This window comes from Dermacentor silvarum, chromosome 8 (assembly GCF_013339745.2).
Source record: "Dermacentor silvarum isolate Dsil-2018 chromosome 8, BIME_Dsil_1.4, whole genome shotgun sequence".
Taxonomy (NCBI): domain Eukaryota; kingdom Metazoa; phylum Arthropoda; class Arachnida; order Ixodida; family Ixodidae; genus Dermacentor; species Dermacentor silvarum.
Genome location: NC_051161.1, coordinates 129,151,111 through 129,223,199, shown reverse-complemented (window position 1 = coordinate 129,223,199; position 72,089 = coordinate 129,151,111). Strand labels below are relative to the sequence as shown.

The 72,089-nt window shown below is 48.1% G+C and overlaps 1 protein-coding gene and 1 pseudogene across 1 annotated transcript; one reads left to right on the top strand and one right to left on the bottom strand.

Moving 5' to 3' along the window:
• The first annotated feature begins 28,045 nt into the window (after positions 1–28,045).
• On the top strand, positions 28,046–33,479 carry LOC125947717 (uncharacterized; annotated as a pseudogene).
• A 6,895-nt stretch (positions 33,480–40,374) lies between these two features.
• Positions 40,375–55,104, bottom strand: LOC125947367 (uncharacterized). Its single transcript, XM_049671936.1, has 4 exons — positions 54,963–55,104; positions 52,397–52,464; positions 42,206–42,292; positions 40,375–40,671 (listed from the first exon to the last, which is right to left on the bottom strand). Exons 1-4 carry the CDS (start codon positions 55,079–55,081, stop codon positions 40,565–40,567), a joined length of 381 nt encoding a protein of 126 aa, XP_049527893.1. The 5' UTR covers positions 55,082–55,104; the 3' UTR covers positions 40,375–40,564.
• Positions 55,105–72,089: the final 16,985 nt, after the last annotated feature.

Sequence of the window (72,089 nt, the reverse complement as noted above, 5' to 3'; positions counted from 1 at the left end):
GTCATTTTCTTTTTCGCACTACGACCATTGTGGTTCAGTAAAAGTTTGCGATGTTTCCATATTCACTCTTTGGCTCTACTATATTACAGCGTAGTCCATCTTTCTTGACAAAAGCTTAATAAAGCTGCAGCAGGCGGCATTAAAATCCTGAAAGTCATGTCGGCTGCTGCGGGAATTTCAAGGTGGCGTCACCATTCGTTCTTTGTTTTTTCGTCTTTTCTTGCGTACCGAGCGTTTTCGCGGTATCAGTGGCGCTTTAGGTATGGTGGAAGGGTACTTTACCAACACAGCTCAAATCATTTTTCTCTTTGGTGTCCCTTTAAACAGACCCTAGCCTAGATTTTACACGAGGGACTGAAACTCTCCACATACCTCTGGACGTGCCTAATCTGGCCAAAATCTTTGGATTCAATCGCGAGCCACAAGACTATGGCAGAGAAAGAGTTGAAATTTGAGAACAATCAAAAGGCACTGGAACAAGCCCTACGAATAAGTGAAAACACATCAAATGACTATTCGCGTGTTTGTTTACGTTTTAACATCAGAGCTGTTTAAGCTCTTGGTTGGGCCGCCTGGTGCGAACAAAAACTGCTCCTGGTGATGACGTCACCAAGGGTTGCTTAGCAACCACCTCGCGGAGTGGCGTGTGCTTCGCCTCCTCTCCATGCCGTGAACATGTTTCCTTGACATGGGACAGTAAGGTAAGAGGAGGACAGCAGGCGCGCGGCGCACGCTATGCTTGGTAGAGAGAAGGAGAAATTGAGAGCGAGATAAAGATAAACAAATTGTAGAGGAGGAGGAGGAGGAGGAGGAAAAAACTTTATTCTGACATGGCATTTGGGACCTCCCAGGTCCCCGCGCGACCCCACCGCACTCAAACGTTCATGTTTAACATGTCCATGACGCTAGCAGCCCGGATGGCGGCGATCTTCTGCCTTGCCGGGTCCGTTGAGCGCAGTGAGGTCTCCCAGTCCTCCCAGGTTTGGAGTGGTGTCGGGCCGCCAGGGGGAGGAGAAGCCGGACAGGCCTAGGGTGCCTCGATGCCAGCGCCGCCGTTCAGGGTGGTGTCATCCTTTGACCGCACCCGCGCCGCCGCTTTCTCGCTGAGACGCCATCTTGAGTCACAGCGAGCGGTTGCGAGTGCTTGGTGCCGGTGCTTAGTTCGAGGCACAGTGCGCGCGGATGCTTCGCTGACGCTTCTACTTGCTGGACAGTGTTCAGCCGCATGAATGACAAGCTTGTCAAGTGCGTCGAGTTGACATGACGGGCTGTTGTGTTCCCAAGTGCACCAGATCGACGCGTAACGGGCTTCGTTGTTTACGCTTCCCCCGGGACCCAGAGCGAAGGAAGAGATGGGAAGCCCAAGTAAAGCGGTATCACTGGAAGGCAACGGATAGCTCCTACATTCTCGAGGTAAGTGTCAAGAAAGTTTAGACTATCGCATCGTGTTTTTCTTAAATAAGAAAGTATTCTCTGATCCTCGTTCACGTACCTACGTTCGCTCACGAACTAAGCACTGCACCGATGCTGAGTAGCCTATGGTTTGCGAGCGCGCGTCGCATAGGCTTTTGCCGTTTTGATCAGCGCAGTCTATGCGAGTAGTACCCTTAATTTAAGAACTGACGAAAATGCTTCGCCGCGAAATAGCCTTACATTAGCTACAAATCGTCATGTAAACCACCTATTTTACTTTTTCACGGGAAGCACACATTGTGTGTCTCTTGTTTCTTTTTGTTCCCTCAGTTTCTTTTTTCGCTACTGGTTATTTGGGACTAAAGAACGCAGTGCTTCTTCTGGGGAGAGCGGCTGTTGTGTACGTGGAAAGCGAAGTATTGTGATTTTCTCTATTCTCAGCAGATATCTTGCGGATCTCAGGTTGTTACGTTATATAGCTGATTTTTTAGACGAATATATTTGTAGCGTGGTGCTCGTAAGCCGATGGTCATTCGTGCTCATTCCCGTGCTCATTATCCTAGTGGGTACTGTGACGGTCTTTAAATGCCTCTGCACGGTATGCCCAGGTGTAGTAGAGTTAAGGGGCATCATGGGACCAAAATGTTTCGGCGCTTTCTGGCATGGTGTCTGTTGTAGCCTGTGCATGTCTTCGAAACGTGTGAAGCATTACTTCTGCGAAATCTTATTTTTAAGCACTCTAATGGGTTCTCTGTATTTACAAGGCAACTTTTCATATCAATAATCACTTTTGTTGTTTTACTTCTACTTAGAAACACTTTGAAGAGGACCAGTACGAGGGAAATCGACAGGATGGGCGCCGTCTGTTAAAGTCAACAGCCCTACATCATCATGGACTATATTTTCGAAGTAAAAAAAAAAACATTGCTAATCTGTATTTGACTGTCTTAGTTTCATTTACGGTTTTTGTACGCGATATGTATGCAGTGTTGTTTATTTTTGCAATGTAGTTATCAGTGTTCTAATGGTCATTTATGAAATGTTCTGTACTCGCCATCGATGTGTTTGGGTGATGCGACGTATTCGATGGTAGCTGATGTATTCTGGCTGGATATCTTGATTAATATTACCCGCGGTTGCGTTTTCTTGTTTCCATTCTTGTTTTCGATTTATATTGTGTGTAATAAGGTTGATGTACTGACTTGAACCCCCCCCCCCATGTAATGAATAAATTAAAAAAACTCTCACTATCCCGAATTGTGTGTCGAGCCTACCTTGCGAATTTTTTTATATCTCGTCTTTCAACATAACCTTCAGGCGCCACACAGTACATATAATTTTTCATGTACATATCTCTTTCATGATTGATTGTACTAGACATTATAAGTAAATGTATTTTGTGCATCGTTTGGTTTCTTGTGTGTACTACGCAAGATTGACACAGACAAGTTACGGTATATGTTTCTCTACAGCACTAACTAAACCTTAATTTCACATCGCAGTTATTTTTACACCAGCTTAATCCTGTCAGCACACAGTTTTGTGGGGAAAAAAACAAAATTGCGCGTAGATATCGTCAAATAATTGCAACGAACGCGAAGAGCACGCGCAACGCAAGGGAAACTAACCGCCGTGCGCTAGTGGCTGGCTACGGTAAAGGAGGCGTGACGTGTAAACCAAAATACAACCGCGAAAAAGAAAAACTTCCACACACAGGGGGTCGCAAACCTTATATACCAAGCATCGAAGCGCCAAAAAAAAATTAACAAGAATAGTGCGGATTTCAAACATACACACGGCATGTTAAATGTAAATTGAATTAGGCAACTTGGGGCATGTTCCCGGCGCCATACATTTACGTCTTGAACCTTCGACGAGTTAACGGGTATTGGTTATAAAGATGTGCAGATGCGATACCGATAAAAAATCCTCATCAAGGCAAAGCACTTGGAAGTGCGCCGCGAGTAACACTATTTATGAACGCAAGCGTAGCCGAGTTTCAGCTCGTGTGACTCAATATGGCGGCGCCAGCGGGGTTGTCTCCACCCTGGACGGCGGCGCTGGGCATCGAGGCACCCTAGACAGGCCAGGAGTATGTGGGTGAGGTTTGCTTTCGGCGCATTGCACAGAGGGCAGGAAGGTGGGATGGGTCTGTAGTGGGAGAGGAGGGATGGGGTAGGTAGGGTGCGCGTTTGCAGACGGCGCCACAGGTGTTGCTCCCTGGTAGTGAGGGAAGAGTGGGGCGGTGGGTATATTTGCCTCTCGGCGCGAGCATTTGCGATGAGCTCAGCGAAGGTACACGCACGCTCCCTCGAGAAACCCACCATGAGTTCCGCCTGTGCCCGGTTTCTCGACCCTCGGGCTAAAGAATCGGTGGCTTCATTGCCGGGGTTTCCCGAGTGCGCGGGCACCCAGATGAGCTCAGCGCTGCGGGAGAAGGGGGGGGGGGGGGGTTCTGGGTCAGTATGTGGAAGGTGGCAGGGTGAACTCTGCCCCTAGCATAATTTAGCAGTGCAGTTTTAGAGTCACTCAGGATGTAGGTAGCACTGGAGCTGCCGAGCGCTAGCGCTATAGCGATCTCTTCCGCTTCCTCTGGGTCCGTTCCCTGGGGTAGTTCCTTTATGAATGGAGGTGTCTTCAGTGTGTAAGCAACCGCTGTGGCTCCGTGCTGATCGCATGCAGCATCTACCCATATTGCGTTCTGTTCATCGCCATACCGTTTATGAAGGGCTGCTGCTCTGGCTTTCCGCCGCTCGCGGTTTTGGTCGGGGTGCATGTTACGAGGGAGCGGTCGAATGCGTAGCGTTTGACGAATTTCCGTAGGAAGGGCGTTTAGGGAGTCATGATTAGCAGGGATGCGAATTTCGAGTTTTGAAAGTATATGCCTCCCGGTAGAGGTACTGGCTAGTCGGAGATAATGTGCCTGTAGGTGTGCTTCGGTTAGTTCTTGTATGGTGTTATGCATGCCTAACTCCGCCAGTCGTTCGTTACTGGTGCTTTAGGCAGGCGGAGCGCAGCCTTGGTAGCTTGTCTGATTATATAATTTATTGTTTGGGTTTCGGTTATATTGAGGTTGAGGTAGGGGGTAGAGTACAGTACTCTACTCATGGTATACGCTTGTACTACTCGCAGAGTATCTTCTTCCCGCAGGCCGTGAGCTTTATTTGTTACTCTGCGTATTAGCTGCGTGGTAGCTGCTAGCGTGCTCTTTAGGCGTTTGATGGTTTCGGTATTTATCCCATCTTGTTGCAGGTAGAGGCCAAGGATTCGAATGGTGTGGACCTGTGGGACCACCCTATCCTGTAGGTAGATTCTAATAGGAGTATGATACGTTCTACCCTTTGGCGGGATCAACAAAAGTTCAGATTTTTCCGGTGAGCAAGTGAGGCCTACCTTGGTGCCCTCTTCCTGTATTACCAGCGGCTGTTTGCAGTGTTTCTTCGATTTGCGCGTCCGATCCATATGTAGTCCACAGGGTGATATCATCCGCGTACAGGGTATGGTCAAGATGGGGAATTTGCTCTAGCTTCCGCGCGAGCGGAATAAGTACTGCGTTAAAAAGGAATGGGGACAGCACTGAGCCTTGCGGTGTGCCTACGTTCGCTAGTGTGTAGCGGCGTGTACGAAGGTTGTCTACGCACATGCTGGCCGTTCGGTTTTGCAGGAAAGCCTTTATGTAGTTGTATGTTCGTTGGCCAACTCCTAGGTCTATCATGGCCTTTCGGATGGCCTCGTGCGTGACGTTGTCGAAAGCCTTCTTGAGGTCAATCGCCAGTACCGCTTTAGTGTGCGCAGGTATGAGGGGGTCCATAATAGCTGTTGTGAGTTGCAGCATGGCATCTTGCGTGGATAAGCCCGATCGGAAACCAATCATTGAGTGTGGGTATTGAGTAGTGTCTTCCATGTGACCGTGCAATCTAGCTAGGATGACTTGCTCAAAGAGTTTGCCTAGGCTGGAGGTAAGGGAGATGGCGCGCATATTTTCTGGGGTAACTGGTTTGTTAGGTTTCGGTATTAGTATGACCCTTCCATGTGTCCACTCCTCTGGCAGTGTGCCGTTCTGCCAATGCTTGTTGAAGATACCGGTAAGTTCTTGCAGGGAATTGTCGTCTAGGTTTCGAAGAGCGGCGTTTGTTATGCGATCTTCGCCTGGCGTGGTGTTGCTGAGTCTTTGAAGGGCTGCTCGGACTTCTTGTATAGTTATGTCCCTGTCTAGTTCATTATTTGGTGGGCCGGCGAAATCCGGCAGTGGAGTGGAAGTGCCCGGCGAGGTGTGTAGGCTCTTAAGTTTCTGTAGTAGCGCCTGCGTGTCGTATTTATGGTTGTGTGTTAGTCGAGCGACAAGATTTCTAGTGTGTTGTTTACTTTTCATGGGATCAATTAGATGTTAAAAGATGCACGCTCGAGCGGTACTGAGATTGCCTCTGAGACCCTCACATATCTGCTGCCAATTCTGTCTACAAAGTTGTTGGCTGTAATCCTGAATTTGCTGTGCCAGCTCAGATATCCTGCTTTGGAGCTTCTTGTTGCGTTTTTGCTTAGCATATCTTTTCATGAGACTTTCATGCGCTTCTATCATATGCGCCAATTTTGAGTCCATAACTGGAACTTGCTGTTCTGGGCTATATTCCTTGGTGCACGCCGCTTGGTCCTCGATGACTTGTGCTGTCCAGGTTAGCGCATCCACCGGCCCTCTTTGTTGGTTTGTTTCCCGCCGTTTTCTAAATTTATCCCAGTTGATTAATTTATGCTCTATTCTTTTTCGAGACGCTTGGGGACCTGAGACTTGAACTTCGATAATGTAATGGTCACTGCCTAAAGTATGTGTTGTTCTATTCCATTGAAGGTTGTGGATGCGTCTGCCCATCGTGACATCCGGACTTGTGTCCATCATTCCTGGTGTACCTTGTCTGGTGGGGCAGTCGAAATCATTGTACACAGTGAGCTGGGACTGTTGAGCTTGTGTCATGAGAACCTCCCCTCTGCCAGAAGTTCTCTGGTATCCCCAATCGATGTGCGCGGCAGTCTCCGGCCACTATTATTGGTGTTTTATTTGCCGCTGCGGTAATTTGCGCTATTAGGTGAGCGCAGCGCGTTGCTGCCATACTCGGCGCATTATATACATTGGCGATGAGTAAGGAATCCTGTTGAATGTCGAGTGGGATAACTTCAAGGACTACGTTTTGTACTATGTGGGAGAATGAAAGTTGCGTATGCCTTATGAACCGCTTGATATAGGTGGACACAACCGGAGTAGTATCGTTTGGTGAGTGATAAGCAGTATATCCTGGGAGCGATATGCTTGTTTTAGGGTCCTGTAGCAGAATTAGGTCTGGTGGGTGTTCCTCATTTAGTATGAGTTGAATTAGCGCTTCTCGCTTACGGCGTATACTGCGACAGTTTCAGTGCCAGAGTTTTAAAAGGGGAGGAGTCTTAGAATTAGATGAATCACCTGCCATTTTGCTGCCCAGAAGTTTGGGAAGTGGAGGGGGGATGAGTGGTATGGGGTAGGGGCACCGCCTGCATTTGGTTGGTTGCCTCCGCCACCATTAGGCCCATCTGTGTCCTGAGCTGGGTACAGAAGGTATCTAGCTTGTTCTCTAAAATTTTGAAGCGTTCGTCAATGAGGCTGTCGATCCGAGCTTCGAGAGTTGGGAATCGAGCCTCGAGTGTTTGCAGGCGCTTGTCTAGGAATTGCTGAAATTGATCGCGCATCTGCTGTTGGAAGTGTGCTAGTTTCGCTGTTAATTTTGCCTCAAGTTTGGCTTCAAACTGAGCCTCCATCTCAGCTGTTTTGTCTGATTGCTCCAGCTCTGTTGTTTTGGCTGATGGCGGAGGAACGTCTTTTCTTTTCTTTTTTGTAGGTGGGGTGAAGGTTGAGGTTTCTGCGGGAGATGAACTCTGGGTACCTAGGGGTAAAGGGTGACCAGTGGGTGGGTGTGAGGGTTGGGTGATGGTTTGGGTGATGGGTGGGGTTGGGTGATGGCCTGTCGCAAGCTTCTTACCTCCTCTCGAAGACGGATCATCTCCTCGTCCCGGGGGTCTGGTTTGCGGACGATTCGTTCTGCCCATGTGAGCTCCTCGGGGGCCTTCGGGGGAGGCTGATGGATTCCATCTTGGAAAATCTTCTGGGTGTAGCTGGCGTCTTCCGGTTGTTTCCCTGTTTACCGGTGGCTTCGTTGTTTGTTGTCGCTTCGTTGCTTTACACCATCCTGTTCCTGTAAGGTGCTCTCCGCCGCACAGAGTGCATCGGGGCACGCACTGACGTGTTCTGTCTTCGCCGTGATCTTCGCCGCATCTTGGACATCTCGGTATTTTCGGTTCTGGACACACATCATATCTGTGCCCTGGGGCGCGACAGTTTGTGCAGGCCTCTGGTCGCGCCCTATATGGCGTGCACAGGTGTACTCCCCCATAGTAGATGATTCTAGAGGGATGGGTCCCTGGGCAAAGGTTATAAGGATGGATTTAGACTTGCCCATGCGTCTTGCTAGTAGAATGCCTGCTTCCGGATTTCTCGCTTGTAGATCTTGCAGAAGCTCTTCTCCCGTTTCATCCCAAAAAGCATTCGATAGCACGCCTCTTACTGTGTCCGCTGCAGGGACTATGTACGCTGCCACCCCATACGCTTTTGCGTTTAGGGTAATGCTTCTGATTTTAACCAGGTTAAGGGCTGCTTCCTGGTTAGTGGTGGCTACTGTGCACGTGTTGTTCATTGGGTGCACGCGTAGTTGCACTTCTTCTCCCATCGGTATCTTCGCCGTTTCGCAGAGGCAGCGGAGCAGCAGCTGCGGTTGTATGTTGGGTAAGAATAGGCCTCCCTGTGAGCGGAAAACTACCTTAATCGCATGTTGTGGCAGTGGAAGCCATTTGGCGACTTTTGCGCTTCACTTGCTGCGTTGCACGCAAGTGCGCCGGGTTCGGGCGGTACGTCGGACGCCACGTCGACGCGGGGAGCGTTTCGGTGCGTTCCTCGGATGCCTTCTGTTTTCCGCGTACCCCGTTTGTATCTTCCATTCGGGCTTTTGACTGGGACTTGCCTTGATAGGTTCCGATGATCTTAGTCCAGTCTGCTGGGTCGTAGTCCTCTTCTCGGAGGGTAGTTCCTTCGACTTGTACTTCCATCATCGTGGGCTGCCGGTAATTCGCCGAGCTAGGACTCGCGCCTGGCATGGCGCGGCCTGTACGGCGTGTCGATCTTCTCTGTCCAATAAGTCACGTTTGCTGGACGATATGGTCACCAAACTTGGTGAGTGGCCTCCACTCACCTTCAGGTAGCTACACGGCAAGTTTCTTGAAACGAGATGACAATTTACCAGAAGGGCAGCATCGGTCTCACGGAGCCGATGTTGCAGGCGTCCGTACTCGCCCGTTACCTGGGGTGCGTGGACGTGGTGGACGCGTCGCAGTAGCAGCGTTCGTAGTAGGGTTAGTGCCCGGCTAGCATCTGAGCCATTCTCAATTGTAGAGGCACCAACGAGGCAACGCGCAAATCAGCGCCCGACGCGGTCGGCGTTTCCCCGCGTTCGCGCTGAACGCGTGCGGTGTCCGTGACTGCAGCAGGCGCCTCTGGCGGCGGCTCTGGGAAAGATGCGCCACGCGCTTCAAATTAGTGTAAAAAACAAAGGTCTCAGAACGTAACCGCGCCACCGCTGTTCGCGCTATCGGCATCTCAACGCCCTGGCCTATGCAATGCATCCTCCAGGCCAATGCAACCCAATGTTGTCGAATACCATTTTGTGCCAACACTGTATGGGACAACAGTTCCTGCAGTGTACAGGGTGAAACATTGACGCACATAGACACTCGTCTGAATGATTCTGGTTTAGTGGGACCGCAGTTGTAGCGCAAATGATTCACTTGCTGAAAAAACACACGCAGGAGGTCAATTATGCACAATAGTTACCTGTCGCTGAGTGACCATGTCTCTTGACTAAGGCAGCGTATGAATTTGCTGTTTCAGTTTACACAAGTCAATTTACAATTTATTCAATATGCTAATGTTTGGAATTCTACAAAAAGATTCCTGGCGCATATTATTGCCCTTCGCTCTTTCGATGAGCCCTATATGCTCTATTATATAAATTTGGGACGTCCTGTTAATTTTTTTTCATTGCTTTCATTGTCGTCTTCCACGCGATGTGATAACACTGCATTACGGTGCAGAGTAATGCCGTATTGCAAACAAGCCCTTTGTTGCCACAAAACTCCACACACTATTCATTTCACTTCTTTAAGAAACTGTGGTCTTCGAACATACTTATATATTTCTATTGTTTTGACCGTATTCAGTATGGATGACAATAAAATGATGCGCTGGAACGATGAAGCACTCGAAATGAATGCGTCTAGGGGCCGCACTGCATGCCGCGCACTCATGCGATGGCAGTGTCCAAGATAACCGACCTTATGTGTATGGTTCTTTTACATGAACAAGGATAAACTTCATTGCTATTCATGTACAAGAAACATTGCTTCCTATCCCCCATCTGTCAGAGATACCATTTCATTCACCTTCCAAACAAAAACTGCTCCTGTGCCATTCGGAAAATTCGAAAGCCATGTCCAGTATGTCCACGTAGATAAAATTGACTGTGCGGAACTGGTTCGCGAACTTGCTCAGGGTTGCAAACCGGTTCGGGAACCGTTATAAATTTTAATTTAGCAGGGCCAGAACTGAACCGGAAAGAAATAGGAGCTCGCTTAACCTGAACCCGAACAGACCTGGTATTCGTTTCGGTTCGATACCCTGCTTGTAAGGACGAACCAACAATGGTGTGTAGTAACCGACAATAGTCACAAGCAATCCTGTGAGCTCATTTTATTGCTCTAACGATTTCTATGCACATAAAACATCACCTTTCTGTTTGTTCTTTACGCCTGCACTATAAGATATTGATACCTTAATCCTTACATCGTAGAATGTCAGCAAAAGGGAAGAGCACCAGAAAACACCGTGAATGAGAAGTTGACAACGTCACAAAAAGGGTACTGGTTCATGGAACTGACGTCCCCTAAGAACAAAAGGACCATGTGTAGCCGCACTGCAAATCATTTCAAGTTGATCCCACTTACTATACACGATAATCTTTATGAAGAAAGGACAGCTCTTTGATTGGCAGGAATACAGATAGCTCGCTCACACACTAGTCCTGATCAAGTTTGAAGATATGTAGCGTTTCTATAATCTACCTTCTCTGATGTTTTTTTAGCTTTCCCAAGAATGAAAACATTAGAGAGTTTTAGAATAGGGACCTCAAACGTTGTGGGGCCCAAAAGAAATATCGTCGAAGCCACTGCGTATGCGCAAGACGCTAACAGCGTTTGGATTTTGCGACGAGCACGCTGTTTCACAGATTTATGGGGAGCCCCAAAAGCTGCCGCAAAAGCATTGCCTCAACAAACATGGCGGTACCCGTTGAAACGACGGCTCTAACCTAGCACCAAACTGGGCTCGATTCGTGGTAACGCGTAAAGTTCGTAAGCTAGGAGACGTGACTGCGGTTATTGCTTTCTCTCGACTAACATGTGCAATAAAGATTGATTCATTAAACACCGCTGATTCCAAATTCAATTGTCGATTTTATGGCTCGTAGGTCTAACGCAGATCAACTTGGCTGATCCGCGTTAGCCCGATTGTCTCGTATAGTAGGTGTGATCAGCTTGAAAGGATTTGCAGTGCGGTTACGCATGGTCCGTTCGTTCTTAGGGGGCGTCATTTCCATGAACCAGTACCCTTCTTGGCACTTAAAGTTGGTTACTCAAAACTAAGCGCATCAAATTGCTTGTGACTTACAGGAAAACTTCTAAATTCTAATTAAGCATGATAACATGAAAATCAAAATACCCTTATTATAAAACGGTATATTTTATTTTATTCACTTATAATAGGTTTTCTTTACCGCCGTAGTGGCTCTGCAAGCGTCAGACGCTATCCGCAAACGCAAAGCCCTATTCTAAAACTCTTCATTTCTGCATGCCCCAACGCTAACACCCGCAAAGCTATTAGGGGCCCCAAGCCATTGGGGTCACTATTCTAAAGCTCTCTATTACCAAAGAGGGTAGTGCAACCACACTGTTTAAAATGTATAAGCAGGTTTCCGTCCTTTCCTATCGGAACTAAATTGGCATGCTCGTGCATGCTCTCATTTACTTCTTAAGCACGAGTAATTGGAATCCGCTAAACAACACATGTGTCGTAATTACTAAATTTGTTAAGATGTATGGTATCGCAATCAGCCTTTCAGTTGCCGTGCAGCAAAACTCTCTTACACAAGCTTGCCAACTCGCAAGGCGCAGAAAAGCAATGTTGGACGGCATTCCTGGTCGCCACTTTATTTAACTTGTGTGAGATGCCGTGTACGTACAGCGTTACAACAAGATTATTTCTCTCCTGTTTACGCTGTTCGTGATCATCATCGCTTGTGCAGTTAATTTTTTTAGCTTGTGTAATGAATCTGTCACTGCTGTTATCGTAGACTAAGGATAACCTGCTGTCAGCAGCGCCTCACCTTGTTGCTTAAATGGATACGGACATGAAATCTGAAAATTTTACGAAAATGCTGAAAATGAACCCTCAGTGTGTGATTACACGGAAAAGAAGTAGTCAGTTAGGTCATTTTTGAGCCGATGACTTTATTTTTGGCGTTTTCGTGAGCGCACGCCTTGCCGCCCGACCCGCGGCAGTTGGAAAGAGTGACTGATGTCTCGACACCCTTGTCGGATAGCCAGCCGGCCGGCCGCGGTCATTCGAAACGTGCCGACGCCACCATCGCGAGCATGGATTCGAGTTCTTGTGGCTTTACCAGCGATGAGTACATGCCTGAAGACGAGCAACATTCCAACTTGGCAAGAAATATTACGGCTTACGGTTACAAGCCTTTCGCGTCAAGCGATGAAGAAGAGCAGGCGTCCGTGGAAGTGCCGGTCAGGTTTTCGCGAACCGTAGCGCGAACATTTCGCTCTGCACCAGACACTTGTGCAAGAGTTATTTGTCATTTCCTCACTAAACTTGCTTTTTCAAGAGCGCACGCAGGCGAGGCCGCTGCTGGGTACTTCAGCACTGCGTGGAGGAGGAGGAAAGAGAAAGACAGAAGGCAGGGAGGTTAGCCAGAATAACGTCCGGTTGGCTACCCTACACCGGGGGAATGGAAGAGGGAACACAAAGATGACAGGGAGAGAGAGAGGAGGGAAGGAAAGAAGGGGAATTAGCGGTTAGTTCGCTGACGCGTGTGTTATTGCACTAATAGTCACATACGTTGGCACAAGCCCGTCGTCCTCAAGAAGCACAAAAGTGCCTTCACCGCTTTATGGGCCGACGAGCGATGGGGGCGGTGTTCCAGCAGCACCTGCACGGAAAGCGTTCGATTGTCCAGATTTTAGCGCGTTAGCAAGCTCTTGCCTTTCTGGGGCATATCGTGGACAGTCAGGTGCGGATCCAGGTTTTTTCTGAGGGGGGGGGGGGGGGTCAGCTTCTGTCAATGATGATGATGATGATAGTAGCCTTCCTTATTTACCGAAATTTACAGTTTTTCCTCACGATAAACCCGCGTTTTATACGGCTCAAGCAACACCTGTAGCCCTCCGTGGTGGCTCAGTCAGCTCAGGCGTTGAGCACGAGATCGCGGGATCAAATCCCGGCCGCGGCGGCCGCATTTCGATGGAGGCGAAATGCAAAAACGCCCGTGTTCTTGCGTTGTAGTGCAGGTTAAAGAACCCCAGGTGGTAAAAATTAATCCGGAGCCTTCCACTACGGTGTGCCTCATAATCAGAACTGGTTTTGGCACGTAAAACCCCAGAAAGCGGAAGAAGACCTGTAGCGAAGCCAGGTATCGGTTTCTCCGAGCTTATAGGAAAAGGACGTCACCCAATACAGCCATGTGGTTGGCGGCTGCGCCTGATAATACAGGGTGTTCAAAACTAAGCTTTATGGTTTTCTTAAAGTTAGGCACTGGGAGGCATGCGAAAACCACCTGTGCAAATAAGTTATGTGGCTAGGGGGGCACAAAGTGAGATGATAATTATCGCTGTTAGCAGCCCAATTGACTAAAATTGAACAATTATTTTTTGTTGACTGCAGCAAGTGGGTATGTGTGTATTGAAAACTTAGACAGTCGAGTTTCTACACAGTATCAGTCGGAATTAAGAATTATTCTAGCGTGTCCGTGCTCCGAGATATCAGACTCCAAATTTCAATTGTCGTACTGCGCAGAATAATCGAGAATAAAGACGCGACAATTCTCATGAATTCCCGTGAATGATCATGAAGCTCAGTGACCACTTCTGTGGAGGGATGGCGGTGCCATCTTCTCTCTTGAGTCGTGGTGGTGTGTTGACTAGAGGAACGTTCTTGAATACGGGCGTAACGCTCCGCTCCAACGCAGCAACCACTACGCTGGTTGTTTACGATATGCGAATCACCGCGTATGAAGACTCACGACGCCACCTACAAGAATAACGATGTGGCGTAGTAGGCGAGAGCGCGAGCCAGCATTTTCATGTTTTGTTTCCCACTCGACGTCATCCCTTTACACAAGGCGCGCATCTGCTCCCATTTCTCTAACCACGCGACGCCATCCTAGGCCCGCGCGCTGACGTTGGCCGCTGACGTCACGCTCCCCCACTTCGCAGCCGCGGCTAGAGGTTTCGCCCCGCTCCGCGAGAACGCCCACTCAGATAAACGGATCCGGCGGGCTTGAGCCTCCTATGCTTAATGTACGACAATAAAACTGCCAAGTTACAATTAAAAACTTGTAGCGTACGAACGGCACTGTGCTCGTACTGGATATTGTCAACGTGTAACTGTGATCACAATGAGTGCTACAGTTAAAAAAGTTGCCTATGCGTAGTTCTTAGTTTAGCTGTTGGTTGTTATTATTTATATATGAACACTTCAGCAAGAGATCTGTTTCATTAAGCAGGTTGGTCGCGGAACCGATGACAGCCAATGAGGCAACCGTTGACACCCCAAGGGGAAACTAAGTTAATCAGGCGCGAAGGCGCTCGAGCGGACCTCGGCGTGTTTGGCAAAAGGGACGTCCCCTCGTTCATTCGACGCCACCGACGGGACGAGTAAGGCACGGCAGGCGCCAGGAGGTCCAAGGTGTTCATGAGAAAAAATAACTACGGCAACTTCGCGACACCACACTCCTACGGAATACAACTAAACTTGTGAGCGAGCTAGCTTTACTTCTACATGGCTGATACCACTGGTACTCGCGAAAAATACTTTTGAAGAATGCTAGTGGCCATATTTTTTTTTTCGACAGGGCCATCCCCCTGTCAGCGAGGGGGCGATGCAGAAATCTGAGGGGGGGTCAGGACATCCGGACATCCCCCCTGGATCCGCGCCTGGACAGTGGCACAGCAGCTGGTCGATAGTTTCGTCGGTGCCGCAGACCTCGCATGCTGCACTGTCGGTCACTCCAAATAATGTAGAGTATGCCTTTGTGAAGGCAACACCTAACCAAAGGCGACAGAGAAGCGCAGCTTCCCGTCGAGGAAGTCCGAATGGAGGTCGGAGTTGCAGTGAGGGGTTTAATTGATGTAGTCGCGTAAGTCGTAAGTTTGGCGAGTTCCACTCTGTCAGTGAGAGACTGCGTGCCAGGTGTCCAAGCTGCCTTTCGGCGTCTGTCCTAGAAAGTGGAATTGGAACGATGAGCTCTTCTTGGTGTGATGCGTGAGCAGCGTTATCTGCGGAATCATTGCCACTGATTCCACAATGACCAGGTACCCATTGAAAGACAACCTCGTGGCCTTTTTGTTACACGTGGTGGTGAAGTTTCACGGTTTCGTATGTCAACTGTTCATGACAGCCGCGTCGGAGAACTGACTGCATGCACTGTTATACCGGTTTTGAGTCTGAAAACACAGCCCATTTTCTAGATCTTTCAGAATCAATGAATTGCAGTGCACGACGCAGAGCCGATAGTTCTTCCGCCGTTGAGGTCGTGACATGCGATGTCTTGAACCGCAGTGTTATTCCTCGCGTTGGTATAACCACCGCACCACCAGAACTGGACGACGTAGTCGATCCATCGGTGTAGATGTGCACGTGGTTGCTGTACTTTTCGCGTGAAATGTGCTCTGTCTTGACAGCGATGGCGCCGCTATCTAGGAGCGGTGAAGCAAAGCATTGCATCCTGACACTAACGAGCGCCGACAGTGAATGCTTCAGTAGTCTCAGCGCTACTCACCAGCACTGCATGGATGACTGAATAGTAGTTTGTGCCGTCGGCGTGAGCAACTACTGTGAGGTATCAGTATCTCCGAGACTCTCACGCCCACTACGCTAGCCACCCGACAGATGGCAGCACCTGTCTGGAGTTCTCCCCCGTTTTTCCTGCTTTTATCCTGTAGAGAAGCAGAGCTGTGTGTGTGTGTCTGCCCCGCTCCCATGCAGGACTGATCTCCTGAGTCGTGCTCGCTAGCCTTGTACAGTTTTACTATGCTTTGCCAACATTTTTAAAGACATTACTTCCTTTGTGTTCAGCCTCGGGCATCTCGCCCCAGCCTCGCCCTCTCACTGCTCAAGAAGGCTGCAAGTGAACGAAAACAGTACCACCATCTTTTCGCCTACTCTTTTCAAACGTGCCGCTGATCATTTCTGCCTTGCATTTTCATGAGAAGACCGATGGCACAACGTCAGGCTTTAGGCGTTGCCTTTTGAGCGGCATGGCGAGGCTTTTCAGCACAGCCAGCTGGTCACAAAATCATCGTCGACGAAGTGGTCCGCGCAAATGAAGTCACTTTTTTGAGGTCTCCAGGCTGGGTGTGATGGCTTACAGACAGGTATCGAAAGTTTACGCACCTTCTCGTCTCTGGGAAACATGTGCGATAGCGTGTCACGACCGACGATGCTGTTATAACAGCAATGTCTGTGCATTTTCTTCCGCCGCGACGAACGCGTCAGTATCAAGCGACGACCGCGGGAAGGCGTATCTAGGACGCACCACCTGCGTGGAGCGTCAACGGGGATAATGCTTCAGACAGACCACGTGCGAACATCACCGAAAGGGGTTAAACAAACGATGCAGGGGTCCGACACCCCCCCCCCCCCCCCCGAAACACTGCGACAACTGTGGTCGACCTAGTCCGCGTGCGCGCGCGCGCGGGTGGGTGTTATGACGTAAAATTTCAGGTTCTGCCGGCGGCTGATTGGAGGCAAGGTACAACAGAAAATCTAAAAAAAAACAGATGTTTCTCGTTCTTTTTTCAAAGCAGCTTGTTGTATTCGTCATTTCCAACAGTTCCACTTTTGATCCGTCGCAAAAAACCACCCGCCAACTTTTGTGTCCATATCCCTTCAAGACTGGTCGGCATCTTATGCGCACAAATCTTTTCTAGCACATTGTGCAAGCACATTTTTGCGACACCACGATAAAAATGCTTCGATTGGCAGGACCTGTTTGGAAACAGCGTCGTTTTTGCCCTGGCACAGCAAAACTAACAAATATGACCATGGAGATGGAAAGGTAATGACGAATCCTAAAACCTAGTGGTGTTTTTCTCTGGTGCTTCGTGAGTAAAAGAAGGATGACTAGAGCAAGACTCAAACACTGACAGTGACAGGATAGTAAGAGTGACATTGGTAAGGCGGTCACCTGATCAGAAATTCAAAAAAACAAGAAAGCCATCCACGTGTCTAAAGAAACGCACAAGGTCATCATTCAAGGCATAATGGACATACAGCCTTCTCAAATTTAGCTAAAGATACAACGCAGCACTTGACGCTATATAAATTCCATTCTTCTGCAGGAACAGCTTGCCGTAGAATTTAATAAACGTTCACGAAAAGAAAACAGATAAGAGTTCAATAAAGTTCTCTGTTGACAGGTCGCTACTTCCTTGAAAAGAAGTATCCTCTTGGCATTCAAGAAGTTCCTACACAGGAAAATTCCCTTATTCATGGGAACCGAATATAGTACAAGTGGTATTCAGAGAACGTTAAAAGAACCTTTCCGCGTGCTTCTATCACGAACCTTCATCTGTCACAACGGTTCTCAATAAGTACTCAGGTCTGTCTTTTCATAGTGAAAAACACCTGAGGCCCAATGCAGAAAGCTGTTTGTTCGCAAGAACTTTTTCCTATTGGTCGGGAGCCACCGCTTATACTCGTATTATGTTCGCTCTTGCTATTGGACGGTTTTAGTTTTCAGCAGCTTCAGTAAGATAAGAACGTTTTGTGAACATGGGCCCTGTTTCTTACTCTTAGTTTTTTTTCTGGTTTCCTTCCTGTTTGCTGGCATTACACCACGCAATAATATACCAACTTGCCCAACATGCCCCACCTATGAACGTTAATCCTTGTTCCGCTTTTTTAAGATAGAAATGTGGCAGGCACATTTTTCTGACATGGATTCTTCAATAGTTCAAGAAACTCTCAAGAAGTCATGATGAAGAAGTCATGATGAAGTTCTTAAGCATGAATCTACAAGAACGTCTCCTTTCACCGCATAGCAAACTAGTGGTTGGGTAAAGATGGCGGATGATGGATTCACTGATTGTTATGAGCATTTTAAAGTCGAACCAGTCACAATCTAGAAGTTTTTTTTCTTTCGCTGCATTGGAGGGGGCATTTGGCAATGATCTCAAATATCCTAAATGTAATTCGTGTGTAATGACGAAGTTAGCACAAGCGTCGCTGTGGTCGCATGGCTCCTGAAGTGAGGAAGAGAAAGACGAAAGGATCGGTGTCGCTGGTTTTGCCTCGCGCTGGCGTTTGGCTGGAACTGCTCGGGTGCTCTTTGCGCTGGACATAAAGGGATTAAACGCCAATAAAGCCCATATCATTTGGTGGAAGTGCTGGGTATCCTAACTATCCTAACAACTCGCCCTGGAACTCCGCAGCCGCACTCTGCCCTCCGCTACCCCCCCCCCCCCCCCCGACCATGCCAGACGACGCCTGTGAGCGACCCACTTCGTCAACTGTGCAAGTCACCTGCGGTGCCGTTCGTGAACGAGACCCGGCTGTGTTCAGTGGCACCGCTGATACCGACGTCGACGACTGGCTTTCGTCGTACGAACGGGTAAGCAACCACTACAAATGGGACGATCGGACAAAGCTCACCAAGGTTATTTTTTATCTTGCGGGTGTCGCCCACCTCTGGTTTCGCAACCATTAAGCAACCATTGCGACATGGAATGACTTTAAGACTGCATTCGCGGAGGTATTTGGCCGTCCTGCGGTGCGAAGGCTTCGCACTGAACAGCGGGCGAAACTTTTTTATTTATTTATTTATTTATTTATTTATTTATTTATTTATTTATTTATTTATTTATTTGGATACCCTAAAGGCCCAGAAGGGCATAACATAGGGGGGGGGGGGAGGGGAGGTGTTGAAACGGGAATAACAAAGTAGTCGCACTGCAGGTGAAAATGGCAATTCAGTAGACACAAGAATGCAAGTCAAAATATAGCATGGTGAACAGAAACTAAAAGCAACAAGGTGTAATACTAACACAGACAAAGGACAAGTCCACATTGTATCCTAAAGAAATACGATGTAAATATATGAAATATAAAAACAATGTATAATATACAGTCAGTTCAGTGTAAAAAAGAAATGATTTTCAGGTACGATGATGGCAGCACTTAAAAAACAATGCGAGCATCAGGTGGATTTGTGTCAGTTCCTAATGAAAACGCCAACTCTTACTATATACAAAAAGAAAACTATTGTGAAATGCCTTGACGTTCAAGAAAGGATTGCAGCGCCGACAGAAAAGATTGAGGATCATTGATAGTGGCAATGCTAGGTGGCAATAAATTCCATTGATCTATTGATAGTGCTAGAGGTGAGTTCCGGTATTTTTCAGTATGAGCGAAAATTGGTTTGACTTTGTATGCGTGGTCTAATCTAGACGATAAGTGATGCGCTGGAGAAATATGTGAGCGGGAATATGACGTGTTGCTATGGAACAGTGTGAAAAAATGCTAATCGGGCAGATGTTCTGCGCATGGCGAGTGATGGCATTTTGAGGGAGTCTTTCAGTTTGGTGACGCTTTGGAATCGCGAGTAAGATGACAGGATGAACCGTGCGGCTTTGTTTTGGACCGCTTCGAGATGGTTAGTCCAGATGACATGATGGGGATGCCAAATGATGGAAGCGTATTCTAACGAAGGCGGAATGAGCGTTTCACTAGTTTCACTAGCCGGGCGAGACTTTCACTAGTTACATCGAGGATGTCATAGATTTCTGATTAAAGAAATCCTCAAGGGCATTGATGACCACGCTTTTCAGATGTTCATGGCCAAGAATCCTACCACCGTTGCAGCCGTAGTCACATATTGCCAAAGCTTCGATGAATTACGCCGGCAACGAGCGCTCGTCCGCCAAACTGTTCCTCAAGTGGCCTCCCTTTCCAGTTTGGTGACTGCTCACGGACAGGCTGATGACGGGTCTCTGCTGCCTCAGATCAAAGCCTTCATTCGTGAAGAGGTGGCCCGCCAGCTCTCGCTGCTCCCTCTCACCCAGGAGCCTGTCCAACCTTTGTCCTCGGCCGTGCAGCAGGCCATCCGCGAGCAGGTTGCAGAGGCCCTTCCACCAGTCCAACAGATTGCTGCACCAGCTCAGATTGCTGCACCTTTGACGTACGCTGAAGTCGTGTCGCGTCCTAGACCAACGAAACTCTCCTACTCGGCGCCGCCACCGCGCCCAGCGCTTCTCCCTGTCCCTCAAATGCCCCCTCAGTACTTCCGGCCGCAAGATCCATGGCGCACGCGGAACAATCGGCCGATATGCTTCTCGTGCGGTATCGCGGGCCATGTGGCGCGCTTTTATCGCCGTCGCCTGCCGCGTCAGGACGTCGTCGTTGAGCCACAGGTACCTGCATCCCACCAGCATGCTGATTCGAACCCATCGCCGAACTTCTGGACCGGTCGTCAGAACTTCAGCCCCCGTCGTTCACCATCACCGCGTCGCCATTCGATATCGCCGATGCGTCGTCGCCCGCCTTCCAACGAGGGAAACTAAATGCTGCAGCTTCGGAGGCAAGAGCTGCACGCTTGTCGAAATGCCCAAGACCTCCTCTATCGCCGCAAAACATTATAGAAATACAGGTTGAAGGAGCCGCTACATTCGCACTCATCGACACGGACGCTGGAGTTTCCGTCATACGTGAGACTCTTTGCCGTAAGATTAGGAAGGTCACCACATCACTTTCTGGCCTTGTACTTCGTACTGCCACCACGGCGCCCATCGAACCTACAGCCGCATGCACCGCTAGGATCGTTATTCAGGACGTAGTTTACACAATTGAGTTCCTTGTTCTGCCTTCCTGCTCCCATGATGTCATCCTGGGATGGGACTTTCTGTCGCGCCACCGTGTCGTCATTGACTGTGACCGTGCCGAAGTTGCTGTCTGTCGTTAACACCACTCTGCCTGCCGCCTCTCCCGCCCCCTTAAAGATTATTGTCGCCACCGATACTGATCTGCCACCAAGCACTTCAACACCAGTCGCTTTGTTGTGTCCATCGGCGCCCGACGCCTCGGTACTCTTCACGCCTTCATCTGTTTTTCTTCACCGCAAATCTCTACCACTTCCATTCGCCGTTCTTGACGTGGCCGCTGGTACAACAATTATGCTAGTGGACAACCCGTTCCAATACCCGCTGACTCTGCTTCGCGACGAGTGCCTCGGCTGTGTCGAACCTATTGACATGTTTGAGTGTTTGGACGTGCCTGGCTCCTCTTCTGGCCTTTCGCTCGACGCCATGACACCATTTCCGAAAAGCTCCCGATTGGCTACCGAAGTCTTTGATTCATGCGTTGACGCCAACCTTTCCCTCGAGCACCGCGAGCAACTCCTGTCTCTCCTAGATACTTTCCGTTCTTCGTTCGACTGTACGAAACACGCCTTGGGTCGTACGAACAGTGTTTCCCACCACATCGACACCGGGTCCCACTCTCCCCTCAGACAACGCCCCTATCGCGTTTCAGTCGCGGAGCGTCGTATAATCAACGACCAAGTGAATGACATGCTCGAGCGTGGCATCGTTCAACCATCCCAGAGTCTGTGGTCTTCTCCAGTTGTGCTAGTGCCAAAAAAAAAGATGGTTCTATTCGTTTCCGTGTCGATTACCGCCGCCTAAACAAAGTCACACGGAAGGACGTCTACCCTTTACCCCGAATTGACGATGCACTCGATTGTTTACAAGGCGCTGAATACTTCTCGTCATTGGACCTACGATCTGGCTACTGGCAGGTTCCCATGGCCGAATGCGATCGACCGAAGACAGCGTTTGTCACCCCTGATGGGCCATATGAATTTACCGTCATGCCATTCGGGCTCTGTAATGTGCCCGCAGCTTTCGAGCGCATGATGGATAACATACTTCGCGGTCTCAAATGGGACATTTGCCTATGCTACCTTCATGACATCGTCGTATTTTCTTCAGACTTCTCGACGCACCTCTCACGTCTCCACCAAGTTTTGACATGTCTTAAGAACGTTGTGTGACATGTCGGCCCACGTTGTGTCCAAAGACGGCGTCCTCCCTGATCCTGCGAAACTTCGAGCTGTCGCCGACTTCCATAAGCCGACGTCACCGAAGACCCTCCGGAGCTTCATCGGCCTTTGTTCTTATTTTCGTCGCTGTGGGCGCGATTTCGCGACCGTTATCGCACCTTTGACGCGACTTCTCACCGTTGGCACCGACGTGTCTCCCTGGTTTCGTGAATGTGATGACGCATTCCAGACGCTACGCCAGCTGCTCACAGCTCCTCCGATTCTCTGGCACTACGATCCCCGGGCGCCTACGGAGGTGCACACTGATGCAAGCGGCGTGGGCCTTGGTGCGGTGCTCGCGCAACGGAAGCCTGGCTATCACGAGTATGTTGTCACCTACGCGAGCCGAACCCTCACAAAGGCCGAGACCAACTATTCAACCACTGAGAAAGAGTGCCTGGCTATAGTCTGGGCTCTTGCCAAGTTCCGACCCTACCTTTATGGCCGCCCGTTTTATGTCGTCACGGACCACCACGCTCTTTGCTGGTTGTCGACTTTGAAAGATCCCTCGGGCCGTCTCGGTCGGTGGGCCCTCCGGCTTCAAGAGTATGATATCCAAGTGGTGTACAGGTCTGGCCGCAAGCATTCTGACGCGGACGCCCTTTCTCGCTCTCCTCTACCCCCAGATACAGCGTCTCTCTAAGCAAAGTACACCGCTATCTCAGCGCTCAACGTCGAGTCCGTGCATTCGGAGCAACGGAAGGATCCGTAGATTGTTGCCCTTCTCGACCTTCTGTCGGATTCTACCGCCAATCCGCCCTCCCGCGCGCTCCGCCGTCAAGCCACTCATTTTACCGTGCGAGACAGCCTGCTCTACCGCCGCAACTATATACCGGGTGGTCGCAATGGCTTCTCGTAATACCTCGTCACATGCGCTCCGACATCTGCGCTGCTTTTCATGCTGACCCACAGAGTGCTCACGCAGGCGTGCTGAAAGCTTACGCAAGGTTGCACCAACGCTTCTATTGGCGCGGTATGTACAGCTCTGTCCTAAAGTATATCCGTGCTTGCGAAGCATGCCAACAACGCCAGATTCCTCCGCAACGCTCGACCGGCGCTCTTCAGCCTTTACCTTGCCCTGCGCGGCCTTTCGATCGGGTCGGCATCAACCTTTACGGCCCACTCCCATGCACTACGTCTGGAAGCCGGTGGATAATCGTTGGTGTTAACCATCTCACCCGATATGCTGAGACTGCCGCCCTTCCTGCCACTACAGCACGTGAGGTTGCTTTCTTCATCCTGCGCAATTTCGTGCTTCGACATGGCGCTCCTCGAGAACTCCTCAGTGACAGAGGACGTGTCTTTCTTTCCCAAGTGGTCGAAGCTCTGCTTGCCGAGTGCCACGTCGTCCACCGTACATCAACCGCGTAACATCCGCAAACCAATGGATTAACTGAGCGCTTCAGTCGCACTCTTGGCGACATGCTCACTGCATACGTCGCGTCGGACCACTCCAACTGGGACATGGTTCTCCCCTTTGTCACCTACGCTTAAAATACCGCGACTAAAGCGACCACAGGTTTTTCACCATTCTTTTTATTGTATGGACGAGAACCCTCGTGCACGCTCGATACAGTATTGCCTTACCAACCTGACGCCTCTGAATATCGACCCATATCAGAAGTAGCCAGGTACGCTGAAGAATGCCGCCAACTTGCCCGTACCTTCACGACGGAAGGTCAAGCCCACCAGCGGAATCGACATGACACCGACCTGAGCCCTACCACTTTCCGTGTCGGCTCGCTCGTCTGGTTGTGGAATACACCTCACGTTCCCGGTCTTTCGTATAAGCTGCTGGCTCAATACCACGGACCCTACCGGATCGTCGCCTGTACATCTGCTGTAAACTATGTGGTCGAACCTCTCACGCTGTCTGACGATCTGCGGCGTGGTGGTCGCGAGACTGTGCACGTCAGCCGGCTTAAACCGTATTACGATCCCTCTATCGTGTCGTACCGTGAGTCGCCAGGATGGCTAGTCTTCTCTCGTGGGGTCATTGTAATGACGAAGTTAGCACAAGCGTCGCTGTGGTCGCATGGCTCCTGAAGTGAGGAAGAGAAAGACGAAAGGATCGGTGTCGCTGGTTTTGCCTCGTGCTGGCGTTTGGCTGGAACTGCTCGGGTGCTCTTTGCGCTTGACATAACGGGATTAAACGCAAATAAACCCCATATCACGTGTTACGACACCAGCTTAACACATGCCTTCATTTCAACCGTACCTTGTATTTGTGCCAGCTAGGACGTGGCAGGAGTATCAATTTTGTTTTATTAGCTACCATTGAGCAAATGAACACGGAGCATGAAGGTGACATTGTTATGTTATGGACAGTAAACGCTCCGAGCAGAATTTTCCAGGAATGTTTATGTGCTTAGCTTCATTGAAAATACGGGGCATGTTCTTATGTCGCACAAACATATGATAGCACAATAGAAAAACGCAAGAATGAGCAGCCTAACTCGAAAAAGGCCATTCTTCTACGTAAACCGTTGAAACTTAGGGCTGCGCTGCAGATTTTTCCTGATAGAGAAGACAATGAAAAGTGTCAGATTTCATTACCGTGTAAAGACTTGTTTTAACTGAACCTAACATAAGGGTGCGCTGGTATATCCCCATGTTCAGACCAGCGAAGAGCACGTATGTCAGATATGTCACAAGTGCTCACAAAAACCCCAACTGATGACGATGTCTGAGTGATTTCATGTTCACACAAGGCGACCTTCTTTCTGTCAACAAAACTGGACGACTTCGTCCATGATCGCCTTGGCACAGAGCTGCACAGCAGCCAACGGTGGCTTCACCTGTATCAGATTACTTCACCACGATGCTTTGCAGCAATTTGTCTACACATATGCGAATCTATGTAACAAACGCAAATAAATGAAATTCAAACGAACAGCGCCGTCAGTTTTTCGCGAATAAAAAACATTATAGAAACCATGCTACGTGGTCGGCCAGAGCTATGGCGTGACGCGCATACTCACTTGTTGAGGTGGCAGGAGGAAGTGCAGTATCAAGGGGCAATGTCGGTTCGCGACCGTAGAATAGATAAAATGAGGAAAATACGGCGGTGTCGTGCCGAGAAGAACTATAGGCGAATGTTACCTAAGGAACAGCAATGTCCAAGTCGTGCTGGTCCTTCGAAACGTACATGGTCAGCGTATACGTATGTGAGCGTACGGTTCAACCGCTCCGTCATTGCATTGTTTGAGGATGATAGGACGTGGTCTGTTTATCTTATGTGTAGCAGGAACGCACAATATCGCCGATAGCCTTCGACAAAAAGTTGCGACCACGATACGTAAGCAGCTGTAGCAGCGAGCCATGAAGCAAGATAATGTCATGCAAGCGAAAGTCTGCGACGTCAGTGGCACAACTGGTCAGGAGAGCCCATGTGATGACGAAGCGGGTGACGTAATCAGTTGCAACTGCTACCCATTTGTTCCCAGAGAACGGCTTGGGAAAGGCACCGAGGAGATCGAATCCCACACAAAAGAACAGTTGCACAGGGACGGTGATCGGCTGAAGATGACCGGCAGGTTGCACCTGAGGCGTTTTCGGACGTTGGCAGGAATCAGAGGCAAACGTAACGCAAACGTAAGCACCGGCTTGCGCGACAGATGCGGTCGGATGGAGCGAGCGAGAACTGGCCACTAGAAGCGGCGGCAGACGCGGTCGTACGTCGGAGATACCCCAAGTTGTCCGGGGGCATCATGGAGCTCAAAGGGCACAGTCCTTCGGAGATGTTTAGGCACGACAAGAAAGTCAGACGCGCCAGGGAGGAAGTTCCTTCGGTATTGAATGCCGCCATAGAGGACATATCGGCCAACACAGGCGTCGGTAGCTGAAGAGTGCAGACGCTCGCTGATTGCTCGCAGCGATACGTCCCGGTACTGCTAATCGGCAATGTTATCGAAGGCAGACACACAGAAAATGCTTTTGGCGGTGCCACGGTCAGCGTCGTCAGGCTCGTCGACCGGGTAGCGAGACCCACAATCAGCGTCATTGTGGAGACGGCCAGATTTGTATATGTCAGAATACGAATATTTTTGTAGGCGGATTGCCCTTCGACCAAGTCATCCTGTGGGATCTTTCAATGAGCACAACCAGCAAAGCGCGTGATGGTCAGTGACGACTGAAAGGGTCGGCTGTATAGGTATGGTAGGACCTTCTCAATCGCCAGAACTAGGACAATCGCACAAACTAGGCTATTATTTTCTTCAGGCGGTTAGGAAGGTCCGCGCTCATGACAGATAAATGCGCCCCAGTGTTGGAACACAGGAACGCGTTGACTTGCACTTAAACAAGGTTCAGCAAGTGGGCAGCGTCAGTAGAATATTTGGCGGCGTAGGGAGCAATGCAGCGTCACCTCGAGGCGCTGCATCGTCTAGTTTTCTGACTGGGAGCGGCGATAGGGAGTCGGGGAATATGAGGGACGGGACTGGGGCGAGCGAGATTGTCGGCGTCGGGGCGAGGCAACCGTCAATAGGGAACAGTTTGGTGCAGGAGATTCAGTGGTGACATTATCGGGCCGTGCGGCATAGGGACGATAAGGGCCAGTTGGACGAAAGTTAACACTATAGTTGTTCTGGGCCGGGGAGCGCCAGCGACGGCGAAGTGGCGAGAAATGTGCCTGATTCTACGAGAGTAAAAACAAATGGACGTGTCGTCAGCAGTGCGCTATTCCGACGGGTTAAGGAAACTTGGTGGGTAATAAAACGTAGGACGGGGGGAAGAATCCAGGCGGGCGGGTGGGCGAGCGGCCTAGCAGACCGTGTGAACCTGTTGGCGAACCCTCGGCAGACAACTGCCTGAATCAGGTAAACCGTGACTACAGGTGTGTAGGAGGAGCTGCATTCGAAGGCAGTCTGATTGGCAGCCTGTCCGTCGCCGGACAATTTGAGTAACATCGCGAATGTTGTTCGGACGGGGAGCGTCGGCACAGGTTAGATGTCGCCGCGGTGTTTGGTAGACAGGCAAACTCTTGGACGATTTGACGGCTTTTTGCAATTTCTAGGCGGTGGAACTCCTTCGATTACTGCGTCCACCGTCGCCACGTTGTTGAAGACGAGCAAGTGCAAGGCGTCATCGGCGATATCTTTGAGAATATGAGAAACCTTGTCTTGGTCAGTCATGTTTGCGCCAACTTTGCCGAACAGAACTAGGACGTCTTCAGTGTACGTGACGTAAGCCTCTGTTGACGTCTGCACGCGGCAAGATAACGCGTTCTTCGCGGCAAGGTGGTGACCATAAGGATCGCCGAACAAGTCTCGCAGCTTTTGCTTAACCGTATCCGAACTAGTGAGCTCATCTTCGTGTGTCCTGAACCATACTACAGGTGTGCCACCGAAGTAAAACACTACGTTAGCGAGCATGATAGTAGGGTCCCACCTTTTATTGGTGCTGACGCGTTCGTACAGGTTGATCCAGTCCTCGATGTCTTTCAAACATTTCCCCGAGAATACCCCAGGATCACGGGGAGCGGAGAGGGCGAGGTAGGTCGTCCGAGTGGCAGCAGGTGTCGGAGACATTTAACCGAGCTATCGTCTCCGGGAGCCATGATGGAAAGCTCGACGTGTCGTCCACTGCGGAGCTCCATGACGAGGACAGGGAACGCCCACCACCACCAAATATGCCACGTGGGAAGACGTAGACGAAAAGCTATATCCACGTATATTTACAATAAATACGCTGCATTTGGCCAAAAAGTAACAGCCCGCGCTAGCGACCAATCGTCGTCGTCGTCTTCACACCACTGGCCTCTTCGTCATCGTTACTACTGGTCCGTCCCAATATATATGTATATTTATTTATATATCATGTACACAGGCTTTAGGTGTGGAAGACCAGCCGGGCCGAAAACAATCTGCCGTGGTTGAGCGCGATTGAACCAAGTTTGTCGAGCCATAGCACGGTTTTGCTTACTTCGAGAAAGGACACAGACACTGCTCGATGCCGTCAGCAACTGCCGCAACTACAATTTCACCGCAAGGCAACACACAGACAGTCCCCCTCGTCTCCTCCTAAGGCACTTAAAGATCCACTTCAGACATGTAATGTCTGAATGTAATGTCTGAAGACATGTAATGCCGTGAGGGTGTGGACAGAAATGGGTCGCGTACCTTATGGTCAACCTCTGGAAGAGGGCGCTAGGCAGCGCCATGGAAGTTGAGGACGGAGTGCCGCAGTTCGTCGTAAGGGCGCGGGCCAGGCGTTGGAACGCCGTGGTGGAGCTGGAGAGCAAGCGCCAGGATGTCGAGGAATACCGCGTGCTTGAACTCCTGGATCCATATGTGGTTCAGCTCCAGAGCCGCCTCGAACTAAGCGAACTATGCGCCGATGTAGCTGGATGAGAACGGTGGCAGTGGTGGGTCAAACTGCGGCTCCGGCCAGGTGGCCATGGCAGCGTGTCGCTCGGTGCAAGGCGCGTTCTGCCAGGTCACCAACGTAGGATGGACGTGACGGCGGCTGACGAGCCGTGCCGTCGTCCCTACTTTTACAGAAGCGCGAAGGCGGCGATCCGAGCGACGTGGCTTCGATGACCAGCGTGGCCGGCTTCTAGAACGACACTGCGCGTGCCAAGCTTGCGCTTCGAGCACGCGCTGCGCTTCTCTATTTTCTCTTTTGTTTTCTGCCGGCACCAAGGCGCCGGCAGAGAGCGCCGACCAGAGCGCTTCGCAGTGCTGCGTACATGGACGCTACAAGCTCATCAAGCACTTTTATTTAGGACGTAGAGAATTCTCCCTTCCAAACAAGGGACTTAACAGGGCGCAGTCAGTAACTCTCTGATGAGCCAATCTACATCAATGGATCGCTAAATTGTACACAATGTGGTGGGCATGCGAACTTGGGACACAAGTTGTGAGGATGCGCGACGCAGGCGTCCTCTCCGGAGGACAAGAACAAGTGGAACAATCCTTTTAAGAGCAGCGAGCTACAAGACCAACTCTAGGCTGTGCAGAAGGCCTGCGAAGCGGCGGAGAGCCTAGGGCTCCCCGTTCCGACGTGGGAGGTGGCCTCTACACCTTTACGAACAGACAGGTGTCCTTAAAAACCCTTTTAGGAAATTTCCGGAAAGTTTCACCACCACCACCACCACAACAGACAGACGCTGGATCGGCCAGGCAGCAACAGTGAGCGAATTGACCTTCATGCTGCGTTGCTGTTCAACGTGAAGTAAGCGGCAAAAGCACAACGTATGCGAAACTAACACCACTCGGCGCACTTTGCACACATCGCAGATCGCTTTGACGATGAGGCCTGCGCAACCGCGCACTTTGTCCACATCGCAGATTTCAAGATATGGGCACCCACGCGGCGTATGCAGCAGCCGTCAGTAGTGGCAGGCTACGTGCCAGTTTGACCTTGGCTGAGCTAGAAGGTCAGATATACGGGACCAGGCGTTTTCTGAATTTGTACTGGAGTGGTAGAGCTATCGTTCTAAAGAAAGAAGCTAGTGTGGTGTCCTAAAAAAATAGAAGCTAGAACGTTGTTCTGATCGAAGGATTATGTAAAAGCTAATTAGGCATATGGAATATCGCAACAACGAAACAGCTAGATGGATGGATGGATGGATGGATGAAAAACTTTATTAGGGCACGTTCACACTGGGGAATCTGGCGTGTACAGCGAACGGAATTCTCCTGCGGCCGAAATTCACGTCGTTCAAACTTCTTGCCCACCGCGCCGCCGGAACGCGATACAGCGCCATCTGCGATGTAGAGCCCTAACCTCTAAGCAAGCGTGGAATATCCCGGACCTTCCTGCCGCTCGAAACTGCGCAATTATCTGCGCTCACGTAGAATTCGAGTGTTTTACAGCGTAAGCTGTTAGGGCTCATTCCAATAGCCGTTTCGGGTCGCGATGATGTCGCCGCGGGCGGCGGCGTAACCGCTATCCCCGGAAACGCGAAAAAATACCCGAATCCCGCCGGGATCAAACGTGCGCCCGCTGCGTGGGAGCAGGATACTCTACCACTGAGCCACGCAAGCGCTTGCTATCGGGGCACGCAAAATACCCATCTATAAAGCAAGCACACAGGGGGAGACAACTCGAGCTTCCGCCAATAAGGTGGCGCCATCTAGGTAAGATGCCTGCAAACCCAGCGTCCGCAGGCGCAGACGACGATATGCGACTCAGACGAGGCGCGCAATCAACGCGCTCCCGAGCTGCCGAGCCTCGGCCAGTATGGTGGCGCCATCTAGTTAAGGTGCCTGCAAAGGCCTCTCACCCGACATGTAAGTTGTAGTTGTAAGGCTTGATCGGGCTCAGCAGACTGCTGTGCAGAGAGCATTACAAGCAGCAGCTCGCCGTCGACGCCGGGCGAACAGTTCAGATCGTTCTAGTCAAAACGAGGCGAACAGACTGCCGCGAAGACCCTGTTGTGCGTGGTGCCCTAATTACTCTTGAGCCGCTCCGCCAGCTTACGCTTTGACTCTGCTGCGTGTGCCGCGCAGGCCTGTAACTTTTTATTTTGCGCCTCATCGCTGCATGCGACGGTGAACCCTGAGCAAGAAGAGGCAGTACTGCTACGCCTGTTGGCAAGCACCTTCCTGGCGACGCATGACACGCAGAAGCATTCGCTCAAGAGACGACGTTCGTCCTGCTCTCCAAGAGTGCGAAAAGCTTGGTCACGCTACCAAACTACTACCCTTTTTGCGAGATCGCGACGTGGAGTACTACCGAGAGTAAGTTGAGATGTATTGTTATTCGTGACAACAATTAATTACGGGAAATCGGAACTTCGATGTGGTGCTGTGCTATACGTGATGTATTTTGTATTCGTAAGTACCTAAGGATACCTCCACGTACTTCCGACAGGCTCGTGCAGCTTGTCGGACCCCACATTCGGACGAAAGACACTAATTTCCGGAAAGCAATCTGCCCAGAGAACCGGCTTGCGCAAACTGTCAGGTAAGATGTCAAAAACACACGTGCATGTAACTGTCGAGGACGTTTCGTGTTGTCTGTGAAATGAAACATAAAAAGCATTCATGTCACATTTTCGCGCGGTATCAGTGAACCTGCCGCACTGTCAGCTTGGAAATGCGTTAACGAAAATTTGGCTGGTGCAGTGAATGGCTTTTAAGGGTGATAGGTAATTTCATACCGGTCAGTTAAGTTGAGCAGGTAATGTTAAAAGCACGCTTGTCATAAGCAGTGTTTCGTTAGCATAGGAGCCTCTATAGCTACTTTATGGCATCAGAGGACGGAAGTTTATGTCGCTATGCTACTATTATCTGTAACCTTGAGAAATTGCCCCTAATTATCGTTATCCATTACACACCCATATATGCTGCTTTGCTTTCATTGGTTTTGAGCAACATGCTACCTTTGTCGGAGCCACATAAAATGTTAGACAATTTGCAATGCAACGTCCTTGTAAAGTTGTTATTGACTTCCTTTAAGCATGCATATTTTCCGATTTAGTTAATCTTGCATCCCTATGGAAATGTGCAAACTCTCGGAATTTGCTTATATATTTATTTTGTACAGGTTCTTGGCTGCAGGAGAAACGCTCCGATCATGTTGTTTCAGTTTCCTAAATGGACGCTGGACAGCCTGTGTCATTGTGTCGTCGGTGTGCCAGGTGCTGTGGGATGTCATTGGACCTTTATATCCATCAAGTGCAGATTAGATCTGCACTTGACTGTCCATCAAGTGCAGATGAGTGGCTACAGGTAAACACCATGTAATAAACACGTCTTTGATAATCTATTTTAATTGTGATTGCACCCACATAACTTATATTTCATATCTGCAATGGTTGTTCTCATAGATGTGCCTATTGCTCACAGGACAGCGATATGCAAAAATTCTCATCTCATCTACGCTCATCTCTCAGATTGCAAGCGACTTCGAGGAACGGTGGAACATGCCCCACAGTGTGGGCGCAATTGATGGAAAATATATTGCCATCGAATGCCCCTCAACATCAGGAAGTGAGGACTACAACTGCAAATATTGTTTCAATAAATCACTGCTTGCTATCAGCGACGCCTGCTACAGGTACATGCTCATAATTGATGCATTAGTGGTGCTAACATTAATTATGGTCGGCAGCATGCAGTACAATTACGTTCTGTCTGAGGTACTAATGAACAGCGTACTGAGAATTGTTTTTCAGTAAAAGGCTTTTCCTTATATTTATATGTACACCCATGAGCAAAAGTTAACGGACCAGAGGGTCGCCGAAAAAACTGAATTTCTTCGTAACTAACAAGCATAAACTGGAATTGATGGCTACACTGAAAAGTTGGTCATGCCAAGTTTGGAATGCAGTCCTCAATTTCAAGTTGCGTTCACATGCGCAGAGGGAAAAACTGGCTTTATCGCGCAACTCGTGGTCCGTATGCTTTTGCTCACGGGTGTACGTTAAAGAGCCCCAGTTAGGTCAACATTAATCCGAAGTCCCCCATTATGGCGTGCCTTTAATCATATTGTGGTTTTCGCACGTAAAACCCCAGAAATTTTAATTCTTTCAGCAAAAGGTACTAAGTCTTCGTATGTGGAATTACTGGAAATGTGTAAAGCTTCTAGAAAAAAAAGGGCAGCTTATTTTAATCTAGGCTTTGAAGTTTCATCCTTGATGCTTGTTAAGTAGCTTTTTTTTGTAAGCCACTACTTTGGAGTCAACCAAACAGATAGATGAGGTGTTTACAGAGAAGTGTTTTTGTTATCTTCAGATTTCTGTACGTAGAAATAAGACACCACGAGAGTGACTGAGATGGTGGAGTGTTCAGCCGAAGTAGGCTACAAGAGGCCATTCTTTCAAACAAGCAAGGATTTTCCCCTGATGCACCGCTTGGCAACGCTGGTAATATTCCCTTCTACTTGGTCGGAGATGAAGCATTTCCCTTGAAGACCTACTTGATGCGGCCATGTCCCCAGAAAAGCAAGTTTAACCTTTTCATTTTTTTACCTACTCTGCTGCATTGTTTTAATTTTACTTCCTTAAAGCTGTTTAATGACTGAATTCACAGAAAAACAAACTCATTAGAACACATTGTTATTGCGTTACATGCTAAACACACAATGACTACGTCCATTGACTGCTCATTGAATGGTAATACGTCAAAAAGGGTATTGAGCTTCAGATGATCACATAGTGCTTGAAGATGCAACTTCGTCAACATATTTGTGCTGCTAGAACGGCATTACCCCTTAGTGGACATGGATTACACTAGCCGTGCACATATCGGTCTACAAATTTACAACGTCCTTGGCGGGTGTTAGCATAATTGTAGTTTTTTCGTTATAGGCGCCTGAACCACTTTGTTGACATATATGTTAACTTTTGTTTGGAAGTCTGTTTCTTTGTTTCTTTCCCGAGGAAGCATTTTCTTGATACACTAGCAAGACAACGGCAGAGAAGCAAGGCACGAAGCGCATGCTGCTCTTGCACATTATCTTGTCGCTTGGGCATGGTCACAGCTGTTACAGGAAAAGTTGTCTTTGCTGCTAAAAATGTGCATAACTTGTTGTGCAGGCCTTCACCCATTTTTCCTGCTTGCATGGATGAGGAGCAATTACAAGCTGACCAAGGCGATTCTGCATTGACAAGTCACTTCCCTGAGGCCCACAACGAAATGATATTTAACTACCATCTGAGCAGAGCGCGTCGGGTCATAGAGAATGCCTTCGGCATAATGGCACAAAAGTGGCGCATCCTGCGCTGCCTGTTCAAAGCTAAGGACGACAACCTGAGAAGAATTGTCTCTGCTTGAGTAGTTCTGCGCAACTTCCTGCACAAGGACTCCCCCACTTCCCGGTTTGCATACTGCCCTCCTGGAACAGCTGACAACTTAGACTGGCAGGAAAACATCAATGAAGGCAGCTGGATGGCCGAGGCCAATTCTCCACTGCGACCTCTGCGTAGCACAGGCTGTCACTCAACCAGGTAATAAAGCTTTAATGTGGCACATTTATTAGATTGAAGTGTCCTGAAATGTATAAAACACCTGTTAGCATTTGTCGAAAGTTATGTAAGAAAACATAGCGACCCATTCATCGCTTGTCGATGATTAGCAAAACAAACTCAATTAACAATGGATCTTGTGACGCATGCGTAAGTGGGGGTCTGTTGAAATGTTGATACGATAATTGTATTAAATGCAACCTGCCTATATGAACTGTGAATTGTAAGTTTTTATGAGGGCGTCAGTAGACACACGAAGTGTCAGTGTCGTTGCAATTAACAATGCCAAAGCACACCACAACACAGTGCGTCTTGTAATCACTGCAAACGTGTTGCAACTCAATAGCAACTTTCGCTGTCTGTATTATCCTGGCTGCAAGTTGCTTGCAATGGCTATCAAGAAGACACGCTTGACGTGTAGGTGTACAGAGTAGTTGTGGTACAATGTACATATTCCAAGTGCATACTTAGTACTTTGCTGCAAGTTTTGATATCAATAGCAATATTTTGACAAAGGCAACCTATTGAATATTGGAACACCAAAATAGGGGATTTTCCTTGGTTCTGCTCACCCTATTGGGGTGATAGAAGCAATGCAAAAAATTGATAGAGAGCATGCAAACTCATTCCCTTGCGCAGGGCGCTTTCTTGAGCGTAAGTTCCAGTGCTCCGAACCCTTCGAGGGCAATACTTGAGACGTTTGTCTCTGTAGACGTCTGGGCATGTAACGTGAGTTGCTTCTGTGCTGTGAGCCCTCCTTCAATTGTTTTCGCCAGAGACATGTGCAGCTTTAGCTTACAGATATCCCAAATTGTCCAGTCATCGTCGAGCTTTTTAAAGCATACACGGACCATGCTCCTGAACTAAAAATGCATCTCGCGAGCCTAAGCACCACGTTCCACGTAATACGGTTGCACAGACGCTGGTAAGTGGCCTTATACATCGACACCGTCAGTGCAGGTGAACGTCACCTGGTCACAAGCATGAGATATACCAGCCACTGATGGACCTGGACGACATATCGCTTTAGCTAATTATGAGGTCAGCACAAGCACTTGGTGAAGATTGAGCCATGGTTGTCATCTTGAATAAAAGAAAAAAAAACACCCTTCAAAATTGTTAAGCGCATAAAACGATTTACAAGATGCATTTACAAATCGAGAACGTTCGCGCAGACGGAATGGAACCTAGCCAGGCCGTGTCGACATTTCGCCGAGTTGAGAGCCATTGTTGTTTTCTTCTTCACCGCACTGTAACACGACCTCTGGCTGAAAATCACGTTCCTGGTGCGTCAAACGGGATCATTCGTAAGTGCGTGGTAGGGCTTTAGCCGTGCGACGTGAATGAGGATATATCTCATAGATGGCACAGGTCAATGGGCTTAAAACGTGGTAAGGGCCCTTGTACCAAGAAAGGAGTTTTTCCGAGGGCCCCACTCGACGGGAAGGCGGCCAAAGTAGCACAAGAGAACCAGGTGGAAAGTATACGTCATGATACCTTCACTTTAAACGCGGTTTTGATTTTCATTGGATGCCAACAGGTGAGTAGGGGCAAGCTTCCGCGCATGGTCAGCATAGGTAATGGCGGCGCGGGCATATTCGCTTCTCGAAGCACTAACAACGTGAAGTGAAGCGTCCAAGGGCAATGCATGGTCGCAGCCGAACAACAGGTAAACCGGTGAATAACCGGAAGTTTCGTGGCGTAAAGGAAGTAAAGGCGAACATGATGTAGGGTAGTGCAATGTTCCAGTTTCTGTGGTCTGGCGAAACGGTGATGGTCCATTTCAGTTGTTCCGTCAGGCCATTGCTCTGAGAATGGTAGGAGGTAGTGAGGTTGTGCTTGGTAGAGCAAGAGTGCTAACTGTCTGCGATGGCTTGGGAGTGGAACGTACTACCATGCTCATTGAGTAGCTGTTGTGGGCCACCGTGCACTAAAATGATGTCGTGAAGGAGCAAATCGGCGACGACCGTTGCACATCTGGTCGGAAGCCCTCTAGTGATGGCGTAGCGCATCACGTAATCAGTAGCCTCAGCGATCCACTTGTTGCCGGACCTGGCGTCGGGGACAGGACTGAGATGTAAGCGAATTCGAAAGAATGGCTTAGTTGTAATGTCGAGGGGTTGAAGATACCCGACAGGAAGCGTTGCTGTTGTTTTTCGATGCTGACAGTGCTCTCACGCAGCAACGTATCGCCGTACAGAGCGAGCGAGGCCGAGCCAGTCGAAGCGATGGCAGACATGGTCGTAAGTACGAGTGACACCAGGATGGCCTGCGATTGCTGCGCCATGAAGCTCATGGCGAATCACTGAGCGAAGGTGTCGAGAGAAAACATGGAGAAGGGAAGGACCGTCGACTTGAAAAGTTCGGCGGTACAAAACGCTGTCCTGGTGGACAAACCACCGTATTGATGGCTCAGTAGGCGCTGATTATACTCGCTCAATGAGGGCCCGCAAGGTGTCGTAACGGCGTTGCTCATTGGCCATGTCCAAAAGATGGGAGATGGGGAGAACGCTGGCGGAAGCGTTCGTTTGATCAACGTCGGGTATGTCTACAGGATAACAGGACAAGTAGTAGGCGTCAGTTTGCTGGCGCCCAGATACGCAGACCACACAATAGGAATACTCCTTCAGCTGCAAAATCCGCCCTTCAAGCCTCCCTGTGGGGTGTTTTAACGGGACCGTGGAACGATTTTGATGATGTTGTACAAACATACTGAGTCGGTAGGGTAGGCCCTTCTCGTCATTAGATGACACACATAAGCGCTACGCGTAAAGCGTGTAATTTATTACAAGATTTTAAAAATCTGCAGCTGCACCAATTGCAGCGGTGCCGCTTCCTTGAGTTTACAGCCGCCCATCCTAATTTACGAGTATGCATTTGGTTCAACTGACGTCAGTTGGGATAGCTGTCCAACAGGCTAACCAGGCCACGTGATCGATAATTGTTCCACCTTGATGGTGAACAAATGTTTTTCGTAATAGTTCGAATGTTGGTTAATTTCGTTCTATCCAAAATGAGTAACAGAAAGAGAACACATAGCAACAAATTATAACTGCACCGAAGCACTTCCGACACTCAGAAAGTGTCATCTGATTGTGTTACAACGTTTTCCTTGCTAACCGCGCAGTCGGTGTTGGTCTCGAACTTTCTTTTGGTGAGCACCATGGATCTCCCTTGTTATTCTGTGGGCTGCAAATCTAGCCATCGGCGATATGTTAAGCTGCGACATCGTGTCCCTCTGCAAGACAAAATGTGAGCGGAGTTCCTGCAGAGCATCGAGCTGTCGGTTTCCAATCGGCACCAGCATCTGCGCTTTATCGGCAGTCACTTCACGCCGAAGGATTACTACCAGAGTAGAGAGTTTAGCGTACCCGGTATTCGTGTGAACGAAAGCGCAAGTGCACTGGACGTTTTACAGGAGGAGCGGAGGCGCTAACGTGAACCGCCTGCCCTCTGCAGCCACCTGGTGGCAGAGAACTCAACCAAACTCAGAACTAATATAGCAGTAGTGAAGTGCATTCTATGTTGCTGCTGGTTTAAATTTCTGACAGGAGCGTAATCGTGAACGCGTCCTTTTAAATGTTTTTTTTTTGTTGTTGTTGAAAGAAAGAGCCAATATGTGGTCAAAGGTGGCCGGAGCGTTACATGAGCCAAATGGCTTTATAAAGGGCGTTATCAAAGGCGTTACAAAGGCTGTCTTTCAACGATCAAAACCGTCCACAGTAATTTGTCAATAACCAGACCGACGACCGATGGATTAATGTAATGGGCACCATAGAGGCAATCAAGGGCGTCATATATAGGAGTAGCGGGAGGCATCATTCTTTGTGATGCGATTGAAGTGGCAATATTCAACGCAGGAACACAACGTGCCGTCTTTTTTTTTTTCGCTAGCACGACAGCTGACGCTCAGGGAATGGACGATGGCTGAATGTATTTGGCTAGCATCCTACCCACTTCAGCTTTCATGAATTGGCGCTCCGACGGTGAAGCACGGTAGGGTCGTCGATAAATTGGCTGAGAATCTCCGGTGTGGATACGATATTTGACAAGGGATGTCCGGCACAAGGGGCGGTCATTTATGTGTAAAATGTCTGTATAAAAAAGTTATGAGAGAGCTTTAGCTTCGAAGAAGTCAGGGGTAATATTTTTTGCAATGTCTGTCACAACAACTGGCAGACTTGAAAGGCTCACATAGTGGTCGACGGCAAAAATCACAACGCAGCCGCGATCTGTTAAAGCACTAATCGTGGCCAGGGATATTTCCTGTGGCAGCACTTGCTTTGTAAGGACAAAATTCACCACGGGAAGGCACGTATGGATGTCGGCAACAGTCAGTACGTTATGAGGAACCGTGACGTTGTGCGTGAGAATAACGGCAGTCAAGAGAGTGCCGATGGTGTCACCGCCTGGAACTAGCGGCGACGTTAACTGTTCAGTGTATTTCAAGACCTGCAGGGGCATATGTACAAAATCAGTCGGACTGAGGCGAATCTCGAACAAAGCAGGAGGATCGGAGAGGAGAGGCAGTTCGAGGAGCACAACACTTGTGGAAGAATCGATGAGCACAGAATGATCGAAGAGGAAGTCAATGGCCAAATATCAGGTGGAGTGGGTAGCGGGTAAGCATGGTGAAAATGGTGACTGTATGGCGGCCAGCAAAGCTTACGCGGGCAGTACACTTTCCCAACCCGCCAAATGTGCTGTAGTAGGTGATCCGTACGACTCGAGTGATGGTAGGGGTGAGAATTTTATTTAGGTGATCGTGAAGGTGAGCGCTCGTAATGGAGATGTATGCGCCGGTACCGATGAGTGGCGTGATTGGTATGCCACCTACTTAAACATCTAGAACGTTGCGCCTTGTCGATTGCGTCAGTGGAGGATTTTTCGGCAAATCGGACTTGGCAGCACCACCTGTAGGTGCTGCTTTGTCTAGCATTTCGGCTGAGCGGGTCCTGGGTACGTCAGTGAAGCAGAGTACCGAAGTTGGGGCGGACGAGGCTCACGACGTTGTGGTGAGGACAAGCGATCGTAACGGCGATCAGCAGCAGAGATGTAGGAAGGGTCGTGGAAGCGGCGGGGTGAAGGGCTTGGGATGCTCTCACCCCGAAACACCATAAGCTGTTTCAGGGTGGGCCCAACGACTGCGGCAGAGACGGGAAGCATGACAAATTTAGCTGCAGCAGAAACAGATCGGCTTCTCGTCAGGCGTAAGTTATTCAGATGGATTGCGATAAGGGGAAGTAAAGGGCGGACTGCTTTAGGCCATGGTCATAGGAGGGGTCATACTGGCATCAGCGCTGTTAAAGCATGTGGTGAGGAGGCCCAAATTAGCCTCTTTCTGGCGAACCACCGACGCAATTAAAGATATTTTTGCGGCGGAGTTGTCTTAGAGCGTCTGGTGGGTCGAGGCGGGAAACAAAGTTTCGAGTTCGTGACGGACCATACGTGTCAGGTTTTCACATGAGGGGGGTGGGCTGTCTTGGTCGATGAAGGAGGATGTCGCGGCGGTATCTAGACGACATGAGAACTGATGGACGGCACGGGAGCTCTTCGCTAGCTTAAAGCTGCGGCATTCCTTTATGATGATGTCGACAGTAGAGACGTTGATAAAACCAGGAGATAGGATGCGCCATCTGCAATGTCTGTGAGGATGTGTGAGGATGTGTGTGTGTGTTGCCATGGACGTGTCGATTTTGTGAAATGGGCGAGGAGTCTTGGATGTAGGAGACCTATCGCTCGGTAGCAGTTTGGGCAAAGGTAGCGAGGTGCTTTTTGGCGGCTAGCTGTCGACCAGATGGGTTGCCAAAAAGGTCGGTCAGCTTCTTGAACAGCTCATAGCTTGTGAGGTCCTCGTCATGTATTTGGAGCCAAAGGTGCGGAATTCATTTCAGATAGAAAATTTAGTTGGCTAGCATTACGGCCGGGTCCCACCTATTCCGCTTGCTGACACGTTCGTACAGGCTCAGTCATTCTTCTGTGTCCATGCCAACGAGGCCGGAGAATCTACCGAGGTCATGAGGATGTGGAAGGGCAACGTACTGGGTCCTGGTAGCCGACGATCCAAGTGCAGGCGCAGACGACATGTTGTCCTCAGGAGGCATGATCACAGGCTTGATGTAAAGTCCGCTACGGAGCTCCGTCGCGAAGAAGGGTATCGAGCACTTCTACCAAATGTTACGTGTGTAAAACTATTCACTTGATGTATTTACAAAGAAAAAAAAAACCTTCTCGGAGACGAAATAGAGCCTATCCAGGCTGCGTCGACTTTCGTCGTCTTCGGAGCCATCATCGTTCTATTCTTCACCTCGCCATAACAATATAATAAAATATTCTTGTTTATTATCAGGATGTTCCATTGTGTCAATTTTCTATCACGATCATCTGTGACTAAAACGTAAAAAATAAGTACCCTCTTATTATTGCTTCCTTGAAGGAAATTGTTTCTTGTTCATATCACAGTACTGGAATATTGCGGCACTTTAGGACCTCCATTTATGCCACGACAACGCAGGGAGACAGGCAGTAACGGTTTAAGCTGTGCTTTTTATTCTTCTTGATTACACTAAATATGACAGAAAAGAACGAATATTGTGCACATCAGCACCCTAACGCTACTAAAGCCGAAGGAGCTGGTCATTGCTATTACCCAAACTTTAAATACGTGGACGTGAGCTTGAGGAATTACGTCTTCTACTGGTTTTATATGTCCACGCCCTTGCACTTGTCAGCGTCGTGAAGGGATACACCATTGCCACAAAGTGTCGGCGAACTGCTCGAGGCAGTGCTCGGGAATGGAATCCTGCACATCCTCTGTCACCCACAGTGTGCATTCTGCAAGAACATAAATTATTGAGAATTTTTAGGTCAGGAAACACTTTTGACGGTCAGGAAACATTTTTAGGTTGAAACGCCAGGAAAGGAGGCAGACAAAGTTCACTGCATGAGATTTATCCCTGCAATGTCCAAGCCCAGTTGCATTTCAGGAAAAATAAGAACTGGTTCAACATTATTTATAGCCACAGCGAACAAGTACACGTGTACAAACACAATGAAGTATTTCAGCTATGACTTGATTATTAAAGTATTACTTGGTAATTTCTTTGCTTACTTGGTAGTGCACAACTAAGAACTTCTACAGACAATGCGTGAAACGCTAATATAGGCAGTACGGTAAATATCCCATGCCCAAATAAGAATTTTAGATGTCGAACCATGTTGGGCATTGCAGTGTTAAAAATACACTGCGACGGACAGTATGCATGGAATAGTGCAGTCGTACAGGCGAGTGAAGGCTCGCTTACGAGCACAAGGTCACAGCTGGGGTCCGCCGTTAGAAATGAACACAAAAGCGAAGGAAACATCATGCATTATCTCCAATTGTTCTAACTAAATGGAATGTTAACGAATCGAGACCAGGCTATTTCAGAGATGTTGCTTTGATGTTGCAACTGCATTCGTAAAGATTTAAGCAGTAAACGGTGCATCATTTACTTAAAGTACAGGAAAAGCAGTGACAATTGTATGAGTACATGCGAACTTTTGAGCACCAATTCAGGGAGTTATGAAGGAGGAACGGCTGAAAAAATAAAGAAAACGTGATTGCGACGCTGGGACCATTGATGCCTAAATGACGTTGTTTGGCGTAGAATATTTATGTATTTGGCATACTTTGAAGTTATGAAGGCGCTACAGTGGTAAGCACGTAAAAAATACTTCAGAAGCAAGAATACAACTAGTTATGCTGAGCAAGAAACTGCAGGCTCATGCACTTTAGTTTTGACTTATGACCAAGCATATGATCACGACTTTTATAGAGAAAGAAATTTCATATCGACGTGCTCAATTTCCGCATTTCTCGCATCGCTCACGCCATGCGTAAGGTAGAGGGCGTGTAAGAGCGAGCTACTTACTGGCACGTTACTGAAAAATGAGTACGCAATGTGAGGAACAAATACATATTTAAGGAGATCTCAGGGGTAGCAATGTAGGGCCACCGTTACTCATTAGCTGAAGTAAGCTAGTTCACACAAAAATGTGTGGACACGGTCTCTCTCTCGCTCTCTTTATCGGGATATCTCGCAGAGAAGTGCCAATTTAACATTTTGGACAAAGCTGCACTGCACACTTTATTATTGATAAGTGTATACGTATTAGTACCACGCCATTTATTGCTGCGCTCCACCATTGTTTATTATGCACCGTGTAGAATTACACAATAATTGGGTTGTTGCACGCTATCTGAGGACCCTAATGCAACATAGCAGTTGCAGGTACCAGAGTTCTCCCACAATTACGACGTTTATTTGGCGTTGATATAGTAACACTGCCCACCCGCTGTTCTAAAAATGCGTAAAGGTTGCCTTACGGTCTCCAAAGTGTGGAACCTCCAAAATAGCACAGTTCTTGTAATCCGTGTATGTGAATTTCGCAATACCAGTATCATTATCACCATCTGAAAGGAAATTCCAGAAAAATGTTTTATCTTCTGTGACAGCAATCGTTACATTATGCAACCGGCGTGCAGTATAGAGGCACTATATGAGTGATTAATTGTGGTTATTTGTGTAAAAGTTTTCAACTAAAAAAAATCACACATCGAAAGTCGGCTGCACTTCTTTCACCTGTTTAATTATTAGGCATATTGATGTAAAAACTGTAAAAACCCATAAGCGGGGATGTCCGCTCATCAATCATTTACATATTGTAGAAGCATGGAAGCTACCACAGCATACCATTAGCAGAGAGCATATTTGATGCCTATTTGACGTAACCTTAAATAAAGCACTCTACGCATGCGGAAAATTACCAGAAGCTGTGACGAAATTGTCTCCTCGGGCGGTAGCTAATTTCTTTATTGCAATTTTCTATCGTTAGTTCTTCTCGCTTTCTTCTTTTTCTTCTTCAACGTCATTTTTAGAGCATATACTTTCTGCGGCTAGGTACCTTTTTGAGATACGTTTCCATGTATTGTTGAATAACAGCATATTATGCGTTATTTTGGTACTTTACACACGAGAAAACAAATTGAACAATTACACGAGAGTCGTGAATTAGCTGATGCCCTATGTCATCGCCTGCACTGCAGAACCTTTATTCTAAGTCCTGGAATGTGTGACATGGCAGTCAGGACTGCAACCAAATGAGTTATGTAAACTTCCGCGAGCCGTTCCGCTTCTGGTATGCTTGAATGAGGTGTGAACAGCAAGTGATCGGAGTTAGTCGTGCCTCTCATATTTGGGAATCCCTCAAACTGGAGCAGTGCTTGCGCCAGCCGAGGTACAAGAACCCATTTTAAAGGTGGGTATTTCACCTGACCTCCGTTGTCACAATTTGTAATTTTCACAAAATCGAGCAACAGTTGTCGCCACCCCACGATAGACCGCATACGAAACAGGGCATCAGCTGGGTCATGTACGCTATGTGCAATTGGAAACAAAAAGCGAGTAAATTTTTTAAGGTTTTCACGAGCCTAACGATAGAACCACAGGCAGTGAGAATAAGCCAGTGTGAAACACGAAGCCTCACAGCTCCTGGGAATTCGCGCAATTCTGGCTGTTCATCGACAGCTATTACTTTAAAGCGACGCTTTCTTGGCCTTTCTGCTTTTCAAGAGGTTTATGTTTTAAGAGAACGTAGGTAGAGACAAGTTCTTTATTCGAAAAATAAAGGTTCTGCCACTGCACTTGAAAGGCTTTTTTCTTTCTACTTTCATAACAGTTGTAAGGAATAGAGTAGGCCGACAAACAGTCGAATGGAACTATATGGCAGACATGTACCAGTGTTGTAAAAGTTACAAACTGGGATTAGGTGCACCAGAAAGGCTTGCCCAAGGAGGTCCTATTTTCGCCAAAGGCGGCCTTGTAATTCCCGGCAGGTTAGGTTTAACAGGTTCGTAGGGTGACGTTACGTGCGGTCGTTGTCGGTGACGGCTGGCTGTAAAGAAAGAGACTGAAAAGAAAATTAGCGCTGTTGCTTGACGTCTCAATGCATGGTTTCTAAAACGAGGGGAGAGAGAAAAAAAAAGAAAATGTCATAGGAGAGTGTTGGAGGAGCCAGAGGTTAGGAAGCCTTCAGGGAACTGAACTGAAACGTTGTTGTCGTAGGCAGCGTTCGTTTGTGGTTTTAGAAGAGGCGGTCAGCCGGTCAACGCGCGAGTAAGAAAAGGACATAAGTTTAAACAATCACTGGAGTACAACACTGCACCGGGTATTTTTCAACGTGCTTAAATGGCGACATGCAGTCTTGGGGTAATGCATGGGCGGCTCGGTCTTTCAAAGGAAGTTATCTTCATTAGTTTGGTGTAGGCGTTGTTCACAGTGGTATACAGAAATAGCATGGACCTGTATGGAGGAGGGGCCAAGATATAACGCCGTATGCAACTTTGAAATGTGTCGATGTTGGTCTAAAAAAAGAAAGAAAGAAAAAAGGAAGTCCAGTCATTTTGCCAGTAGATATGTACAAGCACGAGGCTTACAGACAGCTACGCGATCCCGAACATTATCGTAAGTTAGACAACGATCCGACATTACCAAAAACACTCAAAACTACCACCGAGCTGAAATCGCTTTTTGCTAATGGATTGATAACATCGCCAGAATTCAAATTTCTTAAGCCAAGTAACAAAACTGCAGGATGCTTCTACCTCCTTGAGGAAATAATTCATGAAATTGCGCCCACTGAACTATAAACCGCTAATATACCATGGCGCCCTATATTATGAAATAACAAAACCCCGACAGAGAGAGAGCCTCCACATTTCTTAACCACTTCCTTGGCGATTTATCCAAAACGCTTCCTTCATTTGTACAAATACCGCTCCCTTACTGCCATTTCTGGAGAATGTTAGTTGTAGAGGCCCACTAGCGGAAAACAATTATCCTAACACTAGACTTCCCGGACATATACACCAGTGATTACATGTGCTACGCCCGATTACGAAATGATTACCCTAAAATGTGGTTTCTTTGTGTATTGCGTCTGCTACCGCCAACCGGGGCGAAAGATATCCAATTTCTTATCCTTCTTGGATGTACTTTTGCAATTTGTTGATGACTACAAGTGTATTGTAATCATCGCAGGGAATTTGAATATTAATTTCTATGCTTATAGCGCCATGAAACTTGACTTGGAATCATTATTAAACGCTCACTTATATCACAGTGTAATAACTGTGCCTACACGTACATATTATTGAAAACACAGCCACAGCATTAGATGTCTTCATAACGAATTATAACAGTTCTTACATTAAGGCAGGCGTTATTAATTGTGGTCTAAGTGATCACTTGCCTGTTTACATTTCACTGTCTCAAACTAACACTTTAAAAAAGCAGAAGCACTCACTCTTACGTGTACCGTGAGATAAACCCTGTCACGCTGTTAAAATTCCGGGACTGCTTGTCTAAGGTAAGGGGTTATATAGGTTAGACAAGCAGTCCCGGAATTTTAACAAAATTGGAGCAGGGCAGAGACGGCCAAATTAGACGCGCTTATAAGAACGGGCCTCAAACGTGTGTTGGGACTTCCCCAGTCCACGAGCACGGAACGACTACTGAAGCTAGGGCTCCATAACACGATAGACGAAATTATAGAAGCCCACTCGGCGGCGCAGGTTTATAGACTATCGTCCAGCAAGGCAGGAGTTAGTATACTAAACGAGGCAGGCATTCAGCCCAGGAACTACCCGGAGGATAAAGTCTGTCTACCTAAAAGCGTTAGTTCCCTAATCAAGGTAGACCCGATTCCGCGCAACATTCACCCAGTACACAATCAGGGTAGAAGACGTGCGAGAGCTCAGGCAATCCTCAAACAGATCACTCGACAGGGACTACACGCTCTATTCGTAGACGCCGCTAGATACGATAGTGAAGACGCGTTCGCCCTATCGGTAGTGGATGCGAAAGGCAATCTGGTGAATGCGGCCTCTGTGCGCACCAATTTTGCTCACGAGGTGGAGGAGGCGGCTATCGCCCTGGCCATACACAGCGCACATTCTCCCCTCTTCGTCTTCTCGGACTCCCGTACAGCCGTGAGGTCCTTTTCGGCGGCGCGCGTATCGAAACAGGCGAATAGAATTGCGATCAACAAGCTCACTAATTGCAGTCAAATTGGCACGGAAGTATATTTCCACATTTCATGGTTCCCGGCCCACCTGGGAGACTCAATCCAACCGCACGGCTGCAACCCCAACGAAAGGGCTCACCGGCTGGCGCGCGATTTCACGACCCGCGCAGCCGTCAACGGCCCTCCTCGTAACGAGGCTAGCATCCAGAAAGACCCATTGTGCACCTTTCACGAGATCGTCTCACACTACCGCTTGGAAAGAAGGTGGTTCTCTCCTCTTCACCCAAAACTAAATAAACCACAAGCTAGCACGCTCAGAATGTTACAAACCCGCACGTACCCCACACCGCGGTCCCTTAGCAGGATAGACCCGCACTTCCCGCAGTCATGCCCCAAATGCGGAGCCGACTCATGCTCTTTCGATCACATGCTCTGGCTGTGCCCAGCCATAGAAAACTCTATGCTTGCCACAAAGAAACAGTGGGAGGAGTTCCTAAGAAGCGACCACCACCACATCCAACTCCAGGCAGTCCAGAGGGCCCACGACATCGCAACGGGATTTCGCCTCCCGGTGCCATCGTGGGCGGAGCCACCGACTTGACCTGAGGGAGCCTTCGGCTCCCCCTGGCCAGTTTCTCAGGACCAATAAAATTTCTTGTCACTGTCACTGTCACTGCTTGTCTAACGTAGACTGGTACGATTTTTTAAAAGAAAACGACCCTGATGCAGCCTATGAAAAGTTTTTGCGCAAATTCACGCGAATTTATGATGAATTTTTCCCCTACAAAACATTTGGGAGGTCAAGAAAGTGAAAAGAAACCGTGGATGAATCATGAACTGCTCAGCCAAATACAAAAACGCGAACAACTTTACAGATCGTTTGTTTAAGTAAGGTCTGCCGAAGCACTGAAAACCTTTTAAAGCATTCAGAAAACACGTCAACAAAAATATTCGCTTAGCCAAAAAGGAATATGACACCGATTTGTTTAGCTCTTCTCAAGGGAGTTCTGAACAGCTATAGAAAAAATTAAGATCGGTAATTGGTCATGTTCCTGAAGCACTTACCAAACTAGTAAAGGACGGAATGAAGTTAAAAGGCTCGGAGCTTTCTAACGCATTTAATAACGTTTTTGTCTCTTTCACCCCTTTGTGCAAGAATAATTATATCCCCACATAAAAATATCATAATGAGCACACCATTTTCTTAGATCCGGTCAGTGAAAGCGAGGTTGTTTCGTCTTTTATTAAACTAAATAACAGCAAGTCGCTCGATCCATAAGGAATACAAATTAAACTAGTTAAATACGTTATCAATATCCTAGCGAACTGTCTAGTTCACATCTTTAATATGTGCCTTACAACCGGAGTGTTTCCACGTAAGATGCAATGTGCGATAGTTACTGTTATATAGAAGAAAAGTGTCACAAACGATTTTTCTAATTATCGTACTATTTCTATCCTGGCAATTTTCTCAAAAGGGTTAGAGAAAATAATACTTAAACCACTCGCATCCTTCGTTAACAGATATAACATTCTAAACCCAGCACAATATGGTTTCTAAAAAAAAATAACTCAATGCAACTAGCACTTCTTGCACAAAAAGATTACATACTTGAAAACTTCGAAAATCACAACCAAGTTTTAGGTGTGTTTTTAAACTACACAAAGGCTTTTGATACCCTTAGCTATCACATTCTTCTCCAGAAGGAAGGAAGAAAGGAAAGAGTGCAGAAGGAAAGGCAGGGAGGTTAACCAGTTCAGCACAACCGGTTTGTTACCCTACACATGGGAACGGGATGAGGGGGAATGAAATATGGGGAGGAGAGAGAGAGAGCACACAGCACAGCACACACATCGTCAGTCACAATCCGTCACTCTTGCGTGGTACGTGACATCACTGTCACAGCCGCTTGTCCAAGCCCGTTTCTTTTAAAAACCTAAGTAGTCCCTTCGTCGCCTTCAGCTGCGATGTCTTCTGTCGATGACACGTGAGCATCGTTTCAATTGACATTGGTTTATTGTCAAGGTGCGCTCGAACGGACGCCAGGGACTGTCTCGGAACATTATATTCAGGACAATCGCACAGAATGTGTTCCAGCGTCTCCTCGCTAAGACAGGCATTGCAAAAAGCGTTGTCGGCCATTCCAATGATAAATGAATAAGATTTCGTGAATGCCAGCCCTAGCCATAAGCGATAAAGTATAGTGGCCTCTCTTCGGCGGAGCCCAGTTGGCATACATAGATGCATCAAAGAGGTCAGGTGGTATTGGCGATTGCTCCGGTTGGTCTGGCCGCTTGGTGTGCACCATAGAGAGAGCGTGATATCCTGTGCAAGCACTCGAAGTCTGCTAGCTGCGTCGGACCGTGAGAGTGGTATGGCCTCTTCCTGTGTGTCGTCAAGAGCTACCCGAGCGGCATTATCGGCGTCTTCGTTCCCTATGACGCCGCAGTGACTTGGAAGCCACTGAAATGTGACGTAGTGTCCTTTCTCATGTGATGTATGGAGTAGGTATCTAATATCGAATACGAGCTGTTCGTATGGCCCGCGATGCAGACCTGATAGCACAGACTGTAGGGCTGCCTTGGAGTCACTGAAGATTGACCATTGTCGAGGTCATCACTATGGTTATAGGGGTAACGCACACTCCTTAATATCATCGTACCTACGACACCGCTCACAATATGTAGAAATTACCGGGCACGCATCTTCCTTAAGACAGATTAATTTAGGTGTACCTGAAAGCAGCATACTGGGCCCATCTTTATTTCTTTTATACATCAACGACATCGTCAGCGTTGATGAGACGGTAAAGTACGTTATCTACACTGACGACACGAGCATTTTCTTTTCTGGTCGCTCCGCTGTTGATTTAGTAAATCATGCAAACATGGCTCTTGAATCAATTCAGGAATGGTTGCTACAAAACCACCTGGGTTTAAATGTAGCTAAAACGAAAGCTTTGATGTTTCATCCGCGTCATAAGGTGTGTCCTATGCATCCGCTATTTATTAATGGTATATCGTTTGAATACGTTCAGTCCTTCAAAACTCTAGGCGTCTATTTTTCTGCCACCATGTCATGCGATGCACACGTTGAATATGCGGACATGGTCAGGGGAGTCTAGATAAATTTGTAACATTCCTAAACAATAGAATTCACATCTGAACTTTCAACTGAGTGCCATAAACATTCTGGACACAACAATATATATTGACGATGGGACACTAAAGACAACGCTGCATCGGAAATGATTTCACAAACAATACCAAGAATACGTATACAAGCCACCATCCCAGAAATTGCAAACAGGTACTTTAAAGGCCAAGCCACACGACTACGTCGCATTTGCGTTGGAAACCGAGACCACATGGATAGACTCGATCACCTTTAAGAAACACTATCAAACAGGAACCACTCCAAACACTGCCCTTCAAAAAAAGTCGCAGTCTCGCCCGAAACGCGAAGCATCGATTGCGATAGCAAATTAGTAGACAGCCATACGAAGTAAGGGTAGTAGTTTTATCGGCGGCATAAACATGTAAACATTGGCTTACTAACTAAGTTAACAAGCATGTTGTCAGCGCGCACAGGCAAACATGAACACATCACACTTGATGACCACGGACACTCGCTCTCAAAAGGCTGGCGTGAGAAAGCGCGGCGGCAGCAGGGAGCGAAGTGACCTTCGTACAGTCTATCGCTTCATCGCAAACTGAGCGGCGACAACACAGCGCACGCAAAGCGACGAGCCGTCGGCCAACCTAGACTGTGCCACCGAAACAGATCGCTTCCAAGATAAAGCCCGCGCGACCGCGCGACAATACCCCCCTCCCTCCACTCCCCAGTAGCACGCGCGCGAGGCAAGACGGCGCGCTCCCTCTCCGCTTTCCTCAATTGGCCGCGCGAGATTGTGCCGCGATCTTCGGCTCCTCGTCGCACGCTTTCACTCGCACATAGAGCATATGGCCCGCAGCGACGGTGTTATCACCCTTGGAATTTACACGGAACGTCACGACGACGGCGAACACGACTGCAAAAATGCTCCTGGAGTATTCATATAATAGCTATCGCAATAAAAGCCTACACCAACGCAACCAAACCTGAGCGCGCCTAGGCCCTCAAATCCCGCCCTGAGATCACAAGAACAACAGCGCCTCTTCTTGCTGCTGAATTCTCAAACGCACTCCCGAACCTGAACAACCTCCTCAATAAATACTACCGCATTCTCCCCAGCAATCAGAAGCTTATTAAGTTATTTCCTGACCCACTCAAGGTATAGCCTGCAGACCCCACAATAATTTCAAGGACATTTTCTTGTACATTCCAAACTAAGGAGAAGAGGAATTCCACATTCGGTCCCTGTGGTCGCCCAGGTGATCTACATGCAAACATATACAATCTACTACTATAGTAAAAAGTACAGCGTCTGCTACCTTCACAAGGTAACTTAGAGTTGCATGTGCACGTCATGCAACGTATTCTACCGTCTAAAGTGCGCCACTTCTAACAAACAATACATAGGTGATAATGGCAAACCAATTCATATAACACTCAATGGCCATCGTGCAGATACAAAACACAATTTACCTAAAGCAGCAGCCAGCCACTTCAATAAACACGCTCATATATTCGATGAAGCAAGACTCTACGTATATACTACAAAGAAATTCCTGTTCGCCTCGTGAGAGGAAATGCATGGCATCATACCTCATAAACAAGTTGAATTGCCTACACCTAACGGGAATCAATTTGGCACGTGGCACCTTATAATCACTAAGAGCTGTAGCTTAAACCTGAAATTCTCATATCATTAACAAAGGCCGGAAAACACGTTATGCCACCAGATAACGTAGATTCTTAAGCTGACCTATTCCCCCGCTTCCAGCTCTTCCTTGACCCTCCCCTACCACTCAACTTAATAGTTTGTTCCACGCTTCTACGCATACATCAACAATACGAGTACTTTACCCATATACACTTGCCCCCTCCCGCTTCTTCCACTTTCTTTTTTTTTTATACCACCACCGGCACATTACAAAGTCCCAGACGTCGGCATATCTTTTTCGGCGTCTCCACCACAGAGGGTCACGCCGTTTCTGTATACCGCCGCGATGACGCCTACGCCGAAATACAGAGGCTAACGCCCTTTGGAAGACCAAGCCGTTCCCTTACAAACACCCCCACCTATTGCCCGCAGATACCACGTCGCCATATTAACCAGAGTATCAATGAGGGTTGGTTGGTATGCATCTTGATTTGAGTTTTTTAGCGCGAATAAAACTGGACACAAGAAGACTCACAGGACCATTTGTGCCTTGTGTGTCTTCTTGGATCCAGTCTTATTCGCGCTAAGAAGGTTAGATCAAGATGCCATCTTAACACCTTCAAAAATACGTGGCGCACTGCTGATGCGCTACTGAAATCATTATTTCAACTCATGGGCTTTGGTTACTCGCGCGATGAGCTGCTGACCGGCTCTTCTAAAACCACAAAGGCACACCACCTACGACCTCTGCGGTTTTTGTTGGGTTCCCAAGCCTCTCTTTCCCCCAACGTCCTTCTATGTCTTTTTTCCCTTTTTTTCCCCTCGTGCCATCTTCCCACGTTCCCGTTCTTGTCCTCTTGTCTTAGAAACCACGCCTAGATACGTCAAGCAAACGGTCTCATTTCTTTTCAGTCTGATGCTTTACAGCCAACCGCCGCCGACAAGCACCGCAGGTGAGGTCACCCTACTCACCTGGTAAAACTAACCTGCCGAGGATGACAAGCTTGCCTTTGACGAAGAGTAGTCCTCCTATCAAAACATTTATACCACAGTGTGCTACTTGATTTGTCGGCCACCATCTTGATTTTGGCTGTACCAGTGTCAATCATTGATAAATGTCAATTATTTGTCGGTGAAGCACAGTAAACTGGGTGAATTTGTATGATTGCATCATGAAAACGCACAAGCACACGGACCATGAAAACGCGACTGCACTTCACTGGAGTGTCTGTGTCCTCACATTTGGTCTTATCCAAATTGTGACCATATTATATTATATTGTAAAACCATGCCTCCAGTTTATATCGGTTATGTTAGTATGCGTGCAAGGCGTGTTTTCATAGGGTTATGTTTCACAAAATTGCCTAAATCTGTATTTTTTGAAAGCGAATGAATATAAAAATGCTACCTTAGTTTACAATATTGAGGTATTTAAAAAAATAGTACAAATTTTTTTTAAAGTGGTAATTTGGAGCAAAAAAATATAAAGGCCGAACGGCTTTTTTTTTTTTGCCGTAACCTCAGCGCCGGTACCTGTGAGGTGACGAGTTTGAATGACGTGTCTCGCATTTGCGCCATTGTGCACCATCTGCGTTCCTAAACCTTAGGTTCAGTTTTTAGTATCTTTACATAGCAACGCATTTCATCTCTCCTAATAAGCAATTAATCCGACGCTGTCAAAAGTCGTGCAGAAACCACAGAAGCGTGTAAATTATGAAAACGTTTACCTGCGCTGACATTAAATTTTACGGTGTCTGGAGTGTCACCCTCCGTGAAGTGGAAAGGAACATATTTTCTGTGAGAGCAGGAAAAAAATATGTATTGCGCAATAAAAGTGAACAAGTGAATTTCATAACGCAAGAAATGCGGAGAGCTCGGTCCGCGAGCATTCAATTTGTATTGAATACTTCGGTTACAGAAGCTGTAAGGCTAATTCCAGAAGCACACTGGTGAGGCTATTTTAATTACAGTCCCTGCGTAATACTGGTCCAAGCATTTTGATCCTTTTTACAGGCTACAGGAGCAGTAATTTCCGGAGAAACAAAGCGACAAAAGCTGCAATAAATATAAAGGAGACAACGTGAACGCGAGGTCCACAGCAGAGCTATGCATTGTGCCCTTTTAGCTAGGACAGCTACACTCTTGTTGTATTCATTTATATAGATAGTTATTTGTGAAAGGAGGATTTCTTACGAGCCCGATAAAATAGCTTCAGTGCGGCGTGCACAGAGTTAGCATACTGACTCTGGAGCAAAAGCAGGAAGTAAAAAGCGGCAACCGCAAATGCATCACCAAGTTAATAATGCTTATTGTGGCCAGCGCAATTATCTCGCTAATGGCTCAGTTTGTACAATTGACTCATTATGTTTAAGCAATATCTGGTTTGTTAGCACCAAGCAGTAACTACACCTACTACGCCCTGACGTTAGACATGTATGTATATGCTATCACTCGCACTCGCCACTTCTTTCGGTGTCCCTGATATCCTTCTGGTTCATCGTACTCACGGACCTAGTCAAAAGAAACCTCACGTATTGAGGCAACGCGAACACAGCCTAAGCTATTGGCTTCAAGCTCATATATCCGCGGAGTGATACCTGCGACAGAAAACAGAGAACCTTAACAGATAGACATTATCGCTAGTGCGTTATCGCAGAAAACGACATACGATCGGAAGCCTTAACACGATTCCATAGTGCGGTTGCACAGCTACTAGCTGCGCGATTGCAGAGGCTAGGCCACGGAATACACGGCTGAACACAGTGTGCACTACAGTGCATTAGAAGCTGGCATAGGTTGGCAGAGTAAAACTTAATAGTATTGCCTAGTCTAGCAAGCGTCTCCGGAAGTAGAAACCTTCACAGCATATTAACATGGCGGAGACTTTGCGGATATCGATTGCAATGCATCGGCGCTATGGGGAGCTATTTCCTAGAGCGAGTTATATTAACTCTGTGAAAGCGTGCTTGCAAGCACGCCATAGTAGGAACGACCCAGAACACTACGAACGACACAAAAGTGAACCATCGTGATGTCGCACTAGCTACCATTACCAGGGTACATGACCTTTATTGTAAATTGACGAAGTGACACATTGAATTTAGCTTAATATTAAGAAACATCTGCGGAAAAGGCAGTTTCCATTATGGATTTGGGCATATTCCCTGTGCATGCATTGATTTACTTTAATTAATTTGTTGGGGCCGATTATAACAAACATCTTTTAAAGGTGCAACAGCTACTACGCACTCCACCACAGCTAACTCCAAGTAGTGCAGAAGGCGTGTATTGTATATGCATATTATGAAATGTACCTGAATGGGCGTGCCTTGTCTGCAGACGTCTAGAACACCACAACTTCCGTAAATACCACAACGAAACCCTAGGAAGAAACTGCTCATGCAAGGATGGACTCAAACCTAGTGACACAGGTTGTACTTATATAAGTGTAGTCAGCATTTGAGTAAAAGTATCAGTGCAATCTAAGATTGACCTGAGAGAACGTGGCCTCTGTGCATACGGAAAGTAGAAAGGTTCTAAGCTGGCTAGTTGGTTTACATTCATCATGGCCAAACTGCGCAGACAATGGGATGGGTAAAACAGGAAACAAAATACACTATTTCACCCGCACCGTAGTATGCGCTGTTTGGTCATAATAAATATATGAATGAATATAAGAGTAAAGAAATCAAGTCGACACAAAAGAAAAAAAAAACGCTCGCTGGCTTGAGAAGAATACAATTACCAGCGGGTATGCAAATGCATAGCATGATTTTTATTGACTGAAAGTTTATAAATAAAAGAAATTGATCGAAACTACCTTATAGCCTACGTTCTCGTAGCACCAGTATTTAAATGAACATTGACGAGTAAGCTATTTTATTGATATCACCAACCACTACAGGATGATGGACAACTGCCACAGATACAGCCTCACACTGTAATTTGTCGAGCAATTGTGATTTAACTGTCATAACCATTGCACTACGTGCTCCCAGAGTTCCGTAGCATTCAGACTCAAACATTCTGCAAAATATAAACTAACTTATCACAGCTGTGGAAAACGGCTTCCTCAGTGGGCTGTCAAAGCTACGGAGACGTCGATTGTTGCTAGCCTCGACAGAAGCTTCTCCATGTGCTTATCAGTTAGGTTTCTCTAAATGAATGTTATTTTTTTAGGTTCCCAACAAAAATTCATTTGTAGGTTCTTTAAACGAATGCATAAAGTTTGCTACCAAAACGACATCTGAACGCCTGCCAACGCACTCTTGAAATGCGACATCATTAACTTACCGTTCACTGCCATCTGGCGCAGCGATGGACCAGACATAGGTGACAGACTTGGCCGTGGGGTCATAGTCTTTTCGACGTGCCCACAAACAGTCCAGGATTCCGTCACCGTCAGTGTCCATGATGGCAATCGCCTTGTCGTAAACGTCGAATATCTGAAGTGATAAAAAATATTGTGAAATTGGGCTCTCCTGCACTTCAGTATCCCGTATGCAATGACGGTGACTACCTGTGGCCTTACGGTACGGCCCTTAAAGGCTTCGTAAAACCATCTTTATGGTTCTATCTTCTGCTTATATTACTTGAAGCGTTAACGTACTTCTGGTTGGTAATGCCAAGTAGGTGGCTTTTTCTCGCATTATAATGCGCATTTATGGATGCTGAAAAGAAATGGAAAGATTGGAGTGTGTAATAGTTGAGAAACATTACCGATGTTTCACTGCATGTGAATCGTTATCAAGAGTATTTTCTGGACGACATCTTGCTCTTCTTGTGATTCCCAAAGGCCTGTAGCTAAAACGCCCCATGGTATGTGGAATACATATATCATGGGGCGCACACCAAAAAGAGAATGCGCCAGCCACCTTCCCAAAATGGCTTCGTGCGCATCGCGTGGTGAGCTTTATGATGACTAGAACACAATGACAATACGTGTGATTGATATATAGCGCGCAGTGGCGCACCGACGGGGGAGGGGGGTCGGGTGTTGTAACCCCCCCTCCACGCTTCCAGCCCCACGAGTCCAACGTGTACCTTCAGTGCTCTTTTCCCATTGTCATTACAATTCAGGAGGTGGGTTCAGGTCTCCTTTTTCAGATTAACAAAAACAGTCTATCACTGTCTTGTATATATATATATATATATATATTGATTCGCTCTTTAAATTACTTTGAGTAAAACGCTAAAGCAATAAACATCGTCATCATCCTTGGTGTCATTATTAGGCATTTATGCATTTATTTGCTGTTGGATTCCTCTGCTATAAAGCAAGAAAATTGCATATGATGCACAGTGCTTGCTCCCCCCCCCCCCTGGCAGAGAGATCCTAGGTGCGCTACTGATAGCGAGCACCACACATACGGAGTTTAGCTGATCAACATATCAACAGTTGGAGTTCAAATCAACAAAAAAGTTATGATGATCATCGTATTTGGATACTCCACCGGTTGAATCCCATCATAAAGGCCACAGAAAATATCCGTATGAAGACAATTGCCATCAATTGAGGGACGCGTGTCGTCGAAGCGACTGCAAACAGACTGCCGTGCTACTGACTTCTTCCAGCTTTAAAGGCAGGGTTTCGCAACGAAATGCGCACAACCTACCAATTAGGTAGGCATAAACTAAAATTACTTCTACATATTATAAAATTATAACTGCGGATACTAAAACATATACATCGAATGCATAGTAGAGTATATGTTCTATCGATGATCGGCCTACTTTTGTTTCTAGCCTTAGATGTCGCTTCTATGAAGGCTAAATAAGTGTCTCGCCTCGGTTTCTCTGTTTAGGGAGTGTTCAGAAAAACGGATCATATCTTGATCTAGTTAAGCACGGGTTACCTAGGACTAGTACAGATGTTTTTACTATTGGCATGAAGAATTGGTCGCACCTTATGGAAGTATTGGGGATCAAGTCAATATTAGTGCTTGGTGACCCGGGAGCAGAGCCCTGTCTTGAAATAAAAATAAGGTGTGTGCTCCTCTTTACGCAGCTGATTTGGATTCGGTTATATCGTGTTAATAAGCACGTGCCAGCTGATGGCAATTGATGCATGCATGAACAAATATTTTGAGCGCTTCCTTGGAAGCGGTAGGGGGCAAATGCATCTCAGTTTACAAGTTTCTTATTTCTTCTAAGATCTGTTGCTGTTACTAGCAAAGGGCACGCTGCCAAAATAATTTGCGATTGGTTACTGCTCCCCCGACCAGGTGACTTTTACATCTTTCGCTCATTCATTTTTGTATATTTAATACCGAAGCCCACTGGGGCAGACAGACAGTTTTATGTCCTGAGGAGCGACTCCGAGAACCCCTTACGGGGGACGAGCCATCGCGGGCCGCTCCCACGTTGGGACGGGCAGGCCACGCGCCCTCTGGACAGCCCGTAGCTGAGCGGCGAGGTCGGAACTGTTGAGTGCCTCCACTCACTCTTCTTCCGGGGTGAGATTATCGTGGTCCCGTAACGAGGGTCTCCGCCCGAACATGTGTTCTAAAGTGCGCGAGGGATCGCCGGAACCCGGACAATCGGGCTCGAACGAGTCCGCGTACCTGCTGACCCTGTCTAGGCTGGTATAGGAGCCGGTCTGCAGCATGTGAGAGGTGGAAGACTGAGTTCTGCAGAGCATGGCGTGGGGCGGGGGATAGACCCTCCTGCCGAGCTGATAGTGCTTTGAAATCTCGTTAAACGTCTGGCGCGAGTCCTTGTGGAGCCCCGCGTCCGCGCCCTCGAGCGGCGTTTCCCCAGCGCGGTGGGTGAGTTCGCGGCCAGCTCGTTGGCGTTGGGAACGACGGGGGAGACCTGAGGCCCCATGTGGGCCGGGAACCAAGTGATGACATGGGGGTAGACGCTCCTGCCGCAAAGCAGGGAGGCCGCTTCCCTCGAGACCGAACCCATCATGAAGGCCCTGACCGCCGCCCAGGAATCCGTGTAGATCTGCGGCCTGCTCCCGTCCCGGAGGGCGAGGGCCACCGCGACCTGCTTCGCCAGTGCCGGAGACGAGCCCCGAACCGCCGCGGCGTTAAGGAGGTTGACCCTGTGATTTACCACGGCCGCCACGAATCGATTGGATGAACGGTATTGGGCGGCGTCGAAGAACGCTACTGATCGCGGATCGCCAGCGACGGATCTGAAAAGTGCGGCCACCCGGGCCCGGCGTCTGCCGCCATTGTGTTGCGGGTGCACGTTGCGCAGGAACGGCGAGACCTTGACGGCCTCACGCGTCTCCGCGTCGAGCGCGCACCGCCTCTCCCTCACGGCAGTGGGATTGCAGCCCAGCGCCTCCAAGATCAGCCTCCCCACACGCGAGGAAGAGAGCCTGACGACCTGGGCCGTCTGCTGTGCCTCGACAACCTCGTCGAGAGTGTTGCGGACTTCTCCGTGCTGGCGGCCATGGGGATGCCGAGCACCTTTTTGATATCTACGAGGGTGGCGATATGGGCTTGTTGGTCTGTCATCATGGAATGGTGATTTGGAAGCGCTTACGCTCCCGTGAACGAACGAACTTCTGCAGGACTGCCTTTTTCGGCAAGAACCCGGCGCAGCTCCACTGCCAGATTAGAAATCCGTTATCCTGACCCGCCATGTTTGGAGTTTTGCTTGGCCTTTCATAGGGGAAACCGCGTCTAAAACCCTCCGTTTCTGAGGGTCGACCATTTCTAACCGCACCCGAGTACCCGGGGGTTGACATCCAGAGCGACCCTAGTTTCGAGGGTGTTGACCCTGCTCGTGAGAGCAGCCACCGCTTCTACTAAGGTCATGACTGAGCCTTGGAGGCTGTGCACCGACTCCGTAACCTCCTTCATGGAGTTCCGAATCTCGCTTTTGAATTCCTCGAGGTCCCCTAATCCCTCAACGGGGTCCGCGAGGGCCCGCTTCTTGGCGGACCGCGCCGGCTCCTGCGTTTCCGCGGGCTCCCTGTGGGCCTGCGCGGGTGGCACAGACGAACCGGACTTTCGGAATGACTAACTCGGCCCTGAGCTGCTGCAACGCGGCTCTGAGCTGTGCGTTCTCCTGCTCTAAGTGCGTGACTCTAGGATTGCTCTGCTCTGGCGGTGAACCCTTCGCTACCTTTGGAGGCTTCTATTTAACTCGATCGGCCCAGGCGGTCTGCTGGATCCTCACTCTAGAGTCAGAGCGCCCCTGGAGCTGGAGCATCCTCTGGACCGGCTGCGTCGGCCGGCTGGCGCCTCGAGAACGCCCTGGGCAGGCTCGAATCACATGCTTGGCAGCTGGTCGCCACCTGCCGCGCAGGTGTTTTCTCGGCGCGCTTTCACTGCCTCCTTCTGCGACTGGACGACATAGGGCACTTGGAAGCGTTGTTTGCAGGCCTTGTCCGCCGTGAGATGAGGCCCCCTGCAGAGGGTGCACTTGGGCGAGCATTCGTGGTCTTCCGCGGGGAACGCGAGTCCGCATCCCCTGCAAATCGTTCTCACCGGGGCCGGGCACACGTCGGCGCTGTGACCCAGCCTTCCGCAGGCGTAGCAAACGTCTGTCTGGCCTCTGCAAAGCGTACAGTGAAGCATCCCAGGCGGCACGTCAGCTCGGACCAACGTTCGATACCTATTGGCACTTCCTGGCCGAATCATGGCCTAAGGTTAACAGCGTGGTTCCAATATAGGCTTTGCCGTTCTGATTCTTGGCCGAATCATGGCCTAAGATTAACAGCGTGGATGGAATATCGGCAGGACCGTTATTTTAGAGATCCAACGCTCGCCCTCCTTGCACATGCAGTAAACAATATGAGCACTGCCGTTCATCAAGGCCGGAATTATTGGACCGAGATTCCTGTGGATGTGCCAACATGGGTTACTAAGTTGGCTTTCTTGGAACAACATAGGGCTTGTAGTATCCAAGTTTTTTGTTCCCAAATTTTTAAATGTATTTTTGTACGAGTTGGTAAGCTTAACTTACGTTTAAAAAGTCAAGACAAACTTAATATCTGGGGTTGTAGCTGCCTAATTACAAATATGATTATGATCGAGACACGTCGTAGTGGGGGACTTGGGACTTATCCTAACCACCTGTGTTTTTCTCTTTTTTTTCGTGCACCCCATGCATGGTACACGGGCCTTTCTTGCACTCTGCTTTACCGAAATGCGCCTACCCCCCCCCCCCCCCTCCAAGAAAAAAAAAAAAAAAACGCCAATGCACAACGTAGCAAGGAGGGGAAATCGTATATCGGGCAAACTAGCCGCTGCTTTACGGATCGTGCAATGGAACATGAGCTTTCGATAAGAAGCAACGGTCTTGCGCATTTGCCGGCGCATTGTGTGTACGTTTCGCATGCGCGCTCCGCGGCTTTGAAGGATCAAGATTCTGGGCAGAATCAAGAATTGCGCCATAGAGAAAGAAATTCAACAAGAGGGGACACTCGGCAAAAACTGGCAACAGGAGACATGTCACGCTACGTCACGCTATAGTATTGATGCCGAACGTTAGCTGCCGCGAGCATGGAAAAAAAAGGTGAAATTAAGTTAACAGACATTGATTAATTTTTTTAATTCTTTCCCGCGAAAACTAAAACGTTTTGCGAATAAATGAACGTAAACTTTGCGACTTATTTTTCTTGCCTTGCCTAGCGACAGGCCAATGGCGCGCCAGATGCATGCGTCATCCGCCAGAAACTCCCCCGAGGGGAGCGGGGGCGGCTGCGCGCGCGTTTGAGAGCTCGCCCGCGGCGACCTGTCCGTCTCTCTCTCTCTCTCTTTTTTTTATGTAGCCTGTTTTCTTGGGCTCCCGGCGTATTCTTGCGTTCCTTCTGCACTGGGACAAGACAACACTGCACTATTGGACTACGGCAAGGTGAGAAATTTTGTTTCACAGTCTGCGACGCAATTAGGCTTACGTCTTAAGACGCAGTTAGCGAAAAACAGCTCGGCCGTCCTGGCGCTGTTAATTTGAGTTAATGAATCGTGCTGGGACATGCTTTCGACGCTTCCTAGGGGTTTATTGTAGCTTATTTCGGTTCTCTTGAGGCGCACTGGCCGCACAGGCTGCTTTGACGCAGTTAGCGAGAACCAACTCGACCGTGCATGGTGCGTAGTGCATCTTGCTAGAATTTCGTGCCGGTTTCTCTGACACCAGACATTACTGAAAAGTAATTTCGTAACTTTTTGGGGTAATAGCTTTTGAGACACGCTGGCCGCATAGCGCGCTGTGGTGCAGTTAGCGATAAGCAGCTCGGCCGTGATGACAAAGTTAGTTTGGCTAGTAATGAATCTTAGAGGGACAAGCTTGTGACGTTTTTTTTTTTTTTTTTTTTTTTTTTTTTTTTTTTTTGTGGCCCCGCAACGACATATACCTTCTTTCGGTACTCACGCCTGTCGAAAACGCGATGGGTGATTGCCAAGAGCGATAACATTATCTTTCGCGCCGGCAGAACGCGCGAAAGATAACGGCGCGGAACATATCATAAACTTGTAATTCGAAAATTCCGTCTTCTAAAGGACTCAAAACAGGCTTTGCACCCATGAATTTGTCTTGAGTGTGAGTAGATGGCATTCTGCGAACGTCTAGCATGGTCTAGAATGCGTCTTCGCGTGAGAGGGTCTTGTGTGGGGGTTGGTATTGTCGTCTGTTCAATCTGTGGTGTTCTAATATGGCGTTGTATTGTAAAGGTACGGGCTCTATAGAAGCGGCCGCATCCCTCTCTTGTAGCACCCGTGTGGCATGAGCTCGGGCTACAGCTTGTGCACGCTGATTTCCATGGAGGGACTCGTGTCCTGGAGTCCATACTACTTTAACGTCGGGTAATTGAGAGGCTTGTTTGAGGAGTCGGGCGGCGATGGAACATATTCTGCCTCTGGCATAGCTACGGCAAGCAGCTTCGGAGTCGGTAATAATTGTAACGTGTTCTTTGGTTTGACTAGAGCTGATGGCTAAGGCGACGGCTGTCTCCTCCGCTTCGAGGGCGTTGGCAGTGCGGACCGTCATCGAGACCACCTCTCGTAGGTTATGGTCGACAAAGCTGACTGCCATGGCTGCTATTCGTGGGTACTGCGCGGCATCTGTCTATAGTATGGTGGGGAGGTTACCGTATCTTGTTTGAAGAGTCTTTACGCGAGCTTTGCGATGACCGGCATGATGTTCCGGGTGCAAGCTTCTGGGGATGGCGGCTACCTTGATATGCTCCCGGTTGTTTGGGGCCAGATAGATTAATTTTTCGTGGCCTCGGCCTTGTGTTGGGTAGCCTAGGCGAGCTAGGAGCTTCTTGCTTGTTGGTGTGAGGGCTAGGCGTCCTCGTTGGCTTGTCAGGTGGGCGTCTATGATTTCTCTTACTGTGTTGTGGACTCCTAGGGCTTCGAGCTTGAGTGTGGCTGTTCCCGGTGGTAGGCCGAGCGCTTGCTTGTGTGCTTTCCGCAGAAGTATGTCTAGTTGATCTTTCTCTTTCGGAGTGAGGGGAAGGTACCGGGCAGCGTAGGCGATGCGGCTGATTACCAGGTTTGGTTTGGTTTGGTGCCTATAGAAATAACACAACCCACTACGGGGGATTGGCCATGAATCGGGCGGCAGTAGGAAGAAAAATGACGGATACTTAACTGGGATTTTCTTACTTAAGAATGAGATAATGAATTCTAATCGTTATTAATTTTCATGCAATCGCATCTTAAAATTTGAAACAAATATTTTTGTTGTCTTGTGAAAAAAATTAGCATGGCAGTCTCCTCGTTTCCATTACAAAATTAAATATGGCATCACATACGTTCCTATTACAGTGTCCCTAGTACTGACGCCCCCAGAGATAGAATGATAGGTAGCGTAATGGGCAATTCAAGTTGGCGGAGGGGACCTTCTAGAAGTCTTTTTCTATGCATGGTGAACCTACGACACTCTATAAAGAAATGATCATAGTTTCCGGTTCATTTCAATAAAAGCATTGAGGGGAAGGCGCCAAACCAGACCTATGGAAATAGAAATTAAGCCTTGGTATTCTACAACGCATTCTAGTAAACGACACTTCAAATTGTCTTCTTGAACACCATCTGATGTGCCAAGGAAACCTAAGGTGCTGAAAATCGGTGTTATTGCGTACACATGATTTGGCATGTTCTTCTTGGACAGAAAATTTTTTAAATCTCGCAGAAGTGACGTATGCCGAAGGTGTTAGGATCCTCAGTACCGGGCCGTTAAGAGATGCCACTGCTAGTAAATGTTCGGGGATGGATGAATGAAATTCTCGGAGAATGATAGATGAATTGGGCACTGATAAAGCGGAGCAAACAGACAAGGAGTCGGTTGAGATTACGGCTGAAGTAATAGATATGGGAAGTTTTCGTACAGCTTGGATGATAGCTAATAACTCCGCCTGAAATATTGGCGTAAAGTCGGGTAGTCGAAGGGAGAAAGGACCAATTTAATGATGCCGAAAAAATACCCAATCCTGCCTTCTCTTCACTGACAGAAGCACCTGTGGCTATTAGTGCATTTATTTGGAAGTTCTCGAGGTCGTCATCTAGCAAACTTTTTAGGTATCGAATAGGCAGTAGTTTAGCGTTATTAGGAAATATATCATCGAATTCAACGCTTACTGTCGCAGTAGGAAAATTTTGAAAATCCACATCACGGATTGATATTTGTAATGGCTCTAACAGTTTATGCACAAAAACTACTTGGGGATAATGCAGTCTGGACCATTGATTCTCAAAGAATGCAGTCGGTTCTCTAATAACATATAGAAGGAGAGTCTCTGGGGAGAAGCATATATGTTCAGTAACGTTTGGACTGTCAGTATACGAAAACGAGTTTGAAGAGAAGGCAGGTGAGTTTCATGATAAATACTATTATTCGCTACATATTTTGGAAGGCCGAGACATAGACGTAGTGATTCGCGCTCTAAAAGAACCAGAGGGCGTAATTTATAAGTAGGACCTCCAGAAAAAAACACGCATCCAAACTCTAGAATGGGGCGTACATACACACAATAAATCATCAGCAAGGTCTCCCTGCGCGTTCCAAAACGGTTGCTGCTGACTCTTCCTAACAAACCAACTGCGCGTGCTCCTTTAGATGCGATGTATTCTATGTGTGTCTTCCAATTAAGCTTTTCTGTGTAAATCATTCCCAGATATTTTAAAGATTGCACCTGCGGAATGATCTCCTGGCCATACGACAGTGTTATTCGGATAGGAAATAGTTAAGGGAAAAACAATGATTCCTTTTAGCCAAATTTCAATCTGATTCAAATACAATTGCAAAGTTTTATATAAGCTAGGAATATAATTTGATAGCGAGAAAAATGCGATATTATCAGCGTATACGTATACCTGTACGTCATGGTGTGTCGGGATGTGATTTAGTAAAATATTAATAATACGGGGGAAAGTATTGCACCTTGAGGAACGCCCCTTGTCTGTTTGTAAATGTGAGAAGACACACAGTTTTGATAGCAATAAAATGTGCGTCTGCTTAGAAAATTTTGAATCCATGCAATTATATACTGTGGGAGACTCACACTTTCGAGTCTGTTGATTAAGGTACTGTGATCGACACTGTCATACGCCTTCGCAATGTCTAATGTGACTAAGGCCGCGTACTGGTTGTTGCGGCGAGCGAGTTGAATTCGACTCTCCAAGTCAACATGAGCGCACCAAATTGAGCAGCCAGGCCTGAATCCGATTTGAGAATCACTTAATATTTGGTTCTCGCCTATCCACCTATCGATGTGACCATACAGAACTCTCTCGATTAACTTTACGAGATATGAGCTCAGAGAAATAGGTCTAATGTTATCTATTGTATATCCATCACCCGGCTTTTTGAGTAGCGGAATTATTTTGGCAACCTTCAATCTGGATGAATCCATCCATTTATAAAAATTTATAAAATTTATAAAATTAAGCGAATCCTGAGGAGATAGTTCGAATAATAGTTTTATCATTGCTGTAGTTATGCCATCAGGGCCTGGGGCTGAAGCTGGCAGCATCGTTACCACTCTCATTAATTATATAATGTGACTGCTATGTAATCATTAGCTGTTTCAGGCGCCGGTATATGATAGAGGCGAAGTGATGTGAATCGACGCTCTAAGCCTTTTGCAATCTCCTCCAGTGACTGTACCAATTCAGTGGAAATTAAGCTAACAGACTCTACATTTATCGGGGCTGAAACAATCTTTTTAGACCGTAGAAACCTAAATAGGGCTTTTTTATTACTAGACTGCGATAGGTAACTGTAACGTTTAGTGTTATAATTTTCTTTCGCTTTGTCAACTGTTTGCCTGAATGTAGCTGCAACAAATTTATAGTCATTCCAATTACGTGGACATTGATTATACAGTAACTTTCTCCAGGCTGCCTTCTTCTATATTCGCGTTCACAGTCCGGATTCCACCATTGTGAATAAGTACCCCCTTTAGTTGACTGCATGCTGAAGCTGGATTTTTTGTAACGGTCACTTATCACTTGACACAAATTAACTGCCTTAACTTCATCATTTAGGCCAACCTGTTTATTTAAAGCTGATCGCAGTGAATCTTGAAATTTACTATAGTTAACATAGGTGCGGACATGCTTTTCGACCAAATTAATTGGTCGCATGACTTCAAAAATTATTGGAAGATGGTCGCTATTTGTGGCCGAGGTGATAGCAGACTAGGAGAAAATTGCACAACCCGAACTGGAAAAAGTTAGGTCTAACACGGAACGCGATTTGCCGGATACACAAGTTGGGGTTCTCGAATTTACACAGTTAAGATTATTTGACGAAACCCAATCCAACAATCTTTTACCACAAGAGTCGGACCGATAACCCCATGATACGTGGTGAGAATTAAAGTCACCAGCTATGATTAGATCCTTTCTGCAGGCTGCAAGCGCGGCATCAAGAGAACCTGTATTGAGAACTCTTGTAGGAAAATAAACATTGACTACCGAAAATGGGGCGCATCCAGGAAGCGTTAAATCCAATGATAGAATTTCGCTTTCAGCAGAGAATGACTGGTGACTAATCTTAGCTCTATGACGAATTTTTGTTGAGATAAAAAGTGCTAATCCCCCTCTACGAGAACGGCGATCTAGACGAAAACTGCGATAATTCTTTAAATGAAAACTCTTTTCTGTAGATAACCAAGTTTCTTGCAAAATAATCAAATCAGGAGAAAGTTCTTCACATAGATATAACAAATCAGCGGCTGCAGCAAAAATCGAACGACAGTTCCACTGCAGCATTTTCAAGCTTCCTATGTTGACGATATTACGGCAGTATTTACTGCCGTCTGTAGAATGTTATCCTTTAGGAAATCATCCTTTGTTAACCTGTCATTTTGACTCTTTTTAGCGTTTAGTTTATGGAGGGTAGTTGCTCTCGGGGAGTTTGAAGAAGCACGACGTTTACACGTTCGAGCATCTAAATCCATGTTCTCAGTGGTATCTGAACCAGTCTCGTGACTGTTAAAGCCCTCAGGTTCGACCGGAGTTGCGGGAGCTGCGGTGTCATCAGTACTGCGAGGCGAGGCCTCTGCCGATTGGTGTTTCTTTATATTTTCATCAGAAACTGTGATTCCAGAAGGAACACTTGGACGCGCAGTAACATGCACAAGTTGCGACAACTGAGAAGTAAAAGCTTGCCCAATTTTCTCTGAAAGGTTCGTAAATAAACTGTCAAGGGCTTTTGCCATAGTCTACTCAACAGCTGCAGCTGCAACATCACCAAGAGATGCATCCATAGCTTTGGAGTGACGAGCAGCAGCTTCAGCATAAACACATGATTTCTCTAATGCAAGGGCACGAGCTTCACGACGCGAACGCCGTTTCCTTTTTATAATTTGCATAATTTGCATAATTTCAAGCTCTTGGTCTCTCGCAGGGCATTTCGTACAGTCCGCAGGGTGGGAACCTTCAGACAAACAGCATCGTTCGCTCTGAGAGGAACACGTTTTTCCATTGTGGCCTTCTCCGCAAATGCGACACAGAACATCAGACCTACATCCCTTAATACTGTGGCCATATCGCCAACACTGAATGCATTGCACTGGGCGGCGAGAAAGTGCTTCCACCCTGTATAATAAGGGCCACGCCTTGATCTCTGACGGCCTAGTTGTGCCTGCAAACGTGACAATGACCGACTCTGTGGGGACTCTGATTATCAGAAACACGTGAACATCGGTAGACTGATATGGCACCTGCCGGGGAGAACATCTCCAGGACCTCGGAAGCACACAGACTCGCGTCGACTCCACGAACTAGCACCTTAACGCAAGCTAGATGAGGAAGAATAAAAGGCCTCACCGGGTGATTCGCGAACATTTGACACTGCAGAAGGTCGGAGACACAAGTCTGGTCCGGCGAACAGCATAGAATGCCCCATCTGCCAAACTGTCGAACATCGGTTATGCTTTGGAAGTGCGGGGTTGCTTCTTGAGTCGCCTTTGGATTTTTCACGCGGATGAATCCCCCAATGGTCGGCACTGGGGCCACTGGAACGCTGTGAATACCACTGCGCAAGAAAGCCTCTATAGGAATGTCATTATTGGGAAGTGAAGCCGTGCAGAGGAAAGACCTCTGGCCGGGAGAAGAAAGAGACATTAGGAACTCACGATCAGATTAATTACACAATAAGAGAAAAGTACCAAAGCTAAAGAAAAATAAACCGCCCGATACTTGACCAATTCCCCGCAACACGACTCGAACAGCACGAGCACAGGGCAGGGAGGCCTTCGTTTAGAAAGCGGTGCTACGACGAGGACACAGCAGGAGAACGAGCGCTCCTTCTTGTTTTCCAGGGCCTGGACGAGCTGGGTCACGTCGTCTTCTTTCAGGCCGTGTTGTTTGGTGGTGATGCGGCTGACCATTCGCATGACTTGGAAAGTTGTCTGCTTGAGACGTTGAACGGTGTATGCGCCGCCGCCATCCTGTTTTATGTGGAGGCCGAGGATGCGGACGCGATTTACTGTGGGTATTTCTTTTCCGTCGAGGGTGAGTGTAATGTGGGCTTTTCATTGAGTTTTCTACGGGATTTCTGTCGAACGACTAATAGTTCCGACTTCTCGGGAGAGCATCGGAGACCGCTGCTTCTTGCATAATGCTGGACGACGTCGGTCGCTTGTTGGAGTGCGTCTTGTTTTTCTCCTTCAGAACCAGTGGTGGTCCAGATAGTGATATCATCGGCGTATACTGCGTGTCTGATTCCTGGTATTGCGCTGAGTTTATCAGGTAGTTTCGTCATAGCAATGTTGAAAAGGGTGGGTGATAGAACGGCACCTTGTGGGGTTCCTTTGTTGCGAGTAGGTAACGTCGGGGTTCTGAGTGAGCCAATGTTATACTGATGCCGTGCGGTTGGTTAGAAAGGCGCGTACGTAGTTGTAGTATTACGACCACACTAGGTAAGACTTAGGTTTGTAAGGATGGTATTGTAAGCCACATTGTCGAAAGCGCCTTTAAGGTCTAGTGCTAAGATCGCTCCGGTGTTGTGTGGTGAAATGTGTTCAAGGACTTGTTCCTTCAGCTGAAGGAGAGTGTCGTGGGTAGAAAGGTGGGGCCGGAATCCGAACATCGTTTCGGGCAGCAAGTCGCTGCATTCTACGTAAGGCTGAAGTCGGTTCAGAATGACGTGTTCCAGAAGCTTACCTAGGCATGAAGTCAGTGATATTGGTCTAAGATTTTCTAAGCTGGATGGTATGCCTGGCTTTGGGATGAGGATGATGTCTGCGTGCTTCCAATCCGCTGGTAGCGTACCCGCCTCCCAATGATGAGTAATAGGTCAGTAAGAGATTGAATGATGCCGTCATCCAGATTGCGCAGGAGCTTGTTATTTTGTCCTCGCCTGCGGTGGTGTTTCGTGTGAGCGCATGGATTGGTTGTTGCACCTGAGAGATGGTGATCGGCTTGTCCAGGTCGTGGTTGTCGCCTCCGCTGTACGTGGGAGGTTGTCCATGTGTGCGCTGGCGGCAACCACCTTCGATTTGGGATTAACTCGGAAACACAGGAACATGTATCTTACAACGGTTATCTGAAGTGAAGGCGCGAAAACGCACACACAAACAGGGTGCCCAACTATCCATTCTAATGTCGTATTACAACGGTGAGTGCATTTGTTTTGCGAATGCTGCTAATTTTCTAATGTGCTAGATGGAGTGAATTAAGAAATGGGGCATTGAGCTGTGCGTTTTAGAAGCAAGGTTGTTTCAATTAAGTAAATTTCAGGATACTACATGTTGCCTAAAAAATTATGTCCGGCTACTCAAGCGCTTTTTTTTGCCACTTTAATTCAACGATTTGTCTGCAGATTACTGTTGAAGTTTTACCATTTATTATAGTTTTGTTGCTTCCTTAACGTTGCAATTTTTTTACATTCATGTTGCTCTGCACTGCATCGATTTGTCGATTTGGGACGGCCTGGAGCACGGTGTGTGGTGGCGACTGCAATGTTATGTTCCGTTTACTTGCTATTGACACGTATACATGTTTATCTTTCACCGGTGGCCGCTTTCCACCGGCTAACAAATGTTAAACGTTATCGCTCGGCGCAGGACGCGCCTGTATTGGAAGTTTCTAGAATGTTATCGATGCTTCTTTCCGTTGCCTGTTTCAACCGACGCTTATGTTATCTGATTGTATGACCGACGCGAATTGTCTAGAACTTTCTGGAAGACACGCGGGCATCAGGGATTAATCTGGAACCTTCGATGACTCAGGTATAAAAGCCGACGCGCTTCGCCGCTGATCAGATTTTTGACGACCGCCGACTGTGTTCGCCGCTTTCGTTGTGCTTCGAGTGTAGCTTGCTTTTGTGGGCACAGGTTCGCCCAATAAACAACCAGTTTCGTCGTACACAGTTTTACGACTGTTTTCTTCAGCGTCACTACTACGTGACATCTGGTGGAGGTGCTGGGTAAGTGCGGTTGTTAACCGTGACTCGTGCTGTGCAGATTCCAGTCGGCGTTATTAGGTGGCCTCCCACTGTCCGGATATCGGGTCCGTTCCAGGCTGTTTTCACCTTCTTCAACTTGGCGGCGAACGGGCCACTGAAGACGGAATAATCGGCTCCAGTGTCGACGAGAGCGGTGACGTTATGGCCATCGATGAGCACATCTAGATCGGTGGACCAGCGTCTGGCGTTGCAGTTAATTCGTGGCGTCGGCTTACTCTGCTGCTGCTACGTCGCGTCGAAGGGTCTTCTTTCGGCGGCGAAGTGCTGCCAAGGCTGTTGCTAGGCGGCATGCTGATATCTCGTCGTGATGATTCGCGAATCGTCGTCGTCGGCGGCGGCGGCGGCGGAGGATCTTCGGCATTGCGTCGTACAGCAACCGCACCTCCATCGGTTGCTGCCTTTAGTTTCTCGGGTAAGGGCTGGGAGATCGGCCCCGGGTGGGACCGGTGTACTGACGGCGATGCGGCGAGATGTATCGGCCTGGTGACGGCGAGCGTGAGGGTCGTCGGGGTTGCCACTGGGCTCCGGCGAGGTAGTCGGCAATGTCGCGCGGTCGTTCACCCCGCACTGGACGCGGCGCGTTGACGGCGAACCCTCGTAGGCCCATCTCGCGGTATGGGCATCGGCGGTAGATATGACCAGCTTCGCCGCAGTGATAGCAGAGCGGGCGGTGGTCGGGGGCGCGCCAAATGTCTGTCTTTCTTGGGTACCTACGCTGGGCGACGGGCGGGCGTGCTGGCGGCGGCGGCGGCGGTGGACGACGGAACTGCGGCGTTACGGCGCCCTGGCGCGAGCGTGAAGGGGGGCCTTGACGACGGGCAACGGCGGCGTAGGTCAGCGCTTCCGGCTGGGGTTGTGGCGATTGCGGCTGCACATCGGGATCTCCAAGTGAGCGCTGAACTTCTTCTTTGACGACGTCGGCGATAGATGCCACTTGAGGCTGCGACCCGGGAAAGAGCTTCTGCAGCTCCTCGCGAACGATTGCTCTGATGGTCTCGCGCAGGTCGTCGGCGCCTAGTGCTTGAGCATCGGCGTAGTTGGTCAGGGCACGGCGGTTGTATTGCTTGGCGCGCATTTCAAGCGTCTTCTCGATCGTTGTGGCCTCGGAAAGAAATTCGGCGACACTCTTGGGCGGGTTGCGCATCAATCCGGCGAATATTTGCTCTTTGACACCCCGCATCAAGAACCGAACTTTCTTTTCCTCAGACATATCGGGGTCGGCGTGGCGGAAGAGGCGAGTCATCTCCTCCGTGAAGATCGCGATGTTCTCGTTCGGCAATTGCACTCTGGTTTCTAATAAAACTTCGTCCCTTTCTTTTCGCACGACATTCGTGAAGGTCCTCACGAAGTTCTCACGAAATAGGTCCCACGTCACCAGGGTGGTCTCTCTGTTCTCAAACCAGGTCCGAGCAGCATCATACAATGAAAAATAAACATGGCGCAGCTTGTCGTCGTCGCTCCATTTGTTGAACGTCGCGGTCCTCTCGTATGTCTCCAGCCAGGTTTCAGGGTCTTCAGCCGATGGTCCACGAAAAGTCGGTGGCTCCCGAGGTTGCTGCAGCAGGATGGGGGACGCTGGTGCTGCCATTCTGGTCGTTCATTTGGCCTTGATTGCAGTGGTCTTTTCGGGAAGAAGTCCGAACTCTGGCACAAGTCCTTGCTGCCTACGGCTAGCTCGCTGGTCCTTGGCGACGTTGGTCTCGTCCTCCGGTTTCGGGCTTGGGTCGCGGCTTTGCGGGGGCGTTCGGTGCATGAACGAACTAGCACCTCCACCAGTTGAAGCCTCACGTTGAAGCCAGAAAAGTGCCGCTTCGCATATGAGGAGCTCTTGTTTTTTGGGCCACGTCATCAACAAGTCTGGAGTGCGCCCCGACCCTCAGAAAACTGCGGCCATCTCCAACTTTCTACGCCCGCTGACGACGTTAGGTACTTTGTTACTTTGTTATTGTTTTTTTTTTTGTTTATTACGCATGGTTTTGTTTTCGCTTTCGTGTTTGTAGCATCGGGACGATGCTTTTTAAGGGGAGGGTATTGACACGTATACATGTTTATCTTTCACCGGTGGCCGCTTTCCACCGGCTAACAAATGTTAAACGTTATCGCTCGGCGCAGGACGCGCCTGTATCGGAAGTTTCTAGAACGTTATCGATGCTTCTTTCCGTTGCCTGTTTCAACCGACGCTTATGTTATCTGATTGTATGAACGACGCGAATTGTCTAGAACTTTCTGGACGACACGCGGGCATCAGGGATTAATCTGGAACCTTCGATGACTCAGGTATAAAAGCCGACGCGCTTCGCCGCTGATCAGATTCTCGACGATCGCCGACTGTGTTCGCCGCTATCGTTGTGCTTTGAGTGTACCTTGCTTTTGTGGGCACAGGTTCGCCCAATAAACAACCAGTTTAGTCGTACACAGTTTTACGACTGTTTTCTTCAGCGTCACTACTACGTGACATCTATAATCTATAAAGACACTATAATCTTGAGGCAGTGATGTGCGGATTATAAATTTAGGTTGACTAAAAATTTAAAATAGCCA

Coding starts and splice junctions, on each gene's coding strand:
- LOC125947367 (XM_049671936.1), bottom strand. CDS start 55,081: ATGGACACTGACGGTGACGGAATCCTGGACTGTTTGTGGGCACGTCGA. Junction 52,465..54,962: donor GCGCCAGATGGCAGTGAACG/GTAAGTTAATGA, acceptor CTGCTCTCACAG/AAAATATGTTCCTTTCCACT. Junction 42,293..52,396: donor AAAATTTAATGTCAGCGCAG/GTAAACGTTTTC, acceptor ATTTCCTTTCAG/ATGGTGATAATGATACTGGT.